The sequence below is a fragment of the Pelodiscus sinensis genome, chromosome 26 (assembly GCF_052426305.1).
Source record: "Pelodiscus sinensis isolate ZL-2025 chromosome 26, ASM5242630v1, whole genome shotgun sequence".
Classification (NCBI taxonomy): domain Eukaryota; kingdom Metazoa; phylum Chordata; order Testudines; family Trionychidae; genus Pelodiscus; species Pelodiscus sinensis.
In genome coordinates this window covers 18,558,808-18,630,474 of record NC_143077.1, presented here as the reverse complement: position 1 = coordinate 18,630,474, position 71,667 = coordinate 18,558,808, and the positions used below count along the sequence as shown (strand labels likewise).

Here is a 71,667-nt window from a genome sequence, read left to right as displayed (position 1 = left end):
TGGACGTGAGGGAGGAATGGGGCACGAGCCCCCGGTGGGGAGGACCGGGGTGGCTCTGAGGGCTCCTCGGGGTGGACACTCTCCTGCAGGGCCTCCTGGATCCTGACAGCCCCCCGATGGACTCCCCGGACGGTAGCCTGCAGCAAGTGCAGCTGGGCTGATGGCAACAACCCTACGAGACGCACCGGTGTGCCCAGGGGCAGCTCTGGCTCCATGTGGCCGAGTGCTGTGGTGTCCCGAGTGCAGGCACTCAGGGCACTCCAAGACAGGACTGCTTTGCTGTCCCTCATCGGGGTAGACAAGCGAGCGGGGAACCCTGAGAACTGTCTGTTCGGGGTGGGGGTAGGGTCCCGTGAAGCACGGAGCTCAGTTAGCCTGAGGCAGCAGCCCCACACACTATGTCCTAACCTGATGCCCTGCCAGCACTGGTTCCGGCCAGCCTGAACTTCGGTTCAGGGTCCACTCAGTGTGGACGCGCTATTTCAAAATAACAAAATGCTATTTTGAAATAGGTTTTGTGTATAGATGCATAATTCGAATTAGCTTATTTCAAATTAACTATTTCGAATTAAGTTAACTTGAATTAACGCTGTAGTGTAGACGTACCTCTTTCAGAGCAGACTAAAGCTGAATCTGTCCTTTGATGTGTGGCTGATGCACTTCACACCTGTGGTATCAGTTACTGCTTGCTTGTCAGCTAAATTTCTTTATAACTCACTAATGAATGGGATTTCACCTGTATTTGTTACTTACAGGTCAACAGATGTTCCATGTCCAGCCATTTCATATTCTTGGTGTCCGTATGTTCCAGGATGATGCCTAAATAAGCAGTGTAAAATAAACATCAATAAAAAACCTTCTCTTGTTAAGTGCAAGGTGATAACATTGGCCCTTTGGCTTCTATTGTGGGTCTACGGTGAGTTGTAGGCAAGAAAATACTAGAAAAGTTTAGCGTCCACACTGAAGAGAATAAGAGAAAAAAATTAAGAATGTTTACATAAAACCTCATTTGCTTTAAACAATCTATGTTCCTCTTGCCACTGCTGTCAGTTAGTGGAGATATACTAGGATAGTGTATTAATCTAGTGGTGTGAACAAAGGGCTGGGGCCAGGAATAAGTGCGTACTAAGCAAGGATCTCACATGGATAAATTAATTAGGCCACAATGCTTGCCTGGCTTGCATGGGTGTGCTAAGGAAAGGATGGCACAGGGCCAAAGGGGAGGAATCTAGTGCTTCCTGGGCAAGGCAATCAGGAACCTGCAACAGCAGGCACTGTGTGGCGGTGGCCTGCCTACCTCCCAGTGATGAAGCACCAGTAAGGAACAGTGAACAACACTGAGCTTAGGTCTATAGTTTGAGTCCACACTAACTCTGACTACTAAAAATAGAGTGCAGGTCAGATGACAGAAGCAGTCGGAGGAGCTAGCCACCTTGAGAACAGACTTTTGGGTTTGGATGGGATCATCCTTGGAATAGTTAACCCCTCCTGCTACTCCTGCCACAGCTACTCTATTTTTAGCACACTAGTTTGATCGGAGAATAAACATACCCTACGTGACAGTGTGCCAGCCTCTGCTACTAAATGACTGCGCCATCTCAAAGCATTCAATTGCAAATTACAAATTCCTCCTAACACCACACTGGAGAAGTAGGAGAACATTAACATCTCCATTTATGCATGAGAAGTCACAGCACGGAGAGATTAATAGTAGCTCAGTGCTGCACACAGGGACTTTTTCTGTCTACCTCAAAGGGAATACCAAAAGGGACATGGCACACTTTCTCTCACCAGCTAACTTGGCTGCAGCTGCCCGGATCTCTTCCCAGCTGCTGCGGAAGTATCTGATGGTGGTTTTGTAAAAGTTCTCCAGTAGCTCAGCCTTCTCTTTGGCCTAGAGAAAATCAGGGACACATGAGCTCTCTCTGGCTAGAAATGCCCTTTGACTGCCAACACATGCCTTTACAAACCACAAGTAAACAGTCTGTGTTCCTCTTGCCACTGCTGTCAGTTATTGGACTCACTCAGACTTTTTTTTTTAATTTAAACAAGTAAATAGAAGAAAGGACAGGAGGCTGTGTAGAAGTGGGGAAAGTGGGAATCTAGGGCAGATTTACATTCCTCTCACCCTCAGTCCTGTATCCCACTCTAATAGGGTACGTCTACACTACAACGTTAATTCGAACTAACTTAGTTCGAATTACTTAATTCGAACTAAGCTAATTCAAACTAACGGATCTAGACTAAAAAACTAGTTCGAATTAGCATTTTACTAATTCGAACTAGCATGTCCACATTAAGTGGACCCTGAACCGGGCTTAAGGATGGCCGGAAGCAGTGCCGGCAGGGCATCAGAGGAGGACTTAGAGCGTGGAGATGCTGTCTCAGGCTAGCCGAGGGCTGTGCTTAAAGGGTCCCAACCCCCACCCCGGACAGACAGTTCTCAGGGGTGCCCCGCTTGCAAAGCAGTCTTGGCTTGGAGTGCCCGGAGTACCCACACTGGGCACATCACAGCACTTGGCCATCAGACCGGCTGCACTTGCCGCAGCCTGCCATCTGGGGAGATGGGGCAATTGGGGGGCTGCAGGAGAGCTTCCACCCCAAAAGCCCGCAGAGCCAGCCCAGTCCTCCCCATCGGGGGCGCGTACCCCATTCCTCCCTCAACTCCTTCCCCTTACCCTTCCCTAGCCCCTCTTCTTGATGTACAAAATAAAGGACAATTGTGTTCAAAAATGGAATCTGTCTTTATTGAACAAAACTGGGGGAGACTGGGAAAAGGGGGTGGGAGAGGGGAAGAGAGAGGGTGGCAGAGGGGAGGGCAACTAAAATGATCAGGGGTTGGGAACAGGTCTCATATGAAGAGAGGCTAAAGAGACTGGCACTGTTCAGCTTAGAAAAGAGGAGACGGAGGGGGGACAGGATAGAGGTCTCTAAAACCAGGAGTTGGGTGGAGAGGGTGCATACAGAAAAGTTCTTCATTAGTTCCCATAAAGAAGGACTAGAGGACACCAAAGGAAAGGAATGGGTAACAGGCTTCAAACTAGTAACAGAAAGTTGTTCTTCACAAAGCACAGAGTCAACCTGTGGAACTCCTTGCTGCAGGAGGCTGTGAAGGCTACAACTAGAACAGAGTTTAAAGGGAAGTGAGATCAAGCCATGGAGGTTGGGTCCATGGAGTGGTATTAGCCAGGGGGTAGGAGAGGTGTCCCTGCCCAAAGTTTGTGGAAGGCTGGAGAGGGATGGCACGAGACAAATGGCTTGGTCACTGTCTTCGGTCCATCCCCTCCAGGGTCCCTAGGGTTGGCCGCTGTCGGCAGACAGGCTACGGGATAGATGAACCTTTGGTCTGACCCAGGATGGCCATTGTATGCTCAGGGCTCAGGGTCGTGGGGTCTCAGTGGACCACCTTGATTTTCATGCACTCCTGCTCCTGGGTGGCCAGGCTGGCAGCTCTCCTGCCCTAGCCGGCCACCTTCCTGTGCCTAGTGTGGAGATCGTGGACGAGGTCCACGATGTCCGCACTAGCCCAGGAGGGAGCCCGCCTTTTGCGGTCCCGGGCAAGCTCCCAGGAACCGCCAGCCTGGTCCCGGGAAGAGGGGGAGGGCTGGGGGGCATCGGGTGGGTGGCTCGATCCGCACCAGGTGCAGGGTCTGCTGGCTGGGTGCTGGCAGGCTTGCACCTGGCACGGGCACCGTAGCCATCCCGTGCCCCTTTAAGGGGTCCGGGGCCGGGAGGGGGGCATAGAGTTTCCCTGGTGTTGGCCAGAGTGGCCACCAGGGAAACCTGGGGAGGGCTAGCCTCCCACTAGTTCGCATTAAGAGGCTACACAGCCCTTAATTCGAACTAGTAAATTTGAACTAGGCTTAATCCTCGTGGAATGAGGATTACCTAGTTCGAACTAAGCGCTCCGCTAGTTCGAATTAAATTCAAACTAACGGAGCGCTAGTGTAGCGCCTATGAAAGTTAGTTCGAACTAACGTCCGTTAGTTCAAACTAACTTTGTAGCGTAGACATACCCATAGATACTTACATTGCCCATCACACATTCCCCCTGCTTCTACATCACAAGCCTATGCTGTCAATAATCTCATATAATTCTATAGGTCACTCACAAGGTGTCTGCAGATATCCATCTGGAGCTCCTCAGGGTTCAGCTCGGTTCTGCAACTAAGATGCTCATTAAGTATAGTTTGGAGCCTCTTCAGTCCCAAAAATGGGGCACAGAGATGAAATGTAGCTCTGCACTCCTGAAAAAGAGGGTTGCACCATTGAATTGTTCCATAACACGTATTGTGCTCATTCAAATGGAACTCATGTCCTTGACTGCTCATCTACCCCAAGAATAAAAGGGATTCCCCTGAAGTAATAGACAGAAAATATGCCAGCATGACTTTAATAGGGGGAAAGGGATTCTACTTCTGGAGTATTGCATCCAATTCTGGGCACCCCATTACTTAAAACATGTTGATACATTGGAGAAAGTCCAACGGAGGGCAACAAAAATGATTAGGAGGCTGGAACACATGATTTACAAGGAGAGGCTGAGGGATTTGGGATTATTTAGTCTTCAGAAGAGAAGAGTGAGGGGAGCTTTGATAGAAGGCTTTAACTACCTGAAGGGGGATTTCAAAGAGGATGGAGAGAGGCTGTTCTCAGTGGTACTAGATGACTGAATGAGGAGCAATGGTCTCAAGTTACAGTGGGGGAGGTCTAGGTTGGATATTCGGAAAAACTATTTTACTAGGAAGGTGGTGAAGCACTGGAATGGGTTACCTAGGGAGGCAACGGAACCTCTAAATCTAGAGTTTTCAAGTCCTAGCTTGACAAAGCCCTGGCTGGGATTGTTTAGTTGTGGCTGGTCCTGTTTTGGGCAGGAGGTTGGACTCAGTGACCTCCTGAGGTCTCCTCCAAACCTATGGTTCTATGATTTTATAATACTGAAAACTGGAGATAGCAGCAATGTTTTTTCAGAACAGATGTAGCTATGAAAGCTGCTTCACTAGGCATAGCTGTGATCTTTCCTCTGTTGTGGGGAGGCAGGAACGTGGGGTGCAGAGATAGGCAGGAATGAACTCTTGGGATCAGACCCATGACCTATCCTGAACTCCAGTGAGACAACCCTGGCTGCTAAGGACCAGCCTGTCTGGGATTGACTCAAAAGGAGGGCAATGAACTGAGGGAAGAATTTAGGTCTCCACTGCAGGAAGGAATAGCAGAGCTCCCCTGGCAACAGGAGGAAGATTCTTTTTGCTTAGTATTTAAGTCACTGTCATTCTTACCATTGAAACTTCAGGGCTTGGATCTTGCAGGTGCAGCAGAAGCGTGACCCAGCTCTGTCTAACCTGCTTGGCAAAATAGTCCTTCCATTTTCTCTTTGCAGAGCCGGCCAGGATACCAAACAGGACAAAGGCCAATGCACGAAGAGTGTTGTCCTTCTATAGCCAAGAAAGCCACACAGGTTGGTAACGAAGAGATAACCACATCATGTATCTAGCACAGCTGTCTCTTCTACATTAGAGTAGAGTGATTCCAACTACAGAAGTTTAGAAGAACTGGAATTAATCACGTTTGGGCCAAATGTGTTGATTCTTCAAAATACTTTGAAGACAGTTCAATTTTGACAAAATTCTTCCAGAAGCCAAGTAGGGGTACTTGGTCAGCTTCTTGGTGACCCATCTAGCAGGCTAACTGAGATCTTGGGCTTCCTGGCCCTCACCTTCAGAACAGCCTGTCTGGCAGGCTGACAAGGAGCCAGGAAATGTGCACCCTGGCACCTCTAATTCCCAGTGTTTCCAGGTTCCCTGTCTCCAGCATAGTCTGCCAGTAGACTGCCCTCAGGCAAGGCTCCCAGTAGAGCTGGGTTGAGAATAGTATTACTGTTTCACAAAGAGATTTGAAATTTGGGCTGGGGGGTGTGTCCCCCAAATAGGAACAAAACCAAAATTTGAAATCTCAAACTTCTCTGCAAAATGGAATAATTTCAACCAGGTGACATAAAAATCGTATGGAGCAGGCCCAAAACAGTCTATTACACCCTGTATGCCCATTTTCCTTGTTATGCAGCTACCTAATCTAGTATTCATACTTCCTTTGCCATTCTCATTGGAAATAAAGATGAACAGAAGGGTGAGACTGAAGGAGCAGGGATGGCATCCTCATTTTCTTAATTCTCTGCTCCGCCATAAAACACATCTCTTCCCTAAGGCCTAAAATCACTTCATTCTGACATGAACAATGCCCAGTGAGGACACATCATGCATTGTAAATGGAGCCTCATCAATGTCAGCTGAACTGGGGTTGAAGGCTTCTGTTCACGTACATTATCGAAGTACTTCCGGATCTCTATGGTGAGGTCTCTGAAGGAAGAACCTATGTCCTTCCCTTTCAGCTCCTTCAGGACTTTGGCCAGTGCCTTCATGCATTCGACAATGATTTCAAAACTGAAAGTCTCTTCTAAAGTCCTGATCAGTGTCTCCAGAAGAAACTTCTTGTACTTTTTCACCTGTTCAGACATATGACATTAAAAAACACTTTCCACTAACCACATTTCTAATATGTTTTTTTAGCAATTATGAAGCAGTGGGAATTTCATCTGCCCCCTAGTGACCTATAGCTATATTTTACATCAGGTACTAGCTACAATAAGCCAAACTCTGTGCCATATTACACCTATGTAATCCTATTAGATTTCTAATTACTTAGATTTGAAGGCCAAAAGGGACCATTGTGACCTCCTTCACAACACAGAACCTCCCCAAAATAATGTCTGTTTGACTAGAGTACCTCTTTTAGAAAAACAGCCCATCTTGTTTTTAAAGTTGCTACTGATAGAGAACCCACCACAACCCTTGGTAAATGGTTCCAATGATTAAAATTACCATTAAAATGTATGCCTTACTAGCAGTCTGAATTAGTTTAGCTTCATTCCTCCCCCCCCCCCCCCATTGAATCTAAAGGCACATTTTCTAGCCCTTTGAAAATTCTTGTGACTCTTCTCCAATTTATCAGCATCCTTCTTGAATTGCAGGCATGATCCTGACATAGTATTCTAACAGTTCTCACACCAGTGCCATAAGCAGAGGTAAAATAACTTCTTTATTCTTATTCAGAATCCCTCTGTCTATGCCTCCGAGGATCACCTCAGCTCTTTTGGTCACAGCTTTGTACTGGGCGCTTACGTTCAGCTGATTATCTATCATGATTTGAGTTTTTTAGTGTCTCTGTTTCCTGGAATAGAATCTCTCTCATCTTGGAAGTATGGCCTACACTCTTCATTCCTAGGAGTATACATTTACATATGATCATATTAAGTACATATTGTTTCCTTATGCCCAGCTTACCAAGGGAACCAACCTGCTGTGTATTGACTGCAAAGAGGTTCCAGGGGTATGAGAGAGCAGAAGTTGGCCTAGTGCATTGTGCATGGCCTCTGTAAATCCTGAGCAATTGTTTCCTTTAGTTTCTCTAGTTATGCTGCATTGTATTCAGTATTCTATCTTACCTTCTCAGGTGCCCCATAGACTACATTTCCCAGGCCTCTTACAGCCATTCGACGGACAATCCAGTTATTGTCCTCTAACCTTTCTTCTAAGATGTGTAAGACAGACTTAATCAACCTCTTCTCCCTGAGTATGGGATCAGTCATTAGCTGAAAGAAAATCAACATGTCCATTAGCTCTAATATGTTCATTAAGATAGCGAATATAATTTGAGGAGACACGTAATACACTGTAATTTATTATTCTATACGAATGAGTACTGTGTTAAAAACATGGATTTTTCCTTTTAGGCACTATAATGGGTGATTGCTCATCCCTTGAGAGCCTCTCAGTGACTGCATTTGATACCACAGTCCTTTTCTCGCCCAGGTGCATCCTGCCAGTCGATCTTAGTGAGTCTTCCATGGCTCAGCCCTCTGGCCAAGTCCCAAAGTCCAAACAAATGCCTTTTAGGTCCTGTTGCCCTCACTAGGGTCTTCAGCCCCAACTCTGGACCCTTTATATTCTGTTCTTTGTTCAACCTCTCCATAAGCCCTGTCCCCTTGGGTGTGTCTAGACTACATGCCTCCTTCGACGGAGGCATGTAGATTAGCCAGATCGGAAGAGGGAAATGAAGCCGCGATTAAAATAATCGCGGCTTCATTTAAATTTAAATGACTGCCCCGATCTGCCGATCAGCTGTTTGTCGGCAGATCGGGGGAGTCTGGACGCGATGCCCCGACAAAGAAGCCTTTCTTCATCGACACAGGTAAGCCTCGTGAAACCAGGCTTACCTGTGTCGATGAAGAAAGGCTTCTTTGTCGGGGCATCGCGTCCAGACTCCCCCGATCTGCCGACAAACAGCTGATCGGCAGATCGGGGCAGCCATTTAAATTTAAATGAAGCCGCGATTATTTTAATCGCAGCTTCATTTCCCTCTTCCGATGTGGCTAATCTACATGCCTCCGTCGAAGGAGGCATGTAGTCTAGACACACCCCTTCATCGGGTTTATGCCACTGGGGAACCTGGGCCTGCCCACTACTCTTGGTTCCAACCTAGAAATAGCAGCGAGTCATTGCTTCATTTCAGTTCATTGCTACTTTTTCCTTGGGTTCTTCCTATGGGGCCACTTTCAGTTTCTCCCTCAAATTATATGTTTAAGGCTCGTAAGGACTCTCTCTCTGCAAATTCAGCTTCAGAAAATGCTGCCTGAAATAAACCCCTGTGAATTGGTTTGGCCAGAGAATAGCATCCTTTCTTGGCCCTCCACTTCCTGAAAGAAACTGACCTAATAAAGCCCTGTAGCTCCATATATCTGAGCCAGCTGGGCTCTGATTGGCAGCTTTCATGAGGCCTCTCTAGGCAGACCTTGAAAACCCACGTTTGTGACTCCTTTCCTAGGTGGGGTGTAGAAAGATTTTGGGGCACAAACAGATTCCTAGAACCACCAGATGAGCCTCTAAAATAGCGACTTAGCGTAAATGTGAAATATGACACAGACGTTATAGCAAGGCTGTGGAGAGGGAGGATGCTCCAGTAGTTAGCAGCCTAGGACTTAGGAGGTTCCAGTTCAATTTCCTGCACCCTCAAAGACTTCCTAGATGATGTTGGGCAAGTCACTTAGGCCTTCTGTGCATCAGTTTCCTCTTTGCAAAATGGGACTAATAGTGTTTCCCTGCCTCACAGGGGTATTGTAGGGATACATACTTTTAAAGAGTTTTGAGGCACTCAGATACTACATTATCATTTTGAAGTACTCAGATAATACAAGTTTCTAAAAGGATGTTTTAAGGAAGATGGAGAAAAATTGTTCTCCTTGGCCTCTAAGGATAGGATAAGAAGCAATGAGCTTAAATTACATCAAGGGAGGTTTAGGTTGGACAGCAGGAAAAACGTCCTGCCTGTCAGGGTGGTTAAACCCTGCAATAAATTGCCTCAGGAGGTTGTGGAATCTGCATCACTAGAAATATTTAAGAGCAGGTTAGACAAACACCTGTCAGGGATGATCTAGACTGTGCTTGGTCCTGCCGTGATGGCTGGGGATGGGACTCGAAGACCTCTCAAGATCCCTTCCAGTTCGAATGTTCTATGAATCTATTATTCTACATTAATGAGAATCTAAGATAGATGTTAATGTATTTGTATGTTGCTTATTTTATAGTATTAGGACACTAGATTCATTTAGAAGATTTGCTGAGCTAGACCAAAATCAGGAGCTGTTGGTTAGTATTAGCCCTAGGAATTGTCAGAAAAGGTCTAGTAACTCAAATTCTATGGCTACATCTACATTGGCATGATTTTGCGCAAAAGCAGCTGCCTGTCTACACTGGCGGGGAGTTCTTGCGCAAGAACACTGACATTCTAATGTCTAAAATCAGTGCTTCTTGCGCAAAAACTATGATGCTCCCGCTCAGGAAAAAGCCCTCCTGTGCAACTGTTCTTGCGCAAGAGGCCAGTGTAGACAGGCCACATTAATTTCTTGTGCAAGAAAGCCCAATGGCTTTCTTGCGCAAGAGAGCGTCTACACTGGCACGGATGATTTTGCACAAAAGCGCCTCTTAGCGCAACAGCACATGCCAGTGTAGACGCTCTCTTGCGCAAATATTCTAACGCAAAAACTCTCGCGTTAAAAGTATGGGTATGTCTACACTACAAAGTTAATTCGAACTAACAGCCGTTAGTTCGAATTAACTTTAATAGCGGCTATACATACAAACTGCTAGTTCGAATTTAAATCGAACTAGCGGAGCGCTTAATTTGAACTAGGTAAACCTCATTCTACGAGGAGTAACGCCTCGTTCGAATTAAGTAGTTCAAATTAAGGGCTGTGTAGCCACTTAATTCGAACTAGTTGGAGGCTAACCCTAATCAGGTTGCCCTGATGGCCACTCTGGGCCAAACCAGGGAAACTTTTCTGCCCCTCTCCCAGCCCCAGAGCCCTTAAAGGGGCACGGTTTGGCTACAGTGCCTGTGCCAGTGGCAAGCCTGCCAGCACCCAGCCAGCAGACCCTGCACCTGGCATGGCATGAGCCAGCCACCCGCTGCCACCCAGCCCTCCGCCTCTTCCCAGGACCAGGTTGGCGGCTCCTAGGAGCCTGCCCAGGGCCACAAGAGGCAGGCGCCCGCGTGGTCTAGTGCGGAGATCGTGGACATTATCGAGGTTTGGGGGGGGAGGCCTCCAGCGTCCACGACCTCCACACTAGGCACAGGAATGCAGCCGTCTAGGGCAGGATAGCTGCCAGCCTGGCCACCAAAGGCCACATCCAAATCCAGGAGCAGGTTTGCATGAAAATCAAGTTGTTCCAGTGAGACCCCCGACCCTGAGCCCTGCGCTTAGAACATAAGAACATAAGAATGGCCGTACTGGGTCAGACCAAAGGTCCATCTAGTCCAGTAGCCTGTCTGCCGACAGCGGCCAACACCAGGTACCCCAGAGGGGATGGACCGAAGACAATGACCAAGCGATTTGTCTCGTGCCATCCATCTTCAGCCTTCCACAAACAGAGGCCAGGGACACCATTCCTACCCCCTGGCTAATAGCACTCCACGGACCCAACCTCCATGAATTTATCTAACTTCTCTTTAAACTCTGTTATAGTTCTAGGCTTCACATCCTCCAGTGGCAAGGAGTTCCACAGGTTGACTATAAGAAGAACTTTGTGTGAAGAAGAACTTTCTTTTATTAGTTTTAAACCTGATGTCCATTCATTTCATTTGGTGTCCTCTAGTCCTTATATTATGGGAACTAATGAAGAACTTTTCTTTATGCACCCTCTCCACACCACTCATGATTTTATAGACCTCTATCATATCCCCCCTCAGTCTCCTCTTTTCTAAGCTGAAAAGTCCCAGTCTCTTTAGCCTCTCTTCATATGGGACCTGTTCCAAACCCCTAATCATTGTACTTGCCCTTTTCTGAACCCTTTCCAAGGCCATATCTTTTTTGAGGTGAGAAGACCACATCTGTACACAGTTCTGAAGATATGGCGTACCATAGGTTTATACTTCCCCTCCTCCTTCTTCCCCTGGCTTCCCCCTTCCAGCTCCCTCCTCCCAGGTTTCCACCTCCCCTCTCCCACCCTCTTTCTTCCCCTCTCCCACCTCCTTTTCCCAGTCCCCCAGAGGTTAACTCACCCCCCCCCCACCCCCAGTTTTGTTAAATAAAGAGAGTTTCTATTTTTGAACACGTGTCCTTTATTTTTTACATCAGGAAGAGGGGGCTCGGGAAGGGTAAGTGGAAGGAGGTGAGGGAGGAATGGGGCACGAGCCCCCGATGGGGAGGACTGGGGTGGCTCTGCGGGCTCCTCGGGGTGGAAGCTTTCCTGTAGGGCCTCCTGGATCCTGACAGCCCCCTGATTGACCTCCCCCAGATGGCAGCCTGCGGCAAGTGCAGCCGGGCTGATGGTCGAGTGCTGTAATGTGCCGAGTGTGGGCATTCAGGGCACTCCAAGACAGGACTGCTTTGCTGTCCCCATCGAGTTAGACAAGCAAGCGGGGAATCCTGAGAACTGTCTGTCCGGGGTGGGGGTCGGGTCCTTTTAAGCACAGCCCTCGGCTAGCCTGAGGAAGCAGCTCCACACCTTAAGTCCTAACCTGATGCCCTGACGGCACTGGTTCTGGCCAGCCTTGACTTCGGTTCAGGGTCCACTCAATGTGGACATGCTATTTCGAATTAGCAAAATGCTAATTCGAATTAGTTTTTAGGTCTAGATGCACTCATTTGAATTAGCTTATTTCGAATTAACTAATTCGAATTAAGTTAAATTGAATTAGTGCTGTAGGTTAGACATACCTTATTTGCGCAAAATCTTGCCAATGTAGACGTAGCCTATCTATATCTTTCTCACTCTCTCTTAACCAGCAACTAGAATAGGCAGCTAGGCCAGGCTAGTATAGACCCCAAAAATAACAAAGAGAAAATGATTAAGAAAGGTGTAATGAAGTTCCTTGTGAGATTTCCTTACAAAGGACACATTCTACTATCTAAAATGAATTCCTATGAAGTGAACTGTACAACTCCTCAGAGAAAGGTAAACAACAGATAACAGCCTAATGGTGCAACTGCTCATACCTGAGCAAAGAAAGCTGTGCTGGTGACTCGCTGATTTTCTGATGGGGAATTTACCCAGGGGAGGAGGCTCTGTATGATCTCCACTGTTATTAGTCCAGATCTTTGCAGAACACTGGAAGACAAAAGGAACCACTTATGGGGCAGACTGTGCACTTCAAAAGCTTAGCTGCTATGACCATACAACTCTAAAACCTACGCATGGAAGCTCTGTGTTTCTCACCCAGGACACCCCGCACAAAGCTATACCTGAAAGTTCCCTGTCAGTCACTCTATTTGTTGCCGATCCCTGAGGATGAAATGCTGTCTCCTAGATCTCTTACCTCACCAGCAAACACACCCCCTCGTGGTGAGTCTGCGGATTTTCAAGAAGCATCCAAGTTCTCTGCTTCCAGAGTGTTCTTATCAGCTTCTCATTCACAGCCTTGAGAAGCACAGCCTCTAATGCTTCAATAGAAAGCCTGGGGGAAAAGAGGCACAGAACTGTAGTAACCAATAGAAAGGCACAGCCTAAGCAGTCAGGAAACCCCAGTTACTTGTCAGGGCTGTTGTTCATTGACAGTTCATCCATTGACAGTGTCCTGGGGACCACTGTTTTTGGAAGGACTTAATTCCAGGAGGTATTTCAGTCTCATACATCTCATATTACTAGTGTTGCTATGGACAACATTTTGCAGTCACTTTCTCCTATCTGCAAGGCGTATGGGCACTAGCACAGTACAGTAATATGGAAAAAATTCACAATCAGACCCCAAAAGCTGGGACACAGAGAGATTAGTGATCACTAATGGATATTTTGGGGCCCTATCTCCAGCGAGATGTGACAGGGTGCTGAGAGCTTGTACTTGGGGTCAGCACTCTGGTAACTACTAGTACTAATTAGCTTCCCCAGAGAAAGCCTAATTGGATAGAAATGTACCTGATTGCCTGGCTAGAGTGGGGCTATAGAATCAACAAACCTATTATCCCATTAATAAGGAATCTGCCTAAAGGGACACACAGAGGAGTGTTTGAGGGAAACAGAGAGCAAAATGCTAGGAGAGCCTTTCAAAGGGAGTTCTCTGAATGGAAACACTTTCCCTCCATCTGGAGGAGGGACTAGAAAGCTGAGATATAATGTAACGGTGCTATGCATGGACAGGCGGATTAAAACACTGCACATAGTCTACACATCGGTATGTACAGACAAGAAAGTCTCAACACGGGCAACGACTCCTCCGAAGTTTGGAGAGTTTTATGACAGGAAATGGAAACCAGCCACAGAAGGTAGCGTTCTGCAAAGTGGGGCCTGAAAATAACCCTGATGTAGTTTTGGCTACCCTTAAAAGAGCAGCAGGTGGACCTGCGAGACACAGAGCAATGTGTGCCCTTCAACTGACACCACACAGCAGTGCGGATGGGAGGAGCTGCTGGTGCAGGACACTGGTTCCCAGGCATGACAGGGCCATGCGCCTCTCTGTTGGTCACAATGGCTCTTGGGAGCAGAGCCCTGTGGATGTGCAGAACCCAATGTCTATCTGCAGATCTCCGTGTCCAGGGGTAGATGTTTGTATTCGCGCAGGGCTCTAACCATTTTTTGCCTGTATTCTAACTCATTATCACTGACATCTCTGTTCTTTGATAATATACCAGTTCTTGTTTTCCCTATAAATACATCTAAGTGTTGTATGTTTTCCAGAGCTGAGTTCTAAAGTATAAGTGTAAGCAGGGGCTGAACTACTGCTTGCAATCAGCCAGCGAAAAGGAGAGACTACACCACATTTTGGGGGTGGGCATGCTCACTCAAATTGTTTAGCCCTGTAAGATAATTAACTGTTGATATGTAAATACAGGCCTGTCTGATAATTAACTGCTTCATGCTGGGATGGGGAAGGAATCTGGGGTGTGGTTATATAAATCCAATTCAGCCAGGGCTCATGGAGGACTGGTTGTCAGAATGGAATGTGATGTATTGTAACTAATTTGGCTGTTGTGGGGTCACAAACCATGCTACCCCTAAATGTAGGAACTGTAAAATATGACACCAGTGCTTGCAGGAGAGACACCATCATTGTAAGGGGTCTCAGATAAACAAGCCTCCCCCTTCCAGAGCTGAGTGAACTGAGTTGGGGACAAAGGGCTTGAGCCAGCCTGCTTCATGCCTGCCAGGTGTCAGCTGTAAGGCTGGTTCAACCTGTCTCTCTCCTCCCCCCCCCCCCCCGCCTTCTAAGGGTAGACCTAAAGCAGACTCCATTAGGAGTCTTTTTGTTATTCCAGTGGAAGCTGGAATCTTTTTGCCAGCCTAGGTGGTAGCTAAAGAGTTGAAATCACTAAGAGCTGAAGTCACTGGTTTGGCCTGGAGCCAGACCCATTGCGGCCAGCAGAGGGGCTGGTGGGAGAGACCAGAGGGTGGCCAGCAGGGCAGCTGGAGAGGAGCAGTGGCAGGCAGCCAGCAGAGCGGCTGGTGGAGCAGCAGACCACAAGAGCAGCACGAAGGTGGCATGGCCTCAGGCTCAATGGGTGGAGTCATCAGGGTGATGTGTCTGGGACTGTACTGACAGAGCTGTAAGTGGGGCGTTTGAAGTGGGGTATGGAGAAAGTTTGGGTAGGTGAATGGGACCCTTACATTGTTGGACTAGTGAGCCTGAGGGGCAAAGGACATTGCTCAATCCATTTGAGCTGGGATGGTTACTCGTGGGTTGGTTATGAACTCTGGCTGTGGTATTTTCCCAAGCTAATGCCATGTGACCTCTCTCTCTCTCTCTTTCATTAAAAGTTTCTTTTCTACACTCAGACTCTGTGCTTGCAAGTGGGGAAGCATTGCCTCTCAGAGGCGTCCAGAGGTGTGTGAATTTCCCAAGCTACTGAGTGGGGGCTCAAGACTGTTGTGTGTGAGATGGATGAAAAGGGAGTGTGTTTGTGTGTGTGTGTGGGGGGGTTATTTGTTGTGTGCTGAGCTTGTGTTTCTCTGTTTGGTTTAGTTTGGTGTTTGTTTGTTTGTTTGTTTGTTTGTTTGAAGGAGCTTCTAAAAGGTTTGAAATCTAGAAGCCTATGTTAATTGGCTGAGCCTCAGTCGGGGGAGGGGCTACCAGAGCTATATAAGCCTGTGAGTCCGCGAACAGGGAGCTTGGAGAGGGACTTTGGAGTGGGAGTTTAGAGGGCACTAGTGACTTCTGATCTTCTTTAAACCTAACTTTTATAATAATCTATATTCCAGAGATTTAATAAGCCCAGTTTTTACTTAAATTTATTCATAAAAAAATGGAGACAGAAGCCCAGCAGCAGAGTGGGGGCTATCCTGTTTATTACGTCGAGTGTAACATGTATGATTACCTGCCCTGTGGGCGAGTGGCGTATGTGTGCACCTGTTGCAAGGAGCTCCTGGCCCTCAGAGACCGAGTTCGGGCTTTGGAGGCCAGGGTGGCTGAACTGGAGGAGCTAACAGAGGTAGAGAGCTATGTTGATGAGACTTTCCAGGACACTGTAGTACTGTCCCACCTCCAGTCTGAGAGTCCCAGTGCTCTTAAGGAGGATGAAAGTCTCAAGGGAACAGAGAATTCAATGGGAGCAGAGGGAAACCATCCCGTAGTTGGGACCCTCCTTCCCGAGGATGTTGCGGTATCCTCTCGCACCAACGATACCTCTGAGGGGGAGGGAATGCCAGATGTTAGGAAGAGGCAGGTGTTAGTAGTGGGTGATTCGATCGTTAGAAACATAGATAGTTGGGTTTGTGATGACCAGGAGAACTGTATGGTCACTTGACTGCCTGGTGCAAAGGTTGCAGATCTCTCGAGGTATCTAGATAGACTTATGTCTAGTGCTGGGGAGGAGCCGGTGGTCGTGGTACATGTAGGTATCAATGACATAGGGAAGGGTAGGAGAGATGTCCTGGAGGCCAAATTTAGGTTGCTAGGAAAGAGACTGAAATCCAGGACCTCTATGGTGGCATTCTTGGAAATGCTTCCAGTTCCACGCGCAGGACCAGGTAGGCAGGCAAAGCTTCAGAGTCTCAATGCATGGATGAGACGATGGTGTAGGGAAGAGGGGTTTGGATTTATCAGGAACTGGGGACACTTTTGGGAGAGGGGGAGCCTATACAGGAAGGATGGGCTCCACCTAAACCAGGGTGGAACCAGACTACTGGCACTAAACATTAAAAGGCCGTAGAGCAGTTTTTAAACTAAGAGATGGGGGAACGCTGATTGGTGCGGAGATGCACGTACATCGCAGGGAGACTTCTCTTAGAGGAGAATCCGTTGATAGAGATTCTCTAAGCTGTAGTCAGAAAGAGAGGACAAAGAGACTGAGGCCTGAGGAGGCCTAGATAGTAGTGTTTGTGTTGCCAGAGCTTGGTGGTTTCAGGGAACTGACCTATAGCAAGCACAAACAAGACTTTCTCATATTAAAAGCAGGTGATGGTAAGGTGCCTCATAACCCTGAGAACTCCTGGGGAGTGTCACCCAAATGGACTGGGATTCTCTTTGTTTTGCTCCCTTTCTTCTAATTACCTGCAAGGGTTGCCCTCACATAGTTGTTGTCCTTTTCTGAATAACCTCCTTCGGCTGCTCATCCTGGGCAAAGGCATCTTTTGTCTTAGGGTTTGGCTGATCTGCTGCAGGAGAACAGTAAACAACTCCGGGAACAGCTCCTGCACAGTTTTGCTCAGCTGCAATGCTGACACCACTTCAAAGATGGCACATGTTGCCTGAAAGGAGAGCATGGTAAAAGAAGAGGTCTCTTCCTAACACTATCACACTCTCTCCCCTTCTGATACCTGCTGGACTAAATTCTCACTCCTGTCACTAACTTGATGAATGACCGAGAGCAATTCACTCCATGTGTGCCTTAGCGTCCCATATCTGTAAAAATGTGTACGACCTATCAAAGCATGTTGTGAGTTGTACAAAACATCTGCAAAGCACTGTAAGAAATCTGATTCAAAGACTTTCTAATTGCCAGATAGTATTAAGTGAATCAGCCACATACTCTAAATCTGCCATCTGTTGTTCCACAGAAAGCACAGCTGGAATCCAGGAAACAGGACTTCAGAAAAGAAGTGCCCATATGACAATATTATACCACTCATCTAGCTTTCCATCAGCATGTTTGTCACAAGGCAGAGAAATACATGTCTGTCGTCTAACTTACTGTGAGAGGTTCAGCAGCTGCTAAATGCAGGTCAGTTTTTGTCTCTGAGGTCATCCTTCCTTCTTGGCTTGTTGGAGTCTTTATTTTTTCTATTAGGACCTTCAGGACTTGAGGGGCGAGCAAGGGATCTGTCCCCAGAGATCTCCACAGCTCAGTGGTGTCACTGCAATTTAACATAAGTTATATGTGACCCCTGGAGACTTTTGTGGCTCTGACTATATGCATCATATTCAAGTAAAGAACACATTTTCTCCTTGACTATGATCAGGGCTCACCAACCGCGCTGTCCGGCGAACTGTGCATGCACAGATCGTTCTGCGCATGCACAGGTCGCCCGAACCCGGCTCTTCCAGGTTACAATCTACACGCCATGGGTGAGTAGATTGTATTATTTGTCAAGCCCTGCCTATGACGAGCAAGTTCAGAGTGCTGTCCTCCTTATATGGTCCTCATGTTTTACATATTGAGTTTCTAGTTACAGAACTAAGTTAAGTTACATTTCAGGTTACATTTCTACAGTGCATGACTATTTTGGGATCCTGGAGGTATCCCGAAATAGCTACCCCACATTTATACAAGCAGCCCGTTATTTTGAAATATTTTTCAAAATAATGGGCACACTATTTTGCCATCCCAAGAAACTTTGTTGCATGAGGGATAAGGGATGGCTTGAAATAGCGCATTATTTCGACATTTGGTGCTGTGTAGAAGCGCCACATTTCAAAATAGGCTATGCAAAATATGATACGCAATTTGCGGAGTGCAAATTGTGCATCTTATTTCAAGTTTAGGGTGCTGTATAGACACAACCCTAGTCTTACTGCACCATAACCATTAATGCTAGACTTCAGAAGGAAAGGACACAGAGCTCTAATCACAGTTCCTGTTTTCCTACTTCTCAGTAGATATGGAATCATGAGCATATGATGCCCAAAGATCTGGGGCCTGGGAGACAAGTTGAAGAAAGAAAAATGATCTTCCTACTAACTGGATGTACAACTACGAGAACAAATATTTGTGGCTAGCCCATGACCTCTTCACAAATGGCATTCCCTGGCCTCTATTTGCCAGAATGGGCATGTTCTGTTCACTCCCTATGGGGCACCTGGCATTGGCCACTGTCTGAAGACAGGATCCTGGGCTAGATGGACATTTGGTCTGACCCACTACAGCCGTTCTTATGTTCTTAGATTCCAGCACTGATGACTGATAATTCAGCTAGGGATGTTTGAATGAAATGATAGATATGCTTACCGCCCTGTCTTTAAGTACCAAGAATGACAACTCCATTCCAGCAGCCATACCCTTGCTGATACCAAAAGCCTGGTACCCTATCCTGGCTAATCAGCCAGGAATTTGGATTTGAAGCTTTCATGCTACCAGAAAACGAACAGTCACTGGCAATTTCCAGGGTGATGTTAGTTCAGGGGTCTGGAGAGGCAAAAATCCACTCCAGTGATGCCAGTAAAGGGAAGTCTTTAGGATGCCAAAGCAACTATTAATTAATGGAAACAGAATGAAACTTAATTTCTCCCTGCACCCACCTTGACATGGTCTTGGACCTTTCTGCAGAAAGACCCAAGCTATTAACCTTTAGGAATTATCTCAAACTGTCTGTGGCTTAAATGAAGCCTTACATCTTCCAGTGAAGCCGTGGGATCCATGGTTACCAAAATGAACACTGTAAGGAGCAGTATATACCTGTCCATCGGCAGACGTTTGATGAGGAGGCTGAAGATCACTGCCTCTAGGTGATGGTGAGCTAGAATGGACACTGACTCCACCAGGAACTGCCTCAAGCTACCCTGCTTGATGGTAGGCATATGAAGATATATTCTACTCAGGATATCTGGCACCTGGACAGAATAAAACCAGAAAAAATGTCCCTTTTCCATTCTCTCCATTCATTCTGCAGAACCAAAACGTTTATTTAGTCGTTTAGCAATTTGCTGTTCTTGTAGAAAATCCTCCCTTCAAAAAACAAGTATTTAGACATGGCTGCATAGATTTAACCCACAAAAATTATACATATCTCTGCCCATACCTGGCTGCAACACCGGGTTAAGACATGCTGAGGCCCGAAGCTATGTCAAGTTAAAGAGGCCTCATTGCATTTCCAAAAAAAACCATGTATTATTCTAACAGAAAGGAAAATGAAAATAGAAATAATAAAGTTATCTATCTATCTATCTATCTATCTATCTATCTATCTATCTATACATAGGCAAAGAGGCAAGTAAAAACTAGCAATTTTGGGGTATTTTTAGAGACCCCTCATTATCTGAGGCCCTAAGATGTAGTTCACTTAGCTTGTCTCTTGGGGCCGGATATCCTCTTTTTGCATTTTACTCGGAGTCTAATTTTTCCAAGCCTTTCATGGCTGGAAACTGTGACAACAAGATAGACAAATAATCAAGCATCTTCCTTTTCACTTGGGGTACGGTTACACTAGCTCGTTAGTTCGAGCTAGGTAGTGTAACGAGGGCAAGCAGAGTTGCAAATGAAGCCCAGGATTTAAATATCCTGGGCTTCATTTGCATGTTCCTGGGTGCTGCCATTTTAAAATCCCCCTTAATCCGAACACCGTGCCCGCGGCTACATGCGGCACGGAGTAGGTAGTTCTAATTAAAGATCCTAATTCCATGAGGAGTAACGGTAGTTCGAATTAGGATCTTTAATTTGAACTACCTAGTCCATGCCGCATGTAGCCGCGGGCACGGAGTTCGGAGTAAGGGGGATTTAAAAATGGTGGCGCCAGGGAACATGCAAATGAAGCCCGGGATATTTAAATCTCGGGCTTCATTTGCAACTCCGCTTGCCCTCATTACCCTACCTAGCTCGAACTAACGAGCTAGTGCAGATGTACCGTTAGATTATCTCTGTCTTCTGCTGTTGATTCCCCCATTGCCTGACTCAGGATAGGAACACAGATGGAATTAACTTCCAATCCCAGGGGGAGAAACAGCAAGACTTGTGTTCACTGCAAATGATGGCAAAGACCTGAAAGCCTGCAGGTTAGCCAGAAAAACCTCTCCAGCTTCTATTTTACCTCATCCAGCATGGCACCTCCACACTCCTTCAGGATGATCTTCATCCACAGACCGGCTGCTGTGGCACAGGAGGGACTAGCAGACAGCATACCATCCAGTATGGCCTCAATAAAATCTGTGGCTTGGTCAGAGGGAAAGTACTTACTAACCACCTGTGGACAGATCAAAACCAGGAAAGATTGCAATGATAGTCGGCTCCAGTACTTTTAAGAAAGGAGGCCTAAGAGCTGTATAGGAAAATAATGTATTCATCAGCAAATTGCTAATTGGGCTCATATCTGGCAAGGCAGTTGCAATTAAAATTTTCTCTGTAATCTTTCTAGCTACCACATCTCTATTCTACACTAATAATATCAGGTTAGATCTTAGGTTGTACAGTTAGCACAACATTGTATGGGACAAACAGGATGTAAATTTCCAGTTTATATTCTATGATGTACATGACATCTTTTCACAAAATATAAAAATATGCAAAGAGATGCATGCACACAAATATAGGTTCAGGTAAACACACAAGGTGACAAGACTGGTTTCTCAGCTTGATGTCCCGCTCACATATTTTCCCCCTGGATGGATGGATGGATGGATGGATGTGCGCACGCACATGCATGGGCATGTTCATGCAACTGTCTGGAATCTGTTTTTTACATGGCATTCATAGCATATACCTATGAAAAGCATGTTACTGATTACACATGAATGCCTCACTCCCATAGCTCGCTCCAAGTGTGGAAAGACATCACGAAAGCATAAAACAATCATGGAAACATAGAATACTAGGACTGGAAGGGACCTTGAGAGGTCATCGAGTCCAATCCCCTGCCCTCATGGCAGGACCAAATACTGTCTAGACCATCCCTGATAGACATTTATTTAACCTACTCTTAAATATCTCCAGAGACGGAGATTCCACAACCTCCCTGGGCAATTTATTCCAGTGTTTGACTACCCTGACAATTAGGAACTTTTTCCTAATGTCCAATCTAAATCTCCCTTGCTGCAGTTTAAGCCCATTGCTTCTTGTTCTATCCCCATAGGCCAAGATGAACAAGTTTTCTCCCTCCTCCTTATGGCACCCTTTTAGATATCTGAAAACTGCTATCATGTTCCCCCTCGATCTTCTCTTTTCTAAACTAAACAAACCTAATTCCTTCAGCCTTCCCTCATAGGTCATGTTCTCTAGACCTTTCATCATTCTCGTTGCTCTTCTCTGGACCCTCTACAATTTCTCCACATCTTTCTTGAAATGCGGTGCTCAGAACTGAACACAATACTCCAATTGAGGCCTAACCAGCGCAGAGTAGAGCAGAAGAATGACTTCTCATGTCTTGCTCACAACACCCCTGTTAATGCATCCCAGAATCATGTTTGCTTTCTTTGCAACGGCATCACACTGCTGACTCATATTCAACTTGTGGTCCACTATAACCCCTAGATCCCTTTCTGCCGTACTCCTTCCCAGACAGTCGCTTCCCATTCTGTATGTATGAATCTGATTGTTCCTTCCTAAGTGGAGAACTTGGCATTTGTCTTAAACTTCATCATATTTACCTCAGACCATTTCTCCAAGTCATTTTGAATTATGACCCTATCCTGCAGATTAGTCGCAACCCCTCCCAGCTTGGTATCATCTGCAAACTTAATAAGCGTACTTTCTATACCAATATCTAAATTGTTGATGAAGATATTGAACAAAGCCGGTCCCAAAACAGACCCCTGTGGAACCCCACTTGTTTGCCTTTCCAGCAGGATTGTGACCCATTAATAACTACTCTCTGAGTATGGTTATCCAGCCAGTTATGCACCCACCTTTTAGTAGCCCCATCTAAGTTGTAAATACCTAGTTTATTGATAAGAATATCATGCGAGACTGTATCAAATGCCTTACTAAAGTCTAGGTATACTATATCCACCACTTCTCCCTTATCCACAAGACTCGTTATCCTATCAAAGAAAACTATCAGATTGGTTTGACATGATTTGTTCTTTACAAATCCAGGCTGGCTGTTCCCTAGCACCTTGCCACTTTCCAAGTGTTTACAGACGATTTCTTTAATTACTTGCTCCATTATCTTCCCAGGCACAGAAGTTAAACTAACTGGTCTGTAGTTTCCTGGGTTGTTCTTATTTCCCTTTTTATAGATGGGCACTATATTTGCCCTTTTCCAGTCCTCTGGACAAGGGAAAATGAATGGTGCACAGCCACTAGAACAGTCACTTAGGGTACGTCTAGACTACAGGCTTCTGTCGACAAAGAGCGTCTAGACTACATTGAGTTCTGTCGACAAAGCAAGCTGCTTTGTCGACATGGCAGTGTAGTCTAGACGCAACCCTACAGGCAATAACACCATCTGTCGACAGAACTCTGTCGACAGAAGGTGTTATGCCTCGTAAAATGAGGTTTACCAGCGTCAACAAAACTGCTGAGTTCTGTCGACGTTATGTTGACAGAACTCAGCGGCAGTGTGGACGCAGGTATAGTTTTGTCGACAAAAGTCCACTTTTGTCGACAAAACCCTGTAGTCTAGACACACCCCTAGTGTCTGTTACCTTAGCCATTTTGCAAGATGCTTGAAACAGAGCCTCAGGGTCTGGAGTTGTTAGTGCCTCACGGAGACATCTCAGCTCCTCCTCTGCTGACCCCAGGTTTCTGCACTGACCTAGGATAGAGAAAAGGAGAAAAAGTATGGCAACATGTAATAAAACTGAACCTCTGATCCATAGATAATCATACAGGCGGATCTATGGGGGTATGTTATTACCAGCTGTGTGTGAAATTTTGGCCCCACTAAAGCCAATGACGAAATTCTTGTTGACTTTAATGGAGTTAGAATTTTACCATCAGGCTATGTGTGGACTATATCCCTTTTTCGGAAAAGGGATGTAAATTAGACGTATCGCAATTGCTAATGAAGTGGGGATTTAAATCTCCCCCACTTCATTAGCATAAAAATGGCTGCAGCTTTTTTCGGCACGGAGCTTTGCTGGAGAAAAGCGCCAGTCTAGATGCTGATCTTGTGGAAAATTAAGCCTTTCCCGAAAGATCCCTTATCCCTCCGAAAAAGGGATGTAGTCTAGACGTAGCCCCTATGTCTGAAAGTTAACAGTAATGGCATGTGATTCATTGTGATTCATACAGGATTAAACAGGCACTGTATTCTGTGTGGAGCATCTTTCTCTGTATATCTGGTTTCAGTAGCCACTCTGCTCTCAGTATTTAAATCTAATCTCTTAGTCAAGCACAACTCATGTAGATTGTTCTGAGGTTCTGATTTGGAGGAGAATCCCTCTACTGAACTCTCATTGTAAAAGAGATGGGGCTGACCAAAAGCTTAGGTAGGAAACCCAGGCTCTTCGCTCACTTCTAAATCATGAACTGTCTCTTTAAGGGAAAGCTGTCCTGCTCTGTCATCTCCCTCTCCCCACCCCACTCTGCAGAGGGGGGGACATATGGGCATATGGCAGGGGAGAGAGTGTGTGTGAGACAATGTGTGTGTGTGTGTGTGTGAGAGAGAGAGAGAGAGAGAGAGAGAGAGAGGGACATGCTGGCTGCCAGAGAAATCTTAGAAGCAGTGCACTGCCTCTTTAGATAGGCACTCCGTTACTCACCATACTTCAGACTGGAGCAGCACTATTGTATGTGTCCCTCTCCCCAAACTCTGCTCTGCAGAGATGATGACAGGGGCAAAGGGGTCACCCTGACTTCTGCACGCCTCCCTGCTCACCTCCCCTCCACACACCACTAGCAGCAGATAGGATGGAGCAAGGTCGGAGAGGGGCAGCTGAACACATGCTGCTGGCATGCTTGCTAATCAGCTGAGCGCTCCAGACAGAAATTCTGGGGAGAAGGGCAGATCTGGCCTGTGTGCTATATTTTGCCCACCCTCTAATATTTGCAGATTATTTATTATTTGTGCAGTTCTCTTCCAGCAATGTACTTACAAGGCCCCAATCATTCTGTTATATAAGTGTCGCTAACAAGACAGAAAGAATTACAGATGGAAAAAATGGTCATTACAACAATGAAAGAAAGTGAAGAGTTACTTACACCTGCTCATGGTCTCCTCACCTTGTATATTGAGAATACAGTTGATACAGTCAACCACCCACTGACGCGATGAGGTAATTGAAGCACAGGTATATGGTGCTAATAGCCCAATCAGATATCCAAAGTGATCAAAAGTTTCCTGAGGCTAATTAAAAAAGAATGAAGAATGAAAGTTCTCCGGCTATACTGGACATTATTTGCCTTCCTTATTGTGAACTCCATTACTGTACCTGGGTACGGCACATTGGAAAACATAATCCTTGTTGTACATGCAAATTGATGGGGTCTAAATTAGCTGTAGCACTCAAGAAAAATCTCAGAGTCATTGTGGATAGTCCTCTAAAAACATCTGTTCAACACGCAGCTGCAGTTAAAAATGCTAATGGTATGTTAGGAACCACTAGGAAAACGGATGAATAATAATATGATAAATAATAATAAATTAGCAATAGGGATATATTACCGACCACCTGACCAGGACAGCGATACTGACATTGAAATGCTGAGGGAGATTAGAGAGGCTACCAAAATAAAGAACTCTATAATAATGGGGGACTTTAATTACCCCCATATTGACTGGATACATGTCACCTCAGGAAGAGAAGCGGAGATAAAATTTCTCAATGGCTTAAATGACTGCTTCTTGGAGCAGCTGGTGCAGGAACCCACAAGGGGAGAGGCAATTCTTGATTTAGTCCTGAGTGGAGTGCAGGATCAGGGCCAGGATATAACCGTTACCGGACCGCTTGGGAATAGTGACCATAATATAATAACATTCAACATTCCTGTGGTGGGAAGAACACCTCAGCAGTCCAGCACCCTGGCATTTAATTTCAAAAAGGGGAATTACACCAAAAATGAGGAGGTTAGTTAAACAGAAATTAAAAGGCACAGTGACTAGAGCAAAGTCCCTGAAAGCTGCATGGAAACTTTTTAAAGACACCATAACAGGGGCCCAACTTAAATGTATACCCCAAATTAAAAAACATAGCAAGAGACCTAAAAAAGAGTCACCGTGGCTTAACCACCATGTAAAAGAAGCAGTGAGGGACAAAAAGGTATCTTTTCAGAAGTGGAAGTCCAATCCTAGTGAGATAAATAGAAAGGAACATAAACACTGTCAAATCAAGTGTAAAAATGTAATAAGAAAAGCAAAAAAAGATTTTGAGGAACAGCTAGCCAAAAACTCAAAAAGAAATAACAAAATGTTTTTTTAAGTACATTAGAAGCAGGAAGCCTGCTAAAAAACCTGAGGGTCCCTTAGATGATTGAGCTATAAAAGGAGCAATCAAGGACTATAAAGCCATTGCGGAGAAACTAAATGATTTCTTTGCTTCAGTCTTCACGGCTGAGGACGTTGGGGAGATTCCTGAATCTGCACCGTCCTTTGTGGGTGATGAATCTGAGGAACTGTCCCGGATTGAAGTGTCATTAGAGGAGGTTTTGGAACAAATAGAAAAACTTAATGTTAACAAATCTCCGGGACCGGATGGCATTCATCCAAGGGTTCTAAAAGAACTCAAATGGGAAATTGGTGAACTATTATCTGTAGTTTGTAACCTATCCTTTAAATCGGCTTCCGTACCTAATGACTGGAAGGTAGCTAACGTGACACCAATATTTAAAAAGGGCTCTAGAGGCGATCCTGACAATTACAGACCGGTAAGTCTAACTTCAGTACCGGGCAAATTAGTTGAAACAATAGTAAAGAATAAAATTGTGAAGCATGTAGAAGAGCATAATTTATTGGACAAAAGTCAACATGGTTTCTGTAAAAGGAAATCCTGTCTTACTAATCTGTTAGAGTTCTTTGAAGGGGTTAACAAACATGCAGACAAGGGGGATCCAGTAGTTATAGTATACTTGGATTTTCAGAAAGCCTTTGACAAGGTCCCTCACCAAAGGCTCTTGTGTAAATTACATGGCCATGGGATAAGAGGGAAGGTCCTTTCTTGGATTGAGAACTGGTTAAAAGACAGGAAACAAAGGGTAGGAATAAATGGTAAATTTTCAGATTGGAGAGGGGTAACTAGTGGTGTACCCCAAGGGTCAGTCCTGGGACCAATCCTTTTCAACTTATTCATAAATGCTCTGGAGAAAGGGGTAAGCAGTGAGGTAGTAAAGTTTGCAGATGATACAAAACTGTTTAGGATAGTCAAGACAGAAGCAGACTGTGAGGGACTCCAAAAAGATCTCACCAAACTGAGTGATTGGGCAACAAAATGGCAAATGAAATTTAATGTGGATAAATGTAAAGTAATGCACATCGGGAAAAATAACCCCAACTATACGTACAGTATGATGGGGGCTAATTTGGCTACGACAAATCAGGAAAGGGATCTTGGAGTTATCGTGGACAGTTCTCTGAAAACTTCCACGCAGTGTGCAGCGGCGGTCAAAAAGGCAAATAGGATGCTGGGAATTATTAAGAAAGGGATAGAAAATAGGACCCAGAATATCTTACTACCCCTGTATAAAACTATGGTACGCCCACATCTTGAATACTGTGTACAGATGTGGTCTCTTCACCTCAAAAAAGATATTTTGGCCTTTGAAAGGGTTCAGAAAAGGGCAACTAAACTGATTAGGGGTTTGGAACGGGTCCCATATGAGGAGAGGTTAAAGCGACTGGGACTTTTCAGTTTAGAAAAGAGGAGACTGGGGGGGGATATGATAGAGGTCTATAAAATCATGAGTGGTGTGGAGAGGGCTGATAAAGAAAAGTTATTTATTAGTTCCCTAAATAGAAGAACTAGAGGACACCAAATGAAATTAATGGGTAGCAGGTTTAAAACTAATAAAAGAAAGTTCTTCTTCACACAGCGTGTAGTCAACCTGTGGAACTCCTTGCCAGATCAGGCTGTGAAGGCTAGGACTATAATAGAGTTTAAAGAGAAGCTAGATAATTTCATGGAGGCTAGGTGCATGAAAGGCTATTAGCCAGGGGATAAAATGGTGTCCTTGGCCTCTGTTTGTCAGAGGCTGGAGAGGGATGGCAGGAGACAAATCGCTTGATCATTGTCTTCGGTCCAGCCTCTCTGGGGCACCTGGTGCTGGCCACTGTCGGTAGACAGGATACTGGGTTAGATGGACCTTTGGTCTGACCCAGTACGGCCGTTCTTATGTTCTTATGTTCTTATGTTCTTATCATGCCACTGTTTCAAATCCATGGTACACCCACACCTTGAATACTGCAAGCAATTGTAGTCCTCCAACTTAAATAAAGTTAGGTTATAATTGGAAAAAGTTCAGAGAAAAGCAACAAAAATGATATGGGATATGGGACAAGTCATACAAGGAGAAGTTAAAAGGACTGGGACCATTCATCTTAGAAAAGAGATGCTTACAGGGGGGTATGATAGAGCCATATAAGATGATCAGAGATGCATGATATGGGTGTCCCTATATCTCTGACTGCCTGGGGCTGGGACTGGACAACAGGGGAGAGATCACTCAACAATTGCCTTGTTCTGTTTGTTCCCTCTGATGCATATAACACCCACCACTGTCAGAAGACAGGATACATGAACCATTTGTCTGGGGGATCCAGAATGGCCATTCATGTTTTATGTTCTTATCTGATTAAATAGAAATAGAAATTCAACTTTAACAGCCTGAGAGTATAAGAATGCATCTATGACACTGACACAGCCAACCTATGTGTGACCCACAATAACTTAACAAGCGGCACTGCAATTGTATCAAGACAAGTCACTTATATGTTATTTCAAAGGGTGTGTCTAGACTACTGAGTTTTGTCGACAAAAGTGGACTTTTGTCGACACAACTATACCTGCATCTACACTACCGCTGAGTTCTGTCGACATAACGTCGACAGAACTCAGCAGTTTTGTCGACGCTGGTAAACCTCATTTTACGAGGCATAACACCTTCTGTCGACAGATTTCTGTCGACAGAAGGTGTTATTGCATGTAGGGTTGTGTCTAGACTACAGGGTTTTGTTGACAAAGCAGCTTGCTTTGTCAACAGAACTGAATGTGTCCAGACCCTCTTTGTCGACAGAAGTTTTGTCGACAGATACTGTCGACAAAACTTCTGTCGACAAAACCCTGTAGTCTAGACGAACCCAAAGAAAAGTCCTAGACTAGCGATCACCAACATCATGGATTTTGGTAATAGATATGAAAGGTAGATGTTATGTATTATTGTCTGTATTTATATCTTGCTAGAAGTTTAACATAACCAAATTAGCTTGTAGATTCCAATTCCTTTTCATGTCTTAATTGCCTTAATGATATGCAACTGTCTTCAGTTAACCTTAAGATCAAAGATATAAGACAGTACAAGAAAATATTTTTTACATTGCCTTCAGCTTAACTATCTGTGTTGTAATGGAAGACCACGATCGGCTAATTACCTTATGTGAATGACTATCACCCATTTACCAGTGTATGCATAGGAAATAGAAAATTAACTTCAAAACAAAGCACGACAGGAGATCTGCATGACCTATTCTTTCTCAGGGAGAGATCCTGCTTCGACAATTTCTGTGAGGAGGCTTGCCAACCGGCTAGAATAACTATAAAAGACAAGTTATGGGACTGATCTTCTCTCTCCAGTCTGCTTAAACTTTGAACAGGGGACGTGTAAGCCATAGGACATAGATCTTCCAAATAATTATTTGGAATAGTCTGGGAAATGCATGGAAAAACTAACAGCCTTTGCATCTAAACTGACTCTGGATGTTGACCGGTTAGCATGATTCCAGAGAGACTTTTACAAGCCAGCCGTTTATTCCACCATGGTTGTGATCCTGAACTATGAAAAGTGAAAGTCATTTTAACAAATATCTATCACTTAACCATTTGTAACTCTCTTCTTTTTCCTTTTAACAACAAATCTGATATTCGGTTATTAAGGATTGGCTGATATTTAGGGAAGACCTGTGATTCATATTAACCTAAGGATAAGTGTCTAGTCCTTTGTGATTGGTGATTATATTAGACTTAGTTGTCTAGATGGGAACCAAGGTCTGGAATGCCTAAAGGGTACTATTGTTTGGTATTTTGTTAACCAGAGTAGAAGCTCTTTTCTTACTGGTTTGGTGAATCTAATTATAAAATCACTCGTCTGGGGAACTGCCTGCCCTGTTTCTTACAGTCTGGCCTGAGTGCTGTCACAGCACTCTTATGGAAACCTTTCTCTTATGGAAGCAGAGGGATCTTAGTCACTTTGAGGCCCCAGCTGCAGGCCTAGTAGAATTTCTCATGCATTCACGTTGAATGTCAGATTTGATTTAAGTGGGGAAGTCAGCTCAAGGAAGAGTAGAACTATACTCACTGTGCTATTAACTATCTCCTGATAGGCAGTTAGCAGCCAGACACTGGCCTGCAAGGCCCTTCCTCTCTCCCACTCCTTCTCTGAACTGAGCCAGGTCTCTAGTAGCTGTTGGCAAAGCAGGAGAATGGACAAAGTTAGTACCAGAAAATCCCTCCCAAACGTTTCTTTTAAATAGGTTTGATTGTCACTAAAATCCCTCTCCAAAGCATTTAACTTCCATATAGCAAAAGATTTATATGTCTCCAAAAAGAGACCCTTGTATATACAAGTCCCAGGGACCAGATTCACCTCTGGTGTACGTAACTCCATCAAAGCCAAAGGAGTTACATGAGAGATGAGTCTGGCTCTGTGTATGTGAGGGCTTCTGTAGACTGTCTGATGGCAGCTGTCTAGCACATTGCATGCAGTTTGGGGTCCGGTGCTGTGTTCTCTTTCCTGGACAGCTTCTCCCATGCTGAGTGGCAAATGACAGAGAGGAGCAGAGAAGTCTCCCCAGCCCAGCTCCTTTTATAACTTTATTTTCATACCAACGTTGCACCTAACTCCCCTCCCCTCCGCTCTTCAAACTATTCTGTTTATGTCTGAAGAGCAGGAAGTCTTTGGTGAATGAGTTTCCATACACAGAGCTTAACTCAATACTAATTCATTCCTTTTACAAGAGGTGATCAGTTCTCACTGGTCCTCTTGAATTTGGTTACTGCACTGATGATTTTCTTTCCTGTCCATGTAGTGTTAACTATACTGGAAAAACTAGATCTCAGTCCACCACTGGCATAAAATGGAACAGCTCCCATGGATTTCAATGGGACACATTCCCACTTACTTCAGGAAAAAACTGATGCTTTCTCCCTAAAATTCACCCGCTGCGGAAAATTCCTCCACAACAGAAGCTTGAGCATCATCCCTGCTATAACACAAGAAACAATTATCACCCTGGTCCTATGGGCTACTCACATGAAACATTTCCTGGAACCAGTCTGGGGTTGGTTCTTCCTCAAGCAGGATCTTCATTAGCTCACTAAGGGCTTCTAAGGAGCACTCATACATCAACTGAAACCAGAAGAGAAGGAGCGAGGCTCAACACCAGATCATTTCTGCAGGAGGTGGAGGTGAAGTTAGCCATGACTTTGCAGGGAGGCCATGTGTGGCTGCTATCACCCAGTGCTTGCTGGGCAGAGATCTCAGTGGAGTCTGCCAGAGGGGAATTGGTGTCATATACCTCTATGTGCAGAGTATCCTCTAGTTTCTTGCCTTCCTCTTTCATCTTCTCCAAGGGAGGAAGGGGAAATACACTTTTAAAACACAGATCAAGGATCTCACGGTTTTCCTCCAGGGTCAGAGATGGTTTGAGTTTGCTGTCAGAAGACAGAAAGAGAAGTCACGTGTTAGATTCAATACCATAGCCAAGTAAAAAATGGGTTAAATGAATAAAGATTATCCCAATCTAGAACCCCAAATGCAAACAGCCCTTCACTTTGCAGCTGTGCACCTCTTTGTACCTCTGTTAATTATTTGCTCATCTAGAAGTAAAGCTAAAACTTCAATTCCCTTTTTAGAGGAATCCACCAGCTTCCTTCCCCCTGCCAGCTAGCCAGACACCTCCATCCCCACCTGAACTCTTCTCCGTAGTATGGCATGCCCCACAACCTCCACTCTTGTGCCTTTCAAGCACAAATCTCCAAACAGACATGACGCATTCAAACCCTCAAAACAAAAACACCATGTGAGCATCAGCCTGCTCCCAACCTGACACTCATGAATTAACAAATGAGAAGACATCACAGTGCCAAGAAATATGGCATAGAATATCCTACCACAGCTGTCCAATCGCAAACATTGCCTCGTAACGAACTGGAGACACCAGGGAATCCAATGGTTCCTTTTTAATGAAGTCCTGAAATGCATGAACAGAGACATAAAAATAGGAAGTGGGTTTGAAAGGCAGAGAAGCCTCCCCCTCACCTTCTGAAACAGGGCTTTATGCCAGACCTGTAAGAAACAGACACTGTTTCAGTGGCTCTCTGCCTCAGAAATGGACCGTAGAGACATCTGCTATACACAGGTCATCAAGCTGTATCCTGGCAACTCATCAGACACTATCCATTCCTTCCAGTTACAGCCCACAATATGCCAGCATCCCGGCCAAGCACAGTGGACCCAGCATTCTGGGTGCCAGGCAGGTAAATCATGACACTGCAGTAGTATAGCTACAGCCAATGGAAAGAATAACATCTACCCGGACAATCAGTCTCATTACATAATAACAAAATCCCTTGTAGCTCAGGCTTCAAAGTTCCTAATCACTCACCATCATGTAATCAAGGAGCTCCAGTTTGTAAGAGAATTCAAATGCCTGGGAGTCTCCAGTCTTCAAAACTGCACAGCTAATCTCTGTTGCATTCTGGATGAGGGTTGATTTCAGGTCCATGTCCTACATTTCCAGGAAAAACAAGAGGATGTGGGTGAGAAACTGAGAGAATCAGATTCCAGAAGAGTAGAAATTAGATCTAGTCTCAGGAGAAGTGTCTGCAGACCCCAGAAGACAGAGAACCCCAGCTCTACACCCATCTCAGAAAAAGAAAAGGCCCAGGTTGATCAAGTAAACCCAGGTCCATTTACACAGAGTAGTCATGACTCCTGCTTGATGTGGGAGGGAAAACAAATTTTATGCAATTTAAACAAGAAACTTGTGCCTAGTAAATGCACAAGATACGAGGGCAGATTATTTAGAATTTAACTTGTTCGCAACATTGATCCCCAACACCTGAAAAACAAAATGTAAAACCGCTACTAGCAATTTCTATTGTGCCACATTATGCACATTCTACAAATATCCTGGTTAATGAATATGAAGTAGAGAGATATCACTATTACTGACTCTTCCAAAAAAGCAGGAAATGTGCCCAGTCTGGGTGTGTTGCAGTGGACAATATCAGGGGCCATAGTTCTTAATATTTGTATTTGTGAACTACTGGAAAATGTCAACTTGGTTCATTTGTGATCAACTTTTTTTGACAATGAGAGTCTCAGTTAGGCTAAGTCTAGACTGCAAAGTCTGAAAAAGATACGCAAAGTATGAATCTGTCTCTGCTTTTCTTTCAAAAAAGGCTTTTTCGAAATTTGGAAAAACCTGCTCTTTCAAGCCATCCCTTCCTTCCTCATAAATCAAGGTTTACAGGGATGGTGAAAGAACGCATCCACTTTTCCAAAAAGTGGATGCGGTATTGCTTTTCTGGGATCCCTCTGGGATCCCGGAAAAGTACTGCAGCCTAGACATAGCCTTAGACAGAGTAGAATGGAATGGCAAAGTGATGTGGAGAGATTAGAACTATGCACTGAGACCAGAATCAGGGCTGGCAAGTGGACAGCCATATATCTAAGGAGCAGAAATAATGAGCAGGCAGACAAATAGGAAGACAGATATGGGGAAAGGGAAGTAGATAGTCCAAGAAACAGTGATAGCAAATAAACTAAATACAAGCCAGCACTATTCTCCCTTGAGTAGCAAGAGGTAGAGCTAGATACTCATACATATTAAGGAAATTAAGGTGCATCGACAGGTCACCCTTACCTCGAAATAGCTTATTTTGAAATTTGGCATTGTCTAGACAGCAACAAATTTTGAAATGAAGCACTATTCCAAAAAGTCCCTTAACCCTCATGGAACAAGGTTTACAGGGATGTTGGGATAGTGAGCCCGTTAGATTTCAAAATAACGGGCGCACTCAAAAGATGCGGAATAGCTATTTCGGGATACTTCTGATACCCTGAAATAGGTTCACAGTGTAAACATAGCCTTAGAGTGTTATACTGCACAGCCTGAGTGTGACTGCATCCGAAATACTATGTAACTGTGACCTAGAGAATTTCAGAAGAACACAGAAAAACTAGAGAAAATACAAACAACAGCAACAAATAAGATATTTGTTACAGCTCACACTCCATCCATGAAGGTTTTAGATTTGATGCACATGACAAACGGTTGTTCAAAGGAGATTTTTAGAAAAATAAGCCCTCTCTTAGAAAACTCAGGTCCAGTGGAGGCACTGATCTAACTTCAGAGTAATATCCCCAACACTTATGCAAAAACTCTTACTTGGCAACCGGTTCTATAATGGTGTAGGATGTTCTCTGTGATGTCTGCCTCCACCCGAGACAGAAGTTGCTCTTTTGGAGCATGCATAGCCACTTTGCTGTATGTCAGCATCAGCGTGCTGCGGGTCTTGGCTCTTTTCCCGTGATGGTAGTCCTGGACAATTGGAAATGTCACAAGAGACAATTACTTCTGATTCATTTTGCCTTGAAATTCTGATCTGTTGCTGACTGAGGAATTGCTTTTGGCAGCGATAATAGCTTGTACTTGAAAAATGTATTTAAGCCAAACCATAACTGCATGAGGCACAGAGGTATTGGTGTCTCAAACATACTGATTGGATAATTCTGACACAGAGAGCCCAAAGTTTTGACCCTACCCCAGTGACATAAATGGGAGATTTGTCATTGACACTGATAGGCACAGAATTAGGTGCTAAATGATATGCCTAAATCTGCACAGTGAGTAAACAGCAAATCTGGCAATGGTGGCCAAGAGACCTAATATGCTGTTTTATCCTCTGGATAAATGGTTCTCAACCAAAGGTACGCAGAAGTTTTCGAGGAGGACAGATCAGATCATTTCGATATTTGCCTAGTTTTAGAGCAGGCTACCTAAAAAGCATTAGCAAAGTTACAAACTAAAATTTCATACACACAATGACCTATTTACACTGCTCTATATACTGCACATTGAAATGTAAGGAACATATTTATATTTAAATTAATTTATTTTAATTGGTATGGCATATGAAAATGGGAAATTAAGCATTTTTTCAGTAATAGTGTGTTGTGACACTTTTTTGTATTTTTATGCATCACACAGAGCACATCCATTGGGGGACAGTGTTAGCTGACCAATGAGACTCTACCGGGGCAGGAGATACTGTCTCTAGTTTAGAGGGAGAGGAAGTTTGAGAGAACCCCCTGGCTCCTTTACCTTCAGGTGACCAATAAACCCAGAAATCGTAAGTTTATCCATTGCTGCCCCAAACTCCTGAAGTGTGTTCAAGATGAGGTCCAAGTGGCTCTCGGCAGAGAATGAAAGGATGGAAATGACTCCCTGTTACTCAAGAAAAATATTGGTTAGTGAATCTGACCAGGTGCCCAATAGACCCCCACAAGTCAATTCCTTTCACCCAAAGTAGTGTAAAGTGCCAATTAGGCCTGAGACCTATGGGAGGGGGGAGCAAAGGGTGAGTGAAATAGCAACAAAGAGGACATGAAGCAAAATGGCATCTGTCCCAGGACAACTGAGAGCTGAGTTGCCCAGGGGACATTCAGAGGGTACATGATAAGGTAGGGAGAGGGACAGGGTCCTTACCAGTCTATCAGGGGCTTCCATGTAATCTGTTGTCTTCAGAAACTTCTGAATCTGTGATTTAATATGGACCGGGTCCTGACAAACTGCCAAGCAAATTCCTAGTGCCTTATAGAGGAAACACTGAAAGAAAGAGGCCAGCATTGAGATATCAAGAACACCACATGCTTGTCAGTATAGAACCAACCCAGCAACACACACTGACACAGGAAAAAACAACCGAGCCAAGACCAAGCACCCCTGCTGCAGACACATCCCATCATCTTCCGCCACCCAGTTAGGGAACAATTCAGTACCAATAGCTGCTCCAAGCAAATGCCAGCAGGGGAAGAGCAGGGAACAAGCAAACACAAATTTTATACACAAAAAAACCAATGAAGCAGAGAGAAGTCTCATGCAGCCCTCCAACAAGAATTCCAAGAGCAATTAACTAGAAACTAAACCTTAACAGAGAACAAACCTTCTCTTTGGAGGGGCTGGCATAGCCGGCCATCTGCTGGCTCAACTCAGAGCTTAGCTGGCTGCTCCAGGCATTGTCATTTATCTGCTCCAGAGATGTTCTGAGGAACTGTGTGTAAAACAAGAGCTGGTTTATTGAAAGAATTTTTGGTTGGGGCTTGAGAGTTTTTTCCCTTCCTTGTTCTCTGTTGTAACCATTCCAATATTCAGGTGTCATAGAAAGATTATTTCCCTATTGAGAACTATGAGCATTGACAACCCAGACTTCCTCTGCCGGTTGTTCTTTAACCTTTGCCTTATGATTCTGCTCAGTCCCCAAACTCAGATGCACAGCAAATTGGAGAATGAGATCTGACCATTGATTTTATAGCAGACAGAGGATAGGTCTAGTGAACTTTGATCAATGGGCCATCATTAACAAAGAGCCAAGCACCTTCTCTGAAGTGCTACAGACTCTTCATAACACTTTCTGCGGGTATGCAGGGTTGTGAGGTATCTCACTACCACCTGCCCTTGGCATGAGGAAGCATTCTCTATGCCTGCCAGGTGTCAGCTCCTGACTCTGCCAGACACAGGAAATGCAAGCACACCCTTCTCACCCGGACCCAGCTTTGCTGTCCTGCAGATAAGCAATAGGCATGCTTCAATCATCACACCCTCTACATATTCCCAGAAGGTCCAGCCCCTGTTCCACTGGACACTCCCAGAATTCACAGGTTTACTACTTACCACCTTACTATTTTCACCTCAGCATCACTGATCCATTTAACACACCGCTCTTAGGTGCATATACAGTGAAAATAAGTAGAGTTTCATTCACAAAGAATGGAAATTTGAGAAGCAGCAAGCAGAATTAATGTAAACAAAGATTACGTAAAAGTAAAATCACCACACACTTCCTAAAGGTTAAACTTAGATAACCAAACATTCCTCTGTCTCACAAAGGATAGCTCTCCCAGCTTGAAGCACCCAGACCAAATGTGATCCTCCTAAGTCAAGCAAGTTGGCAGCTTATTCCCTAGATGAAGGATAACTGGTACAGGATACCTCTGGACCTCCCAAAATAGTTTCAAGCATCTCACTAGTAAACAGGTATCCCCTATTGTTTGGTTTTCTTGGATAGAGTCGCCTCTGGAGACTTTGCAATCACTTAATTAGAATTTTCTCAGTCAATTAACATCCATTGTGAATAATTACTCAGTCTACATACAGCCAGACAAAGTTGCTTTTCACCTTCTGGTGACCAGCCTCAACTCATAGACCTCAAAAGCATAAATTTTCAGTATACATCCAGAAGTAGTATTCCCTCTAAGGCTACGTCTAGACTGCAAGCCTCTTTCGAAAGAGAACATCTAGACTGCAACCACTTATTTCAAAAAAGCGAGCCGTTTTTTTGAAAGAGAGCACCCAGGCAATCTGGATGCTCTCTTTCGAAAAAGCTCCATTTGCATTCAATAAAGCCTTTTTTCGAAAAAGCCCCATTTGCATTCAATAACACCTCTTTTCAAAAAAAGGCTTTATTCCTTTTAAAATGAGGTTTACCGCGGTCGAAAAAATGGCTGCATTCTTTCAATTTAATTTCAAAAGAATGCAGTGGCCGTCTATATGCAGAGGAAGTTTTTCAAAAAAAAGGCCACTTTTTTCGAAAAAACCCTGTAGTCTAGACACACCCTGAGATTTCCGATCCATGAACGGAATGAGATTTGTCTTGTGCGCTGCTGTGGCACCTACCAGTTATTAACATACATATATATACTGTATATATATATGCAGTCTTTTTCTTTCTTCAGACTACCATCATATTCTCTCAAATCATAACTTTTTAAAAAGTGTGCAGAAAAGAAATGTCTGTTCTTTTTAAAGTTTGCAAAACATTATGGTGATACTTAAAATAGTGTGCATTCTAACCTACTTGAAAAAGCACATTTGTACAATTTAAAAAAAACCTCTTAAAACCCCCAAAGCAGTTGACATTTTAAAAATTCAGGTTTTTTCAGAGAGCTGTAGTTGTGAAGACTCTTTAAAATGTGAAGCAAGTGCAACTAAGAGACATGGTGATAGCTGCACGTATTTTCAGAAAATCATAAAAAATAGCTCTGCTACACATGAATTGCCTTATTTGGGTCAATCATGAATTAAGTTGGATGCCCAGTGATGATATTTAAATGTATTCATTGGTTATTGTGTTGCTCATACAAAGCATGTAATATAGTGAGGACATCAGTCATAGTCTATTCTGAAAGGCACTTCACTTTGGTCTTAGGAGTGAGTGGCAGCTGGTTACCGTAATTTATGTCTTCAATTTGACCTGTAAAGCCATCAAACCAGAAAGAAGGAACAGAGCCTGAGGGACTCTTGATCCCTACCAAGAGAAGCCAATCCCTCAGGGCCCAACAGAACTGACGAAACTGGGTTTCTGTGCCCAAAGTATCCAGTACAAGCCAATTCAGGAGCCAAGCTTGAGTAGCTCAGCAGAGCCCATACGTCGCAACATGAGGAAATTAAACCCAAGATGCTTGCCAGATCCCACTGCAGTATCCAAACTCCACTGAAGGGATAGCAGAGGACTGAGGTATTTGTGATGTTACTTGTTTGTGATGAAGGTGATTGGTCCTGCCTCAGCTTATTACTGGAAAGTTAGGAGGGCGGCCAAAGCCACCCAAACAGCCGCTGCTGGCAGCCACCACTGGCCACGCGGCTCGAGCCCCGGCCGCCCAAGCAGCTACCCCTGGCCACCTGGCCCCACCAACGGGGCCGTGGTGGCCTGTCCACTCCAGCTGGAACTGGAGCAGCGAAAGCCTCACCATGCCCTGGCTCCAGCCGGAGCAAACAGGGGCAGGGCAGCCTGCTTGCCATCATGCGGCCCTGCTAAACTGCCTCTGTCACCACTCACCTTCCGATCCAGCAGGACAGTGAGAGGAGAGTGCTGCTGCGTGGCTCTGCAGGCGAGGTGTGTGGGCTTAAAATTTGTTGTGCGTGGCCATGCAGACACGCAGCTTGTAAGGCCTGTCCAGAAGGCCTTATATATTATCCATCCAGACATTTTGCAATGATTATGATGATCAGTGTGGCCAGCAGAGGCTTTACATGATACTCTTTGATGAACTGAAATGTAGAGATCAGCTCTAGAGGATCCTGGCAATTCTATGCACCCCGCAACCTCTGTCCGTTTCCAAAGTCATACCCTCAACTCCCATTGAAGTCAGCAGGAGATCCAAATTTTGAACAGCAGCCAGGTTATACTGGAAACCTCACAAGAGAGCCTTCATGGAGACATGTATAGGTCCCTGCTGACCTACCGTCCATCCAGTTCCTTCAGGCCAGCCTACTCTGACAGTGGGGAGGGGTGGGATTTGGAAAGGACATGACCACACATCTCGAACAGCAGTTACAAAAAGGTAGGTAACTGGTTTGTTTCTTTTTCGAGGGCTTGCTCATGTCTATTCTGATAGATGACACCCAAGCAGTTCCCATGGAGGAGGGGGCCAGAATTAATTGAAACATCACATCACCCCTTACCTGTTGGGTGATGCTGTGGTGTGACATGACGGTGCAAATAGAGGAACACGTTGCTGCCCTGCAAATATCCTCAATGGGAATCTGTAGGAGGAACGCTGCCAAAGATGCCTGTGCTCTGGTGGAGTGAGCTGATGGCGCTGGAATTTTGGCAAAGTAATAACAGGAAATATCCACAATGAGATACACTGGGATGAGATGAGAAGTCCCTTCATTCCTTCAGCCATGACAATAAAGAGCTGTGGTGATTTACAAAATGGCTTTGTGCATTCAGCGTAGAAGGCTAGGGTAGGGTCTGTCTGACACATGGTTGGCATGATGTTTTGGGAAGAAAACCAAGAGGAAAATGTCCTGGTTTAGATGGAAGAGGGAGACAACCTTGGGTAGGAACACCAGATGCGGACAGAGCTGCACTTTGTCCTTCCAAATGACAGTGTATGGAAACTCATAGGTAAAGGCCCGGAGCTCTGAGACCTAACTAGCCAAGGTTATAGCCACCACAAAGACCACCTTCCAAGAGAGGCAAGCTAGAGGGCAGATTGCTAGGAGCTCAGACAGCAGTCCCATAAGTCTAGAGAGGACCAGGTTAAGGTCCCACTGTGAAATGGGGATGTCTGACCTGGGGATACAGCCTCTCCAAACCCTTAAGGAAACATCCCAGCATAGCATTGCTGAACAGAGATCTTTCCCCAGCCCCAGGATGGAAGGCAAATAACCACTACGTGGCCGTTAATGGATGACAGTGTCAGTCCCTGGCACTGGTTAAGGTATAAAAAGTAGTCAAGCACAAGGGAGATGGAGGTTTCTTGTAGGGGGATGTACTTTTGGAGGGACCAAACTGAAAATCACTTCCAGATTGTTAGGTATGTTGCCCAAGGGGAGGGTTGCCTCCTGCCCAACAGAACCTTTCTAATGGAGTCTGAGCACTGTAGCTCGAGCTGGTTTAACCATGGAGTTTCTGCACCATGAAATGGAGGTGCCCCAGGTGAGGGTGCTGTAACTGGTGATGGTCCTCGGTGATGAAATCAGGCTATGGAGCAGAAGGATTATCGGTCTGTCTACAAATTGGTTCACCAGGCTGCTGAGCCTATGCTGCTGCAGCTACACTGCTGCTATGAGGATGAGTTCCGCCTTGTCCTGCCAGATCTTGAGGAGAACCTTGTGTACTAGAGGAAAGAGCAGAGACATGTACACCAGGTGACTGGACCACGATATCTTGATTGCATCTGCTACCGATCCACAACTGTGGGTCTGGAAGGAACAGAACTGGATGCACTTATTGTTGCTCCTTCTGGCAACCAGGCCCATTTAGGGATAACACCAACTTTGGAAGACAGAAAGGACAATATCTGTCCTGAGGAACCATTCACGGGTGTTGACTGAGCAGCTGAAATGGTCTTGTAGGTTTTTTTGCATCCCTGACGGTAAGTGGCGAACAGGTAGATGTGGTGATCTACACCGAAGTCCCACAGGTGAAGGGGTTCCAGGCATAGAAGAGAGAAGCAAGCACCGCCTTGTTGGTTTATGCAGGGCATCACTGTGGTGTTGTCTGTCAGTAATGAGACACACCTGCCCTGCAGTTGGGGAAGGAAGGCGAGGTGAACTGCCCTGAGCCCTCTGACACCAATGTGCAGCAGTAGTTCTGATTGTGACCACAGGCCCTTAGTTCTGAGCTGCCCAGGTATGTCCCCGCAGCCTGTATCCAATGCGTCCAGGACCAGAGAAAGAGAGTTGGGATTGGCAAAGGGCACTCCCTCACAGACCCCTGAGGTTGAAGCCACCAGTTGAGATATTCTAGATTAGAACTAAGGTGAGAAGGGTGACCAAATTATGCAACAAATCCTTGTTGGGCTTGTACACGAACCAGGCCTTTAAAAGGCAAAGCCACAGCGTGGCATGCTATAGGACAAATTTGCAGGCCTCCATGTGCCCAAGAAGCCTCATGTAGCTCCTTTCTGCAGTGGTGGTGAACCACTGGAGGCTGCCAATGAGGTCTATGATGGTGTGAAACTGGGATTTGGGCAGGAAGACTCTTGCCCACGTGGAGTCTAGAACTCTGTCTCTTGTGTCGGGAGGGACCAGTGTGGACTTAGGTACATTCAGAATGAGACCTAGGTCACTAGAAGTGGCTTACATCAACACCCCAGGATCGAGAGCCTGTTTCTAAACTTGGCCATTGATGAGTCAGTCATCCAAGTACAGGAAGATCTGTACCCAATTTTTGTTCAGGAAGGCTGCCACTGCACTCCTATGCACTTTGTGAATAGAGGTGGGGTCATGGAGAGACTGAATGGGAGCAGAATGAATTGGTAATGCAGGGCTGTTGAGTACAAATCTCAGGAATTTGCTGTGTGCGGAGATGATTGAAATATGGAAGTACGTATCCTTCAAATCGAGGGTGGCATTCCAGTCCCCCGGGTCTAGGTAGGGGATAATGGTGGCCAGAGAGGCCATATGAAACTTGAACCTTCTTATGAATGTGTTGATGTTTCGAAGGTCCAGAATGGACCTGAGCCCACTGTTGCCCTTGGGGATAAGGAAATATCAGGAGTAGAAACTCCTGTCCCTGAACTCCTGAGGAACCCCCTCTATCGCCGCCAGTGTAAGGAGCCATTGCACCTCCTCGACAAAGAGTTACTTGTTAAAGAGTCCCTGAAGAGGGATGTGACAGGTGGGTGGGAGGGTAGGCGGGTAACGAACTAGACAGAATATCCCACTTCTACTGTGCTCAGCATCCAGAAATCTGTGGTGATCTGATCCGGTGCCAGCTCCAGAACTGGAGGTAGAAGTGCAGACTCTATAAGCAGGAGTTTCAAGTGCCAGTCTCTTTCTTCCTTTGTTCTGGGCATAAAGCCTTTGCAAATGATGCACTTATTTAGCAGATGGCCTCCACCTAAGCACGTGAAGCAAGCAGCATGCAAGTCCTCTCTGGACCTAGTCTAGCCTCAGGAGTCACAGTGCTTAAATCCCTAGGGTTGCTACATGCCCCATGAATGGGGAGAATGGAAAACAAAAAGAGGAACCCCCCCCCCAAGGAAATTTACTATTGACTACTAAAAATGCTAATTATTACACTGAAATGACAATTAAGTCAGAACAACGTACAATAACTACAGCAAGAGATGCCTTGCAAAACATGAAATCAAATTCTCCAAAGACCATCACTGGCGGTAGGAAGGACCTGGACGGCTGATCAGCTCAGGAGGGATCAACATACATTGCTCACCCTGAAAGCGCCACTCCAGAAGTTTCCAAATCTGATCCAACAGTACTGCTAGTAAAAAAGCTACGTCTATATTGGCATGATTTTCCGGAAATGCTTTTAACAGAAAAGTTTTCCGTTAAAAGCATTTTCGGAAAAGAGCTTCTAGATTGGCACGGACGCTTTTCCGCAAAAGCACTTTTTGTGGAAAAGTGTCTGTGGCAAATCTAGACGTGCTTTTCCGCAAAAAAGCCCCAATCGCCATTTTCGCGATCGGGGCTTTTTTGCGGAAAACAAATCTCTGCTGTCTACACTGGCCCGTTTGAGCAAAAGGTTTTCGGAAAAAGACATTTGCCCGAACGGGAGCAGCACAGTATTTCGGCAAAAGACCTGACAATCTTACATGAGATCGTCAGTGCTTTTGCGGCAATTCAAGCGGCCAGTGTAGACAGCTGGCAAGTTTTTCCCCAAAAGCAGATGATTTTGCGGAAAAACCTGCCAGTCTAGACACAGCCCTAGTGATTGTGTGCATGGAACATGCACACACGTATTGGAATGGACAGGAGCAAGCACTTGAAGAAGAATGGAAAATTCTGGTGAGTAATCCAGAATTTCCCCAGACCTTCTCAGGCTTATCTGTCACTAAGTTCTTTCATTTCGTTTTCAGCACTTGCCACAAAAATGTTCCTTGTCTCGATTTACACGAGACTGTAAAGAGCTCTAACTAGAAAAAGATACATGAGAAAGTCACCAAACCTTGTCTTGTCTTTGCTGCTTTTTAGGTTTTCACATCATAGATTTTCTTTTGAATGTAAAAAGTAAGAAAGACTCCTTTACGAGTACCCCAGTGATGCACTACCATCATTAGCATGCTGGTTTTCAGGTTAAGTTCTGTGTCATTCCCAGTGGTACTATGAAGCTATTTATAATTAGAGCAGTCTGAAAAATGGTAAGTCTGTTTCGCAAAACAGGTGGAATTTTTTGTTTGTTTGTTTTCTTGATTTTCAATGCCACAAACAAAAAGTGAAAAACTAAAACCATTTTTCAGTTCTTTGTTTTCTCCTTTTCTTACCCCTCATCACCATCCCTTTTTTCCCTCTTCCATTTTCTGATTGAAAAGAGGATAAAAAAAAGAAATAAACAGGAAAACTACTGAAACCCTCCCCCCCCCATCCGTTTAAAAAAAACCTAAATATTTTCTGTTTGGGTTGGGGTTGTTTTGTTTTTGGTCGAAAGATAATACAAAATAAAAAGTTTCCATGAAAATGTTTTTGAAAAAACCCCCATATTTCATCAAAGAAACATTGCAAATAAAATGATTTGTCCCACTCTGCTAATAATGAATAATTTATAATTAATTCTTTCCCAGCTGATACATTTGGGTGCGGGGATGTATGCTAATACATCTGAAAGTCATCCTGTACCTGAAGCAGCATGTGCTCCCACTGTTCGTGGTTCAGAGAATTCTCTGTGTTTCCTATAAAGCAGGAGGCAAAACAACAGTGTAATTTACAACAGCAAGAATAGCTGTCCCCAATATACCCTCTGCAGTCAATCTTCTTAAAACTACCTGAGCTTTCAATGCTAAAAGGGACCGATGCCAATGTAACATACCTGGGATTTCAATGCTAAAAGGGACCGATGCCAATGTAACATACCTGGGATTTCAATGCTAAAAGGGACCGATGCCAATGTAACATACCTGGGATTTCAATGCTAAAAGGGACCGATGCCAATGTAACATACCTGGGATTTCAATGCTAAAAGGGACCGATGCCAATGTAACATACCTGGGATTTCAATGATAAAAAGGACCGATGCCAAAGTTCTCTACTGGGCTAAGAACAAGTATCATTTTTATTCAGAGTCAGTCAACCCACGAGGAGCGAGATGCTGGACACTCCATAGGATACTTTGGGGTTGCCACCCCAGCTCCTACTTTGGGAGAGCCCATGGTGGCCACCTCAGTTGTCCTATGGATGGGTCCAAGAGAGACCCAGCAGCCTGCTCTGCCCTGCCCCACCCTGCCACACTGCCCTCTCCCAGCCTGCTGTGTGCATTGTATCTGTGGCAGTAGGAAGCAAGGTGCCCCGGCTCCAAGGCAATGCGCTTCCCATGGCCACGGCGATGCTGGGAGAGGGCTGTGGGGCAAAGAAGCGGGCTGCCGAGCCATTGTCACTCCTGTTGCTTTGGTGATTTTGAAGGCAGGAGCCCATCCTACTGCCATCCTGCACCAGGACCCCCCAGTAATCCCTCAGCTCAGAAGAGGGGGCTTCAGCAGCAGGGCAGAGCAGGGGCAGGAAGGGATAGGGTAGGGCAAAACAGGGGCAGAGTTTGGAGAAAAGGTGAAGCAGAGGCAAGGTAGGGCCTGGGGCTGGTGGGCTGCCCTAAGCCTCGCCCCTGGGGAGTGCCCCAAGCCCTACAACCCCTGACAGCCCTGCTCCTAATTACTTTTGACTTCAATGGGAGCTGGGGGCACTGGACGTCTCATCAAACTATTTAGCACAAGGGACATTAAATATAGTTTAATCGACTAATTGACTAGTTGATGAATTTTCCATCGACTAGTTGATTAGTCAATAAGCGGGGGAGCCGCAGCAGGGTTAGCTCTCAGTCCCGGCAGCTAACCCTGCTGCGGCTCTACCTTTAAAGTGTATTAAGAGCTGACAGGCTCTTAATACATATAAAAGGCTGAAGCGCGAGCCGGGATACCTGACTGCTGGCTCACGCTAGCTCTCCCCTGCTGAGCTTCTGATTTTTTAATGTATTAAGAGATGGCAGGTTCTTAATACATTTAAAAAGCAGAGTCGCAGCATCTGGGATGGAGCACAAGTCAGGAATAAGCTGATTTCCGGCTCGCATCCAGTACCCGCTACTACCCTGTCTCCTGCGGAGATGGTGCTTGGGGGAAACCAGCTTTTAAGCCGGCTCTCCCCAGCACTGGCTCCTGCTCCCCCCACTTGCTGTCGCTGCTAGATGCAGCAAGAGGGGGGGAAGCAACTGGTCAAGGAACTAGTCATGTATCCGATAAGCTTTTGCTTATCAGATAGTCAACTAGTTACTTACATTCCTATTTAGAACATCAGAAAACTGGACTTAAATATGCATGCACATTTTTCCTGCATAATACAAGATTCTGACTTGATCCTAAACTTGTGTAGCTTTACTGAAGTCAGTGGAATTATACTGATTTACATCGACTAAGAATCTGGCCCTGTTTCTGAACAGCCAGCTCTAACTTACCCTTCTTTAATGTCTGCAGAACATAGTGCTGTGGACTCTGTACAGAAACAGCAGCCAGGGAAGATACAGCTCTTTTTTTTTTAATAGCAAGCCCACTTGAAAATTGTAGGGTCCAATATATATCAGAAACACATTGGGATTGTGCGTCACTTAGGGTATACCTACACTAACCACTGGATCAACAGGCAGCGATTGATCCAGAAAGGGTCAATTTATTGCCTCTAGTATATATGCGATATATTGACCACCAAGTACTCTCCTGTCAACTCCAGAATTCCACCAGAATGAGGACAGTAGGTAGAGTTGACAGGAAAGCATCTGGTAAGTAGATCTAAGTGTATCGATTTCAGATACATTATTCACATAACTGAAGTTGTGCAACTTAGCTTGCTGGCTCACAGTTACATAGTACAGAGACTATATTGTCCTAGCTTTGTCACTATAACCATATTGACATTACCCCGTAGTATAGACACAACCAACGCTAAATTTTTTCCCACTGATGTCAATAGTTTCATACGACTGTAAAATTGGTGAAAGACATCAGGCCTACAATACGTAGATTACACATTATATGTAGGGCACCCACTTGGTCAACGTAGCTTTGTTGTGACAGGCATGGATTCTATCGCTAATATATGGATTAAGTTTCCTAACAGAAAGAAAAACTGTGGATTTTTAAATTGAACTAATCTTGACAAGAAACATAGGCTGAGTCTAGACTGGCAAGTTTTTCTGCAAAATCATCTGCTCTTGAGGAAAAACTTGCCAGCTGTCTAAACTGGCCGCTTGAATTTCCGCAAGAACACTGATGATCTCATGTAAGATTATCACCTAGCTAAGATCAGGAAGATACTGCTGTAAAATGGTCATTCAACTGAAACCTTCCTGGCCTGATTCCATCCTAAGTGGTTGGCCCCCGGTTTGACACTGGAGTTAGCTCACTGGTTCACAATTGTAGAAAAATTTTGTGAGGTGTCTAGAACCCCAGTTTCAATTCCACACTATTCCCACGGACTGCAACATGCATGGCACCACACATGTCAATAGGAATCTGCATTTTCTGCTTTCTCTTCTATCCTCCATGGACCACGTCACTCCCAACTAGCACTTTACCTTCAAGGTGCTGCAGCAGAGCTGGAATCTTTACTCCCCACATCTCACCCACTGCTGCATGGATATTTTGGTGCAAGGCTTTTAGCAGCTGCAAGACAGAATATCCGTGTCCTTCTCTTTCATAAGGAGATGAGGCTACAACCTGTCAACGAGGGAGAAAGCACAGGCTAAGTTCTGCAGCAAGATACCAGCTTGTTCTTGAAGGAGGAAATATTTCAGATTCTCTCACTGTGGAGACTACACACTGTAGAGCTGCTGCTTCTACTGCAGTGACTTCCTAAAGAAGAAAATATTCTAACTAGCATGAGGGTGTAGAACAGTGTGTCTCTGTCTGATCGGGGAGGGTGGAGAGAGACCCAATCATACACATTCTTCAGCCTAAAGCATTTAGCTGGAAAACTGATTTTTATACTTAACTGTTCCACTTCACATTTCTCAGAAAACCTGTTCTCTGTGGTCTACTTACCAGGAGTCGTGCCAGCAATCCCTGAGGTGTAGGGAGTTTCCCTGGGAAAAGAAATAGAAGATCATTAATTATGCCAGACTTTGGAGAATCCCGCTGATGTTGTTCACCTAGCCATTTCCAATGTGCCCACCAGCGTTGCATGCAGCTGATAATATTTGCATTTCCATAGTGTTTTCAGGCGGAGCATCTCAAAAGTGTTTTACAAACATGAGTTAATTCCTCCTCATAGCACCTCTAAGAAACTGGCGTTAACTAGTCCTCAGTTTCACAAGTGGGAAAGCTGAGAGAGAGCAAGTGATTTCCCCAATGTTATATCAGAATTTTGGTGGTGATCTGGAACCAGAACCCCCAATTTCTAGCTCCCTCCCATTGCCATGTTTTAATCCCAAGACCATCCTGCATTCCTTTTAGTCTCTTGACTGAAGATGAGAGAATTGGAACAGGCTGAATCTGGTCATTTCATAGTGGCTGGTGAGAATAAATGAAAGAGTTTCTGTTATAAACCTTGTCCACTGTAGTCCAGGCAAGCAGCTTCTCCTCCTTCTTGCATCTTTTTCTCAGCCATTTCCTGGAGGCATCTGCAGAGAGGCTTCAAAGTGCCAGTGTACTGAGTTGGCACCACATACGTTAGAAGCCTTGGCCATAACACCTGCACAGAAGAGCAAGACAGTTCAACACTTGGCTATTTTCATTCCCCCACCTCCTACTGGCTGAATCCTTCTGTCATGCACCTTCTCCATTTAGTCATCACTGACCCTTCCCTATCTCGTTACCTTATCTCGATCTCACTTTCTCCTCCCCTCCGCCATCATCTCACACTACCTGTCCCATTGATCCCTCTCTCTACATTTTAAGTACACTGCCTTGTTTGGAGAGCATTAGCAATCTGGTTCTCATCCGGAGATGAATCATCTTTCCCTGCATTATAAAGCTACTTAGACAGCACCATAAATTCATCCTGCACTTTTCAGACATACAGAAGGCACAATCACGGCCCCAATAACTGTTTAAATACAGGATCACCAAGTCTACATTTCCAAGGGATTCATGGGGAATCTAAGGAGACGTTGCACTCAGGCAATCGTGGTAATTAACAGAAGACCACTGCATTATGGTTCCTTCCAGTGAAATTCCTTTTTATCTTGTCTGTACTGTGAATCGCTTCCTCCATGATACAGAGGTCCCATCATCTCTGACATGAACTTGACATGCTGTACCTCCATTATCCTGACTGGCAAGAAGCTTCCTTATGGAGAGGTACAGTAGATATACGGAAGAATGTCTTTATTTCACGAAGCAGTAGCAACATGTCACTTACTTGGGTCATTCCAGTGACTGATATGTCCAGGCCTTGCAGGATGTGAATGCACATAGTTTGGATAGTGCTTTCTTCCTGAACATCCTGGGAGGGAAGTTTTGTCCCCTGCTATGAGATAGATACATAGAATTTACTAGCTAGTGGGAAAACACTGGCTGTAGAAGCGGTGTCTATTTCTTACAAAGCCTTTCTGAATATTGACCTATGAGAGCTTTTCCATTGCATTAGGAGTGCACAAATCATAAAATCATGGATTAAGGATGGAAGGGACCTCAGCAGGTCATATAGTCCAACCCCCTGCTCAAAGCAGGGCCAGCCCCAACTAAATTATTCCAGCCATGGCTTTGCCAAGCCTGGCATTAAAAACCTCGAATGATGGAGATTCTTAAGGGAAGAGAATAACAGAAACACCTAACTGGTGGGTCAGAACCCAGGCTTAGGAAAACCCCAGCACAAGGGGACACAAAGAAGATAGAGAGAGGCTGTTCTCAGTAGTGACAGATGACAGAACAAGAAGCAGTGGTCTCAAGTTGTGTGTGTGGGGGGGTGGATCTTAGGAAAAACGATTTCACGAGGAGGGTGGTGAAGCACAGGAATGGGTTACTGAGGGAGGTGGTGAGATCTCCATCCCTAGAGGTTTTTCAGTCCCAGCTTGACAAAGCCCTGGCTGAGATGATTTAGTTGGAATTGGTTCTGCTTTTAGCAGGGGGTTGGACTCGATGACTTCCTGAATTCTCTTCAAGCCCTATCGTTCTATGATTCTATAAAAGAGTTCCCTGAACAGTATTCATTTTTTGAAAAATTTTCAAAAAAGAACATTTCTTCTTTTTATCTCTGAGGAGAGCCACTCAGACTCTGCCCAGTGGAAATAAATATGCAGAACCTAGAGGGAGCCATTCTGTTTGTTCTGATGCCCCAAGCAGCTTGATCATTCTGTGCATAGTGAATGTGAGTCTATCTATAGGCTAAATTCTGTTCTTCCTTACACCAAACTAAATATTGATCAGCTCTACTGATTTCAGTTTAAATAAGAGCAAATGTGGCCTGATGAGAAAGAGTTGCCTCCTACTTTCTTTGAGATGGGTAGCATGAAAAAGAGGCAGTTGGTGAGTACTGCCATAAGCTCCCACTTCGTAGCTAAAGGGCCAGGCAGAGCTAAGATCCTCAACAACTTACTGTAAAGTTAATGTATATCATGGATCCCATCATGGAACTCTGTGTCTGGAGTCCATGACTCTGCCCATAGCTGGAAATACCCATTGAAAAGATTTTGAACTAGTACACATAGAACAGAGTATGAAGTGTGCAGCAAACTTTTCCAGGTTCTAGACATCTTGATGTAGGCTGCATAACTTCAGTGTTTTGCTAATAGTTTATGTATGCTTCAGCAGCCACAGGATTGGGCACCAGTGTGTTCTTTGGAGAGTCTATTTATAAAAAAGATGTGCTTCCTTATACAAGAGCATTTCACTGAAAGATTGTGTTGTCAGAATTTTCACTGACTTGCCCAAGGTCTAAGGAATGTAGGTCGCACTGTCAGATGTAAATATCCAGAATCAGATTCTGGTCTCTGTTAGACTTGTGTAAATCCAAAATAATGCCACTGAAGTCAGGGGCATTACCCTGGCTTTACACGAATATCACTGATCAGATTCTAGCTCTAATCCTTCAGTCCAGCTGCATCCTTGAGCATCCAAAGCTCCCACTGAAGTCAAGGGGAACAATCAGCATGCCAGAATGGCAGAACTGAGTCCTAAGTGTTAAGAACTCTCCTTACCAGATTTCTGGTGGACACATCGAACTCTCTGAAAACGTATGCAACCATATCCCCTGCTGCACAATTCTCCACACTTCCTGAACTGAGCAGCTTCAGGACAAAATGGAGAGCTGCCATCTTCACCTGCAAGGGTAGAGATTATGCACGAGTTATTATTATCCCTTCTGCATGCAATATGAGACAGGATATGAGAGTCCTTTTGCTTTTGCTTTTATCTCTTTGGAATGGTGGCTGAAGTACAAATGATTAACACATCCGTTATGTAAATTCCTTGCAACACTGGCTACCGAAGTACCATGCAAATGCCAGTTTTCACTTTCAGGTGACACTGTAATTAGGAAAAAGGCAGCATTTTCTCCTATAAATGTAAACAAACTTGTTTGTCTTAGTGTCTGGCTGAACAAGAAGTAGGTCTGAATGGACTTGTAGACTCTAAAGTTTTACATTGTTTTGTTACAGTTAACAAAAAATATCTACATTTGTAAGTTGCATTTTCACGCTAAAGAGATTGCTCTACATCACTTGTATGAGATGAATTGAAAAATAGTATTTCTTTTGTCATTTTTACAATGCAAATGTTTGTTATAAAAATAATATAAAGTGCATAGTACACACTTGTCATTGTGTTGTAGTTGAAATCAATATATTTGAAAATGTAAAAAACCACAAAAATATGTAATAAATTTCAATTTTTAATCCCATTAATTTTTAGTTAACTGTGATTAATTGAAACCCTATTAATAATCTCAGCCTAAAAATGTGTCTCATTGCCAGACTCTCCACTGAGTGAAATACTTCCCAGATATTAACAGCAATACCACTATTCCACACACAATCTTACCTTAGCACTCTGATCACTGAGAGCAGATTGCACTGCCTTCACAATCAGAAACTTTCTAACTCTTGTCTCAGGCACTGAAAGATAAGGAGAAGTGTGCAGTATAGTATATCTTTGTTCCAAACACTCATGCTCCACATTAGAATGTGTCCTGGGCCCTATTTAAGAGTACTACCAAGCTTCATTCATATACAGAATCAGCGGGGAAAATATAGGGCCAGGCTCTGATCTCAGTTACACCAGTCTAAGTCTGAAGTATTTCCACTTCTGTAAATAGCACCATCATCCTATCCTGATGGAAATATTGTAAGAGAGTTAGACAAATGGAGGTCAGTGAAGTTAGTCTGTGTTTACCACCAGTATAGCAGAATTCGGAATCTATTCTAGAGTGTCTAATACTTATTCAGTCAGGAGTACTATTTTGTTTTTATCTCATTATTATTAACATGCATCCGCCACAAGATTACATTTGTATTTGAACCTTGAAAATATCTTAGGCTACATTCAGCACTTAATTAACCCTGTTGATTTCTGTGTGACCACATGGGAGTAACTTAGAGCAGCACTGGGTCCCTTTAGTGAATTTCCAACCCTCTGGTGAGCATGCAGCTAAAAGGGTGTCGCAAGGAGAAGGGAGAAAAATTGTTCTCTTTGGCCTCTGATGATAGGACAAGAAACAATGGGCTTAAATTGCAGCAAGGGAGGTTTAGGTTGGACATTAGGAAAAACGTCCCAACTGTTAGGTTGGTTAAACACTGTGAAAAATTGCCCAGGGAAGTTGTGGAATCTCCACCACTGGAGTATTTAAGAGCAGATTGGATAGACACCTATCAGGGGTGATCTAGACAGTGCTTGGTCCTGCCATGAGGGCAGGGGACTGGACTTGATGACCTCTCAAGGTCCCTTCCAGTTCTAATAATCTATGACTATATGACTCTATGTGTTACAGCAGGAGCAGATGACCATTTTGCGGGGCTCCGGGCAGCATAATGCCGCGGGGCCCCCCCCTTGCCACGGCGCATGCACAGTGACGTCATGTGCATGCGCGGTGGCACCACGGCGCGTGCGCGGGGCTTTTTGAAGCGCGGGACCCGGGGCGGCCACCCCGCTCGCCCTGCCCTATATCCGCCCCTGTGTTACAGATCCTCTGTGCCCCATTTGCAGAGATCATGAGTATGTTATAGCCCTACCATGCCTGCAAAGCCTTGGTTCTTTAGATCAACCTATAGCAGCTCATGCTTTTAGCTCTGGATGTCCCCAACTCAACCCCCAGCACGATGGCGATGATCGCAGCAGTCGCAGTTACTCCTGTGTTACTTACAGTCAGCACCAATAATAGCTGTGAGCAGATTCAGGGATGCCACACGAACAGTCTCATTCTTAATCTTCAGCTGCGAGTGCAGAAAAGCTATGAGGTCATCAGGAGAAGAACGGGCTGCAAAGGAAGAAATCACATCCTCACTAACAACTGAAAGCTCATTCTTACCACATCTACAAAAGAAGGATGTTACAAGGAAACTACTGTGTAATTTGGAGTCTCTTCCCCTACCTAGCAGTAGGATACAATAGCACAGCTCCATTTGATTTTCCATGATGAGCTGCTGAGTTGGAGAACAGATCTGTGGGAAGAAGAGAAGTGATCAAAGGAAAACTAATCAGAACAAGCAACTGAAAAGAAGATGCTCAATTAATTTCTAAGCACTCACTTCCTACCTTTCCAAATAGGGCTCTGAACCCAAAATAAATGGTACTGACTGCACAACAAGAATCAGAAACAATGACCGATACATTGGATAACAGAAGTTCCTGCTTTCAAAGTGTTTTTAGCAGCAGAGCTAATTGAATCAAGACTTGATCCTTGGTAACTGGTTCAAATGGTTAATTATTCCACCATAAAAATGTAGGCCTTATTTCCAGTCTGAATTTGTCCAGCTTCATTTTCTAGTTATTGGCTCACGTTATGCCTTTCTCTGCTAGATTATTACATATGTTTCCCCACATAGATATTATAGACTGCAATTAAGTCACCCTGTCACAGGATAGGTCCTCCCCATTTGGATGGGATCAGTTTTTACTATATAACTCTAACTCCCTCTAATAACTGGCTTATGCTAAAATTGCTTTACAAACTGAGCTGGATTTTAGCTAATAAAATGAGACCACTATCTGCTTATTCTTAAGCCAGCAGAAACCAATAAGGCATAAGAAGGTCTCCGAGCTCTTCACTAGCATTCAAAAGATGTTTATTGTTAATATGCTTCAGATCTGCTGTGCTTAAGCTCAAGTGATACAAGAAGAAGTTCCCCTCACCCGGTTGTGCAGAGCACTGCAGATGGCTTGAAATTTCCCTTTAGGTAGAAGGATCTTATATTCACCAGAGACTTCCAAGAGCTGCCTCAGACTCTACAACAGAGGGTGAAAGTTAGAAGGTGGGCATACAAAGGAGCAATATGCAATGACTGAAGCAGGTTCATGGAATTCATAGATTCCAAGGCCAAAAGGGGTGATTGTCATCAACTAGTCAGGCCTTCTGTATGACACAGGCCTTAGAAATTGCCAAAATAATTCCTAAAGCAGAACTTTCAGAAAAAAATCCAATCTTGATTTTAAAATGATCACCTTGACTCTTGGAAAATGGTTTGAATGGCTAATATCCCACCACTGAAAAGGTAGACCTTATTTCCCATCTGAATGTATCCTGTTTCAGTTTGTAGCCACTGGATCATGTCATGCCTTTCTCTGCTAGGTCATTACATATATTTCCCCATGCAGATATTATAGACTGTAATTAAGTCACCTGTCACAGGGTAGGTCCACCCTGTTTGGATGGTATCAGGTTGTGGAGGAGTTCAAGAACTAAGGCAGCCCAAGTGGCCTAGTCTCCCCAACCACCATAGCAGGCCTGGTTCTTAGAGCAGCATTGCCTAATAGTCAGGGTCAGTGCAGCAGCCCTTTGATGAGGCTCTTCAGCTCAACGACCCAAGCCCTTCTAGGTACGACCGTTCAACCTAGTGCTCAACTACTCTTTGGGGCAAACCAGTGTTGCCTAGTGGCCAGCCCTTCTCCACCAGGCTCTACCTACTCCACAGGGTCCCAGCCTAGGGCCTTGTCTTGCAGCTCAATGGGGTTTCTTCCAAAACATGCAGAGTCAAAGTCTAATACCTCAACTCAATAATGCTTAGTTCACATAGATTACTTCCCACCATTCTTCTGCAGCAGGTCATCTCAGTAACTCCGTGGTCTCTCCTCCATCTGTGGCATTGGATGGTTGTGGGGAAGGGAGGGGGGTCAACTGGAACCACAGGCTGGCTGGTTTCTGCATCCTAGGGCACTGTCAGTCCCTCCACAAAAGCCTGCAAAGCACCTCTGCTCCCTTCAGCTGTCAGCCTAGACAGAACTGAGCTGCTCCCTTTTATATCCTGGTTTCCTGGTTCCAGTTGGAGCATTCCCAGCAAGTATGAAGGGGCATAGCCCACAGATCATGATTAGCTCCCGCTGAACCATGCATGGTGGGTATCCTCTGTCACAAACACTCCCCCTTAAGAGGGTGTCCATTGGTGGACCTTCCTCTTCATCCTCTCCTTCCACTTGGGAGAAGTCTGTGTTTGCATAAGCCTTCCCTGGCCCAGTGTAACATACAGAAGTCATAGGGTTGGAGCGGGAAGTACTACCTCATGATTCAGGCACTGGTGTCCTTCATGTTATTAATCCATCTGAGGGGTGCGTGGTTGGTGACCAGTTGAAAGGGCTTCCCCAGTACAGAATATCCCAGACTAAAAAACTAGTTCGAATTAGCGTTTTGCTAATTCTAACTAGCATGTCCACATTAAGTGGACCCTGAACGGGGGTTAAGGATGGCCGGAAGCAGTGCCGGAAGGGCATCAGATGAGGACTTAGAGCATGGAGCTGCTGCCTCAGGCAAGCTGAGGGCTGTGCTTAAAGGGACCCAACCCCCACCCCGGACAGACAGTTCTCAGGGGTGCCCCGCTTGCAAAGCAGTCCTGGCTTGGAGAGCCCTGAGTGCCCACACTGGGCACATCACACCACTCGGCCATCAGCCCGGCTGTACTTGCCGCAGGCTGCCATCTGGGGAGAGGGAGCAATTGGGGGGCTGCAGGAGAGCTTCCACCCCCAGAAGCCCGCAGAGCCAGCCCATCGGGAGCTCGTACCCCATTCCTCCCTCACCTCCTTCCACTTACCCTTCCCTAGCCCCCCTTCCTGATGTACTTGTGGTCAAAAATAGAATCTCTCTTTATTGAACAAAACTCGGGGAGACTGGGAAAAGGGGGTGGGAGAGGGGAAGAGAGAGGGTGGGAGAGGGGAGGGCAACTACAATGATCAGAGGTTTGGAACAAGTGATGGAGGTTGGGTCCATGGAGTGCTATTAGCCAGGGGGTAGGAGTGGTGTCCCTGCCCAAGGTTTGTGGAAGGCTGGAGAGGGATGGCACGAGACAAATGGCTTGGTCACTGTCTTCGGTCCATCTCCTCCAGGGTCCCTAGGGTTGGCCGCTGTTGGCAGACAGGCTACTGGGCTAGATGGACCTTTGGTATGACCCAGTATGGCCATTGTAAGCTCAGGGTCAGGGTCGGGGGTCTCAGTGGACCACCTTCATTTTCATGCACACCTGCTCCTGGGTGGCCAGGCTGGCAGCTCTCGTGCCCTAGACGGCCACTTTCCTGTGCCTAGTGCGGAGGTCGTGGACGAGGTCCACGATGTCCGCACTAATCCAGGCGGGTGCCCGCCTCTTGCGGTCCTGGGCAGGCTCCCGAGAGCCGCCAGCCTGGGAAGAGGGAGAGGGCTGGGTGGCAGCGGGTGGCTGGCTCGAGCCATGCCAGGTGCAGGGTCTGCTAGCTGGGTGCTGGCAGGCTTGCACCTGGCACGGGCACCGTAGCCAGCCCGTTCCCCTTTCAGGGGTCCGAGGCCGGGAGGGGGGCAGACGAGTTTCCCTGGTGTTGGCCAGAGTGGCCACCAGGGAAAGCTGGAGAGGGCTAGCCTCCCACTAGTTCGAATTAAGGGGCTACACACCCCTTAATTCGAACTAGTAAATTCGAACTAGGCTTAGTCCTCGTACAATGAGGTTTACCTAGTTCGAACTAAGTGCGCCGCTAGTTCGAATTAAGTTTGAACTAGCGGAGCACTAGTGTAGCGCCTATCAAAGTTAATTTGAACTAACATCCGTTAGTTCGAATTAACTTTGTAGTGTAGACATACCCCCAGGGTGTAGATCACCCACTTGATGGCCAGGGCCTCCCTTGCTATAGTAGGGCGGCAGGTCTCTCAGGAGAACAGCTTGCAGCTGAGATAAAGGATCTGGTGCTCCTTCCCACCTACTTCTTGAGATAGTACCACTCCTGGTCCTACCTCCGAGACCTCCATTTGAAGGATAGAAGGCTTTGTGAAGTTGGATGGGATAGGACCAGCTCTTGGTTCAGCTGCTTTCACAGGGCCTGGAAGGCTTCCTCACAGTCTTCTGATTACTGGACTTTCTGTGATTGGGTGTTCTTCATCAGGTCCAATAATAGGGTGCCCAGTGTGATGAAGTTGGGTACTAAGCAGCCACTGTGTCTGAAGTATTGTGGCACCTGTTTCTTTGTCATGGAGGTGGGGCAGTCACACAAGCCTTAGACCTTATTTATCAAGGAGCTATAGTTTTCCCCTTCCTACTGTGTTCACTAAGATGGCACTTGGCTGGATTCACAGTGAGTCCTGCATCTATTGGGGCTTACAATACCTTGCTAAGATGTCAGAGGTGTTCCCCCCAGCTGGTGCTGTGGATGACAATATTCTTAATGCACACGGCTGTATATTGCATATACGTTTGCAATATTTGGTTCATGAGCTGCTGAAAAGTGGCTGAGGCTCTGTGCAGCCCAAATGGCATCCTGCTGAATTGCTATAAGCCAAGCAGGGTGTGGAAGGCACTCTTCTCACAGGAAGCCGGTATCAGGGGTATCTACCAATATCTGTTGGTCAGTTCTAGTGTGGAAATGAACTTTGCATTTCCCACTGTATTCCTCCTTGAGATTTCCCCATGTATGCATCCCAGTATCACTTCAGCTTTTTTGGCCACAGCATCGCATTTGTAGGTCATGTTCAGCTGAGTATTCACCAAGTTTCCCAAAATATTTTTCAGAGTTACTGCTTCTCAGGAAGCATCCCTCAACATGTATGTATCACCTAGATGCATATATTTACATTCAGCCATATTTAAATGCACATTTATTGTTAGCATCCAGTTTACCAAATGATCTATATCACTCTGAATCAGTGAGTTGTCCTTTCCATTATTTACCACTCCCCAATTTTTATTTCATCTGCCAATTTTATCAATGATGATTTTATGTTCTCTTCCAGGCTATTGATAATGAGATGACAGTCTAACTCCTTCCTGTACCTACACACTTTTCTTCTTTGCTGCTTGAAGCTTTCAGGATATCTCTGATGAAATCTACATATTTTACTACATTTAGGCTCTTGTGTAGTCCTCTGATACTTTTAGTCAAGTCTATGAGGCATTGATTCCCTCAAAGTCATGGGTATTCCAATCCCAAAAGCAACCACATATTCTGGACCAGAAAGCCAACATAGATTGGGAGTAAACCATGGGGGAAGTGGGGAGGGGGGAAGGGCAGCAGGGTTGTGGCCCTGGATTTGCTGCTTGGCTTGTACTGAGCCAGCTCACATAGACTGAGCATGCTAAATCATACTACTGAAGCCAACTCCCCTCACTCCATCCTCTCACTATCAGCAGACAAGAGTTACCTTGGTCATGTGATACTGAGGGTAGATGAAATAAGAGAGACAAGGTGGGTGAAAAAATATCTTTAATTATATTATCTCACCCACCTTGTCTCTCTAATATCCTTGAACCAACACAGCTACAACAGCCCTGTACACAACGGTAGATGAAATAGACAGTGATTTTATATCTATCTAGTTATAGAATCTAAAGCAATGCACTTCAGGCCTTCTTAGTATTAATTTTCAGCTACTGGCCGTTTACTTAATACTGCCCAGAGACAACACACAGCAGCCCCTGCTCTGAGGAGTTTATTTATAATCTAAAAGAGAGACACAGAGTTGATAGGATGTACCAGTAAATCACAAGGAGGGAATATCTTATGGGGGGGAGGGGCAGGTGTTTTGTTTCTTACCTCCTTAGCATCTCCAGGAAACAGAAGATATTTTTCATGAGAGGCTTTTACCTACAAAACTTGTCACCTGGGTCACCATGTCTATAAAATCAAGACTTGTGTGTTTATCTATTATCTAACAAGTCACTATGTAGACCAGGAAACGCCACTGGTAGCAGCTAGTGCAGTTCACCTATGCGCACACATTGATAGTTATTTTAATAAGTATCTCACCTTGGTGGCATGAAAAACATTAACATCCTCTTTATATTGCTCAAGGAGCCATGGGATCTGTTCGAACACCTGATCTTGATACTCTTCTTTATGCAGGAGGAGGCTCATCATGGGACCAAGGGCTTTGATGATGGCCTGCTTGAGCTACAAAGAGACACAGAATTTATGTTCCTACAAATTCATTCAATATCATGCAATGGGCCCATCTTTTCTACGTCTGATGAGTGCAATTTCCCTTTTCCACTGTTGAAACAGCCCTATCTCAATATTTCCTGGTAAAGAATTAAGACTCATGGGCTACGTCTACACTGGCATGATTTTCCGAAAATGCTTTTAACGGAAAAGTTTTCTGTTAAAAGCATTTTCGGAAAAGCACGTCTAGATTGGCAGGATGCTTTTCCGCAAAAGCACTTTTTGCGGAAAAGCGTCCGTGGCCAATCTAGACACGCTTTTCCGCAAAAAAGCCCCAATCGCCATTTTCGCCATTTTTTGGGGGGAAAACACTACTGTGCTGTCTACACTGGCCCTTTTGCGCAAAAGTCTTTCGGAAAAGGACTTTTGCCTGAACGGGAGCAGCATAATCTTTCCGGAAAACCACTGACGATCTTACATGAGATCGTCAGTGCTTTTCCGGAAATTCAAGCAGCCAGTGTACACAGCTGGCAAGTTTTTCCAGTCTAGACACAGCTATGATGTTGGTTTCAGAATTATATTCTAGTGCACCTCACAACTTTCCCAAGTGGGATATTTCCCCAGATTAGTATGCACACTAAACCAACTCATTCCTGCTGTAACTCTACTGGAACTGAATAGACATCTGCCAGGAATGAATTTAGCCCATTCTCCTGTATTCATCTGCATGTCAGGTGACAAAACTGGAATCTATGTACACTATGTACAGACAGAATTTCCATGAGCTTGTGACATTATAATCTTTTTTAAATGTTTTACATCATACTCTGTTCTATCCCAAAGAACCTGCCATTGAACTCCATCATCACAAAGAATGCCATACACAGAGAATTTAACAATACAATTTCTCATAAAGGTTTAGAAAACCTACAATTCTCACCTCCAAATCTTTACATGTGGTCCATTTGCTTGTCACATGACGATAGAGGGGAAGAATTTGATCACAGAATTGAGATTTACCCATTCTGGGAAATGGGCACTTTTCCCAGTTACTAAAATATACATTTACTGCCCTTGACCATTTTTCCAGAACTGCATGGAAGGAAAAAAGACAGGCAATATGAAAAGGATGCAATAGTAATAAGGATACGTTGCTTCATCAGTGAAGACACCCAGGCTTGTAGTTTATTACAATTCCATGCCCAATTCAGGAACAGCTGATGAAATCCAATAACAGTTTTGAATTATTTCTCTTCCCTCCTTTCCATTTCATGTTTCTCAAAAGGCTTTCTTCTCTTTTGCCTCTCTCCATCTCTTTTTAATTCCCATCATTTGAAAACATATTTTTTCTCCCTTGTTACCTCTTAATTAGAGCTGATTGAAAAGGTAGTTTAAATTAAATTAAAAGTGTTTACTCTTGTTTTTTTTCAAAATTTCAAATTACAAAGATCATTCACATGTTTCAAAAATCAACAAATTTCAGCCACCTTTTTAGCTGCACAAAAACACTGAACACATCCTGATTAAAACTGTCATTGACATTTTTCAGTTTAATATTCCATCAAATTGGAAACAAATATGAAACATATAATAAAAAAACCAAAATATTTTGACCAGCTGTTTTCTGAATGATTCATGTCCTCTGCAGTTATTGCTTATTTAGCCCTAAAACTGTATGATTTCCTATTGGGTTACAGTTTGTCTGAAAGATGTTCAGTGCCCCTAACTCCTATTAGCTATACTGAGATTTGACAGCATTTTGCCCTAAAATTAGATGCACCCCCTGCCCTTGAAAGGAAAATTAAGGCTCAATCCCATGTTCTATGACGCTGATGGCAAAATTCCCATTTATCTCAAAGGTGCAGGATTAGGCCCTTAGGCCTGATCTACACTAAAGGGGAAAGTTGACTTAAGGTACGCAACTCCAGCTATGTTAATTATGTAGCTGGAGTTGACGTATCTTAAATAGTGTTTTCAGACTGTCCACACAGTGGAAGGTTGACAGGAGTGTTATTCCTCATGAGAAGCAGGACTACCGGTGCCAACGGGAGCACCCACTCAGTTCGAATTAGTGGGTCTTCACTAGACCTGCTTATTTGGACCCTGGTGATCAACTGCAGCAGCATTGATCTTCTGCATAGTGTAGACGTGGCCTTACTTGAGCATCAACTAAAAAGCAAAGGAAGAGAGAAGTGGAGAAGACCAGAGGACAGAGAAAGAGGGTGAAAGGAGATGATAATTAAGAAACTAAAGAGGAGGAATGGGTGGAGGGGTGGAAAACGGGAAATTTTTAAATGTAATTCAATCTGTTGCCTGCACATTCTCCCCCAGGAATTTCCTGGCACATGGGCAGCATCAGCTTTTGTTTATTTTTAAAATATCCACAAGTCATAAAGTGCCTGAACTTACAAATGCTCAGCACCTCCAGCAAAGTAAGGAGCACTCTCAACTCCACTGAGTGCCACAGGAGCATGAGGACTCAGCCCCTGGTACAATCCAGTTCAGAGCCTGTTTGTAAACGATCAGTCACTTAACTCTGTACCAAGGCCCCTAAATATCCATTTTGGACATCTACAATAAGTGCTGGCACTTACCACCACAAAATGCTTGCCTCAGCCTGCTCTCGCCGACTAACATCCGCATGGAGCTCATGCCGTACAGGGTCATTCCCACAAAAGGAATGCACTTGAGTGCTGAAAAGAAGGACCAGAAGAAAAGGAAGACAGACAATTGACTGTTATCTGCCTTCTTACTATCGCATTTAGAAACACCACTGGGTCGGATGCTATGGGCTCCTAGGTCATTTTGTGCTGCGTACACAAATGATAAGGCAGCAGTAAAAAATCAGTGGGGGATTTACCCTGAGGAGGAGCATTCTCCACCAATGTGCAGCTGTGCCGGATGCCCAATCCTCTCCCAGAGTAGGAGAGAGAGCACTGGGGAGGGATGAGAAATGGAATGGAGAAGAGCTCCACTAGACCTGATTTTCCTCAATCCTGTCCTTTAAGAACTTCAAATGGGGCATAAGAGCTTGCACCTTGGTGTGGATAGCTCATGGTCTAGCAACTAGAACCAGCCACAGCAGTTCATCTCATGCCCCCCAAATAGCACTCTGTGTAGCTGTACAGAGCGTGAACCTCTGTCCTTAAATGGAAGACAATAACTTTGAAACAAAAGATGGAAGTTGACATACTATAGGCTGATGATAGGTTGCCCAGTGTAATCAAAGTGAACTCGTCAGACAGCTCCAGTGGTTTCAGATGACATTGAAGCTCATACATCACCTCATTGAAATAGCAGCGTGCCAGAGCCACTAATGTGTTGCTCGCTGCCACTTTTAGTTCATTTGTTGCTTCCTTAAAAAATACAAAAAGAGAGAGACTGAAGTGATTAAAGCCAACTATACCAGCCAATGCTGCTCAAATGAATCAAGTTTTTATTTCTGTTTTCCACCCAACTTTCTGTGAACAGAATCATTAGTCATAAATAATCATTGAATCGTTTGGCTAAACACTTGTCAGCCTTTCAGTTGTTTGCAAGCTGCTTAGACTATTCGCTATTAGCTATTTGTGGTGGATGATTGGCTATCATAGTGACATGATATTTTTCCCTCAGAGGAGGTGGGCAGCTTCAAGATATTCAGAGAATTTTCCTGAATAAACTATACCCTAAATCCAAATACTGCTTCTTTTGGAAATAGCTCAGATTCTGTTTTAAGGTTTCATCCTGCTGCTTAACACCATAGTATCAGAGCACCTTCCACAGAAAATCAGTATCAATAATGAAATCCCTAGTAGACTTCACAAAATACTTGCTTGTTAAGAAACGGTAGGCCTCTCTGCATCTGATATATGTCACAACATCCTGACCTTACAAAGCACTTAAGCACATGTGTAACTTGAACAAGATGAAACTAGTCACATGCTGCTTAGGACCTGGGATTTCTGGAGGACGGTGTGGGGATCTATGGGCCCCTAGCAGTCATTAATCCTGGAGTTTCAGTATATAGTTTACAAAAAATGTTTTAATTAGTTTAAGCTTTCATTCCTGTCATTAGCATGTAGGGAAAACTAACTTACCTGAGTATCAGAGGGGTAGCCGTGTTAGTCTGAATCTGCAAAAGCAGTAAAGTGGGTCTTTGACCACAAAAGCTTATGCTCCAACACTTCCGTTAGTCTAACTTACCTGAGTCTCTCTCATGTGGTTTGAGGCAAGTGTTATTATTTTGCTCAGTAGCCTTCTCTCTAGGACCTGGGCATCCTGCTGTAATACTTTCTCCAGGATACAGTAAATGTCTACTCTGTTTTTCTGGGGACAAAACATAAAAGAACAATTGGAGAAAATGTTTCCTTGATGACAATATAGTAATGCTATAAGCTAATATAGTAACGCAATATAGTAACACTTACGCTAATAAGCTTCTGCCCAAAAGAGTTTACAATCTAAACATGAAACAACTAGCCCAGGCTAAAAGAGCAGATCAATAGCCAGGAAAATAATTCAGGTCTTCTGATTCACTATCTGGAGTCCTCTCCACTAGACCACACTGATTCCACAGCCTGCATACTCACTCAAGTAACCCCTTGTCTTCATTTGTGTAAAACTTGCTATGCCCTCCACAATCACCCCAGCTAGCAGCACTTCAGAAGAAGCTGAGCAATTCACAAATTTTTTAATCAGAATAAGGGCCCTGCACTGCCCCCTTATCTAATTTTGTTTATTATTGTTGTTATTATTATTATTATTATTGTTATTGTTGTTGTTGTTATTATTATTAGCATCTTGCCCTTTTTTATCCACTCCAGGCAGAATTTGTAAATACAATTATAAAATACCCAACTCCTGCAGTAAATCTTCTGCAGCTTTTAGGGAAAATTAGCTCAGGAGTTACCTCTACATTGACAGTAGCACACTTGAAGGTCTCTTTTATGGGGTCCATCAAAGTTGAAATTCACAGATGATACTAAATATGGAGGAGTTGTAGGTATGAGTTGTGACAGAGAAATAATAAAGAGGGGCACAGAGAAATTAGAAACCTAAGCAGAACAAGACTGATTTCAGAGAACTGCAAACTAGCGCACCTAGAGAGGGGGTCAATATAACTGACATAATGAGAGGGAGAAAAGTGGGAAACAACAAGTGACCTGGAGTGACAGTGAAAAAAAAAGACAGCCATCTGGGCTGGGTTTGTTACATACAGGAATCTTGTCATAAAGCAGGAAGTTTCTCATTGTTCATCTGAGGTGTGACTGCTTCTGGCTTATTTCACTTTTTTGGCACCACATTCCCCAGAAAAGATCAACAGCTTGGAAGTAATTCAGGAGAAAATTTTAAAAAGTGCAGGGAGGCCAGCAGAACTGACTTTTAAATAGAGACCTGCAACCTCTATGGGATCTGACCTCATGCATCAGGGTGAGGTTGGGTGGGTGTAGGGGAGCCTGCCTTGACAGTAAATGGCCACGTCTCCCTTTAACACGTGCGGATCTCTAACAAGCAAAACCCAGGCCTGTCTCAAGTCTGGTGCACATAAACATGCAGGCAAGGTCATGGGAGAAGCTGTGAGAGGAAGGAATGTTTTGCATAACAATGCAGATGAAGCGTGGTACCTGAGACCATGTCAAGAACACATGGCAAGCAATCTTGTACAGGTACTTCTGTTTCTGATAACCACAAATTACAGATGCAGCCATACAACTGTCAACTATGCACATAGCAGCAACATCCTGAGTGACAGGATGTACTCCAGATAGGGTATTGGGCATGTTCCATATCCTACACAATACGTAATCAATTGGTAAATATTATTAGAACAACCAAGTCTCGCTTTGCTATAAAATGGGCTTAGTAAGAACAATCAGTGGGAGGGAATGAGCAGGATTGACCCACAGGTACTGCTCGATGTAACTAGAAGTAAATAGGCCCTTCACCATGGATCCAGTGCATGGTGTTCCAATGCATGGGAAGAAAAGGAACCCTGACCTCCTGCCTGCTACTGTAGGTAGCATACGGGTGAAGTGTAAGTGAACTAGTCTTTCTTATTGTATTATAGTAGCTCTTTTATTAATTGCTTTTGCATTGCTTTGCACTATATTATTGCTTTAGAATGTATGGCATTTAAGGTTTAAATTGTGTAGTAATTGTTTTTAAGGCTTGTAAAACTTAAACAACTGTAATAACTGCTTAAAGCTTGCAATAAATAAGAAAGTGGTTAAGTACCCCTGGAGTGTCCCGGTTTCTCTTGGATCTAAAATAAATCGAATCACATCACACTGGGAAAACAACTGGACTCCCGTGGGCTCGGCTCAGATCAGGTCAGCTCTCCTCCACAGAGTCAGCACAACCATGACTGCCTACTCCAGCCAGCCACCACCTCCTTGCTGCATAGCATGCACTGTGGAGTGAGGATGCTTAGGAGTCAGTGTTTCCTACCCTGCAGCACGTACATTGCACAGCAGAGAGCAGTATCAGAGACATAAAATTTAGACTTTAACATCAGGAAAAATGCCCCAGCTATAAGACATCTATCAGGTTATTACATAGTCTTCATTGGAAAGTGGTGGAAACCCAGTCACTAGGAGCTTTTAAAATTGGTTTGGCCCCAAAAAATGAAAAAGGCACTGCTGGGAAATTGGATGATCCAACAAGCCTTTCACATCTGTCTCCTGTGAGTCTATAACTCTGAATTCAGGCAGCTGAAGGGGTGAACTGCCTGCTAAGGTCATAAAGCACTTTGGAATGTTCAAAGCCAAGGATTGGCTACACATTCCAGTGGTTGTGCTTTTAAAGGATGCAGCTGCAAACTGCTATCACTGCTCTAGTGGGGAGAGGCTCTGCCTCTTTCCATTCATTTTTAAATGTAAGGAGGATTTTCAATTGAAAATCATAATTGATAACTTATGAATACATGAGCCCCACACTATTCAAGCGAGTCAGAAATGAACTGCTTGTCTTGGCTTCCTGGTACTTGAAACTAAAATGCCTTCTGTGTTGACCCTTAATAGAGAAATGGACTTTGCTGGATGCGAGTATTAATAAAAGAAAAAGGGGTTTGGATTATTTAAGAACCCTTCAAAGCTATAGCCCAATCATATGTCATTATAATTAAGAAGTGTTGTCTTGGATTTAGAGCAGAGAGTCAGTTCACATGGGTTTTATTCACCATTCTTCTACTAACTCACTATGTGGTGTTGAGCAAGTTATTTAATTCCCCATGACACAGCCCATCAGTAAATAGGGAAGTTTATCACTCTCCCAAAGGTGCTGTAAAACCTAATTCATGAGTAAGTAGGTAAGTGCTTTGAGGTTTTTGGATGAAGATGCTAAAGGAGGACAAAATACTGCTATAAGAGATTATAGATACCCCTACAGTGCACTTTTATAATATACAGCCCATGTACTCCAGTGTGTACAAAAGGACAGTGCTCCTCTGAGTGTCTCTTTATTATATCATCCTGACCTGTAACAGAATTTTGCATGATGAGTTTTGCATGAAGACAGAAGGGTAAATACTGATTACACTGAAGGTGGGCTGAGCCAAGTTCTGTATTGAATTACTTCCATGAAGTCAAACAGAATTTGGAGTGGAAACATGGAAAACAGATGTGATTTGATGAAACTGCCCTACCTCATCCTGCTGAAGTTTTTCTAGCAGAACAGTCACAACGACAGCCAGTTTGGTCTCAGCAATCTTGACAATCTGAAGGGCAATAGTGGCCTTATCTTGATCGTCCATGTGGTCCAGGAGTAAAACAACCTCGCTGTAAACAACTGAAATTAAAGGAAAGGATTCTGCTGGTTATCATTGATATTGGGATTCGGTGCTTGTGTCTTTAATTCACTGTCTAGTAAAGACTCTGTAGGAGACCAGACATGGTGATAAGTGGACCTGGGAGTCATGCAAATCCTTTTCTTCCCTCATGGTGACCATGTCTGTTTGCAGAACTATTGTGGGGGGACGGATTATAATAAGGAAAAGCTGCTCCTTTTAAATAAGATCCCCACATAAAATCATCTTTTCCACCTTTACTATTAATTTAGGCATTTTGCTAGCACACAGAATAATTTATAGCCAAGATTTTTAAAGCTGGGTGCCTAAACTAAAACTCCTAAATCCATATTAACACGCCTACATCCTGATTCAGCAACTTAATCACATGCCTAACTCTATGCCAACAAATAAATCTAAAGTTAAACACGTGCATGCTGAAGTGTTTTGCTAAGCCAGGGTGTCATTTCCAAAAGTGCTGAGCACCCAGAATTACCTATGGATAGTGCAAAGAACTTCTAGGGGTTCAGTATCTCTTGAAAATCAAGCCACTTTTTAAAGACCCCACTGTATGAATTTAGAAGTCAAACTTTATGCACTCTGTTTTGAAAAAAAGGCTTCAGTTTTATTTTATGGTAATTTAAATACTTGCAGAGAAGACACACGGACTAGGTATTTGTCCAGTTGCCTCTAGAGACCCTAAAAGATTTTCCCCCAATGCACAACATAAGAACATAAGAACGGCCGTACTGGGTCAGACCAAAGGTCCATCTAGCCCAGTATCCTGTCTGCTGTGTTGACATACCCTTCAAGAGTGACAATTTTTAGTCCAAGACAAGTTTTGGTTTCAGCATAGGGTTGCTAGGTGAAACGTAATGGTTTGTGACATACAGAAGATTAAAGTACATGATCTAATGACCTACCACCCTTAAACTCTATGAAACTGTGAAATAGTTGATGTATTAATAAAATCAGGATTTTATCTCCTATGTGTGTCTCAGCAGAAATTCTCCTGGAGACTTAATATTTAACAAGAAATCTGAAATGCCATATTTATCTGTCTCCATTGTAACAGCATTCCAAGGCATGGAGGAGGAATTGATCAGAATTTACCCTTCCCATGAAAGATTGCTCAAGATTAGGCGATTACCCATCCTTACCCTTCGATTCCAACACCCAGATGCAGATGGAATCAGAACTGTAACTTACATTGCCCATACAGTTGCAATAGTAATGGTGTAGGATTAAGAGCACTAGTGTTGCTAAGAAACGCTTGGTTATCCTCCATTTAATATGCTAGCTATCCACTTAATATCTTAAGTAGACAGCAGGTACATCTAGACTGCAGAGTTTGTCCAGGATACCAGAGATATCCCAGAAAAGCTCTGCCACGTCCAAGGAATGCGTCTGCTTTTCCAAAAAAATATTGGAAAAGCAGACATGTTTTTTCAGCATCTTTGTAAACCTCGTTCTACGAGGAAGAAGGGATGTTCTGAAAGAGGCTTTTTTTCTGACATTTGGCCCAGTGTAGATGGGCCAACTGTCAGAAAAGCCTCTTTCAGAAGAAAAGTGATCGAACTTTGTAGTCTAGACACAGTCAGCTAGAAGAGAAGTCCTTCTGTGTTTTCTCTTCTAATTTCTCCCATCTCTGATGCTTTGCACCACTAGATTTTGGCTCCAAGGATGCAGAAGCCATAAAATAAGGACCCATATTAAACATAAAACAACTGGAGAAAGGAAAGAAGACCTTCCCCATAACATCCAAGAGTGACACAGATTGTCAGGAAAGTTTCCAGGTTCAGAGGCTGTAGGCCAGTCCTTCAACTCAAGTCAATTAAAAGGGAAGTCAGCAGAGGCTCACTGGATTTACAGCAGCTAATGATCTGGTCATAGAAATGGAGAATATTACACGTTTCTATGCACCCATGCTCTTGAATGTGTATGTGTGGATACAGGTTGGATATAAAAAATACAATAGTGACCCTTACCTCTATCAATTACCTCCTGTTCACTCACAAATGTATTCATGGTTTAGTCTTTCCTCAACACCTTCTCTCAGTCCTTTCTCCAACTAGCTCCAGTACTGAGAGATAGATGGCCTCTCAGTCTGTCAACCAGAACTTCCAGTTGAAATTACACAAGCACTATTGTGACATCCTTGTGACCAAAGCAAATTCCATAAACTGTTGATGACCAGGTAGGCACACAGGGACTCTGTCACTGTGCTGGAGAGAACTATGGTTAAGATGACCTGTCACCTGTCCATGACTTTTACTAAAAATGGCCCTAAATAAATTTTAGGTGCTGGGGATAGGCAGCGCTCCAGCAGACTCCACTGCTCTGAGAGCAGGCTGGGGTGCCACTACTACTTCCACTCCAGGTGGGGGAACTGCCCAGGATACCCTGACTGCTCTCCAACCAATGCTCCAGCACAGCATCTGGCCCCAGGGATGCCCTGAGATGTACCACGCCAACTACTGTGGAAATCACAAAGGTCCCAGAAAGTCCCAGAATCCATGATTTCTGTGACAGAAATGTAGCCGTGTTAGTCTCGTGTAGCTGAAACAAAAACCAGGACTATGTAGAACTTTAAAGACTAACAAGGTGGTTTACTAGATGATGAGCTTTCTTGGGCCAGACCCACTTCCTCAGATCAAATAGTGGAAGAAAATTGGCACAACCATATATACCAAAGGATACAATCAAAAAAATGAACACATGAAATTTGATTTGTCCTTTTCATATGTGTACATTTTTTTGATTGTATCCTTTGGTATATATGGTTGTGTCAATTTTCTTCCACTCTTTGATCTGAGGAAGTGGGTCTGGCCCACGGAAGCTCATCACCTAATAGACCATCTTGTTAGTCTTTAAAGTGCTACATAGTCCTGGTTTTTGTTTCATGATTTCTGTGACCTCCATGAATGATTCACAGCCTTATTCATAATCACTTTCACCCAAATAGGCCTCTACCTACAGGTTCACAACCATCTCCTCCCTGTTGGTCAGAATCAATTCTTAAATGCCTATGCCCTGGGTTACTTCCTTCAGTTTCTGAAACAAAGCATGGTCCCCATGACATTCCAAGAACTTATTGGATATTTTGTGTTTTCCCATATTACTTTTCCCACTGATGTCTAGGTAGGTAAAGTCCCTCATTACTATTAGGGCCTGTGTTCTGGATATTTGTTTTATTTGTTCTAGAAATGCCTCATCTCCCTCCTCCTCCTCCTGGTTTGGATGTGTTTTCCCCACTTCGTCTTTACCCAGAGACTTTCAACTGGTCTGCCTCTTGCCTCTTTCTGGAACTCAGAACAAGTGTACAATACAACACCACCTCCCTTTTATTCCTACATGCTCTTCCTGAACAAGATGTACCCCTCTATGCCAATACTGCACTTATGAGATTTATCCCATCAAGTATCTGAGATGCCACTTAAGCTCAGTTATGACTTGTCTATTAGTACTCCCAATTCTGACTGCTTAGGCCTGTTATTCCTTGAATTTGTGAGTAGACGTCTAAAGCAGTGATACTCAAAATGGTCCATGAAACCACTTTGAGAAAACTGCTAACTGGCTACACTGGTGTGTTTATTTACTGGTGCCGCAGCCACAAAGCCTCGTGGCTCCCATTGGATCCGATTTGCTGTTTGCAGCCAAAGGGAGCCATGGGAAGCAGCAGCCACAGCTCCTTTTGCTATGACTGGCTAACCAGAGTCAAAGGGACCTGCAAGGCTCCGTGGCCTCAGTGCTGGTAAATAAACACACCGGCGCGGCCGGTTAGCAACTTTCTCAAAGTGGTTTCACGGATCACTTTGAGAAACACTGATCTAAGGTATTGATCAAATTCCCCCCAGGGATTTCCCTCTTGTTGCTCCTGTAATTCTACTCTAATTTTCCATATCTGATTCTCCCCAAAGAACTAGTCCTCTATTAAAGATACCTTTTGAACCTAGTTGCCTTTTGTCACCTGCCCCTACTCAACTTAGTTTAAAGCCCTTCTAATAAGATTGGTGAGTCACTGCATTAAGATGTCCTTCCCTTTTGTGGTCAGATCCACCCCATCTCTTCCCAGCAAACCTCCTTCCTGCAACAGTATGCCATGACTGAGGAAGTCAAAACCTCCCATCCATCCATCTTCATCACACTATTGTGTGGACATGCTTACCATTTAGTGTAAAGAGCAGAAAAAACACTCAGTGCAGGAAACAAGGAGACTCAAACTGAAGCTGTCAAGTTCACATGCTTCCATTTTCAGTAACTGATCCATCTGGATCTCTCAAGTTAGTGGGGATGTCCAAGGCAGAAAAATATTTCTGTAGATCAGCATGTGATTATTTGCATTGCGGTACTGCCTCATAGTCCCAGTCATAGGCCAGAATCTCATTGCCTTACCACCTGTACAAACTCAGAATAAGATGGTCCTTAACTGTCATTAAGTAATATTTATTCACAGCACAACAGAGAAGATAATTAAGCAAGAAGATAAGCCTACTTTGACCAGGTACCAACATGAAACTAGTGTAATAATACTACATATTTAGGAAACTTTCTCCCTGATTCAGGGTCTGTTGTGGCTAAGCCCCAGTTCCATACCATTGTGCAAACTGGGGTCTTATACAACTGCGCTAGATAGAAAGTGTACAGCAGTACAGTTCAAGAGTACTCCATATTTAATACATGCACAGGAGGCCACTTCCTCAAGAAGCTAAGGGCATGGTCAGTGTGGGAGAAAAATCAAATAACTCCAATTGTGTCTAAGGGGAGACTGTGTAGAAATCATAACTTTCTAAAAGAAAACTGCTGTAAGGGTTAAAAAGTTTTCCAGGCCTCTCTCCCTGTAACAGAGAGAAATCAAATTAGCTCTAATCAAAGACCCTTACAAATGACTATCTCAAATTCATGGATACTCCTAGTCTGTCACAATTTGTCATGTAAACCCTTATCTTTGTCACAGTTTGCCTTGTAGACTCCTCCACTC

General features: G+C 44.4%; 3 protein-coding genes across 3 annotated transcripts in view; all 3 read right to left on the bottom strand.

Annotated features, from left to right (window-relative positions):
* LOC142819944 (maestro heat-like repeat-containing protein family member 1) overlaps positions 1 to 5,474 on the bottom strand; it is a 7,439-nt gene extending 1,965 nt beyond the window's left edge. Inside the window, exons 1-4 of the mRNA XM_075908934.2 lie at positions 5,280 to 5,474; positions 4,113 to 4,247; positions 1,792 to 1,894; positions 754 to 819 (exon numbers count right to left, since the gene is read on the bottom strand). Coding sequence (XP_075765049.2) covers positions 754 to 819; positions 1,792 to 1,894; positions 4,113 to 4,247; positions 5,280 to 5,282 — 307 coding nt within the window. The 5' untranslated portion in view covers positions 5,283 to 5,474. The remainder of the gene's footprint in view (positions 1 to 753; positions 820 to 1,791; positions 1,895 to 4,112; positions 4,248 to 5,279) is intronic.
* A 25,538-nt stretch (positions 5,475 to 31,012) lies between these two features.
* LOC142819874 (maestro heat-like repeat-containing protein family member 2B) lies at positions 31,013 to 35,217 on the bottom strand. Its single transcript, XM_075908520.2, has 6 exons — positions 35,106 to 35,217; positions 34,170 to 34,322; positions 32,382 to 32,504; positions 31,888 to 31,967; positions 31,293 to 31,428; positions 31,013 to 31,123 (listed from the first exon to the last, which is right to left on the bottom strand). The coding sequence occupies exons 1-6, from the start codon at positions 35,145 to 35,147 to the stop codon at positions 31,013 to 31,015; spliced, it is 645 nt and encodes a 214-aa protein (XP_075764635.2). The 5' UTR covers positions 35,148 to 35,217.
* Positions 35,218 to 46,644: 11,427 nt separating this feature from the next.
* LOC149521512 (maestro heat-like repeat-containing protein family member 1) lies at positions 46,645 to 48,860 on the bottom strand. Its single transcript, XM_089773408.1, has 4 exons — positions 48,807 to 48,860; positions 47,993 to 48,170; positions 47,489 to 47,529; positions 46,645 to 47,164 (listed from the first exon to the last, which is right to left on the bottom strand). Exons 1-4 carry the CDS (start codon positions 48,858 to 48,860, stop codon positions 46,982 to 46,984), a joined length of 456 nt encoding a protein of 151 aa, XP_089629534.1. The 3' UTR covers positions 46,645 to 46,981.
* Between the last annotated feature and the right edge of the window lie 22,807 nt (positions 48,861 to 71,667).

Bases quoted from the DNA above. Each gene is read 5' to 3' on its own strand.
- LOC149521512 (XM_089773408.1), bottom strand. From the start codon at position 48,860: ATGTGCATTCACATCCTGCAAGGCCTGGACATATCAGTCACTGGAATG. The intron at 48,171-48,806 runs GTAAGTGACATG...GAATGAAAATAG, and splicing joins CAGTCACTGGAATGACCCAA to CCAAGTGTTGAACTGTCTTG. The intron at 47,165-47,488 runs GTAAGTAGACCA...CCTCGTTGACAG, and splicing joins GATTGCTGGCACGACTCCTG to GTTGTAGCCTCATCTCCTTA.
- LOC142819874 (XM_075908520.2), bottom strand. From the start codon at position 35,147: ATGGATAAACTTACGATTTCTGGGTTTATTGGTCACCTGAAG. The intron at 31,968-32,381 runs GTGAGTGATTAG...CATGCATTTCAG, and splicing joins AGCTCCTTGATTACATGATG to GACTTCATTAAAAAGGAACC. The intron at 31,429-31,887 runs GTAGGATATTCT...GTCTTCTGACAG, and splicing joins TTTGCGATTGGACAGCTGTG to CAAACTCAAACCATCTCTGA.